The 72,089-nt window shown below is 40.6% G+C and overlaps 2 protein-coding genes across 2 annotated transcripts; one reads left to right on the forward strand and one right to left on the reverse strand.

Moving 5' to 3' along the window:
* Positions 1-7,240: 7,240 nt before the first annotated feature.
* On the reverse strand, positions 7,241-8,137 carry LOC101832065 (vomeronasal type-1 receptor 4-like). The gene has a single exon (XM_005085656.1). It carries the CDS (start codon positions 8,135-8,137, stop codon positions 7,241-7,243), a length of 897 nt encoding a protein of 298 aa, XP_005085713.1.
* A 20,033-nt stretch (positions 8,138-28,170) lies between these two features.
* LOC101831536 (zinc finger protein interacting with ribonucleoprotein K-like) lies at positions 28,171-50,310 on the forward strand. The gene is made up of 5 exons (XM_040734094.1): positions 28,171-28,307; positions 28,819-28,857; positions 30,854-30,980; positions 32,211-33,425; positions 46,852-50,310. The coding sequence occupies exons 2-5, from the start codon at positions 28,843-28,845 to the stop codon at positions 47,508-47,510; spliced, it is 2,016 nt and encodes a 671-aa protein (XP_040590028.1). The 5' UTR covers positions 28,171-28,307; positions 28,819-28,842; the 3' UTR covers positions 47,511-50,310.
* Positions 50,311-72,089: the final 21,779 nt, after the last annotated feature.

Raw genomic sequence — 72,089 nt, forward strand, 5'->3', positions numbered from 1 at the left:
TTTGTCTTGTTGACTATGTTCCTTGCTTTACAGAAGCTTTTAAAGTCTGTGCTCCTGGTATTCTATTTTAGAAGTGTTCTCTTGTGCCTGTGTGTTCAAATATATTTCCCACTTTCTCTTCTATGAGGTTTAGTGTGGATAGATTTATATTGAAGTGTTTTATCCATTTGGACTTGAGTTTTGTGCTTAGCAATAGATATGGATCTATTCGCATTCTTCTACACATTGACAGCTAGTTATACCAGCACCATTTTTTTCCATTTTATATTTTTAGCTTCTTTGTCAAAAATTATGTGTTCATGGTCTTCTATTCGAAGAGGCTAGATTTTTCTTTTAAATATTCACAATTAGTGGCTGGTGAACATCAATTGACTCACTTCTTGGTGTTTTCCATCTTTAAGACCCTTTGTTTTCATGAATCATTACTCAAATTTGTCCCTGAACTGTTTTGTCCTGATAAGGAATAAAAAATGTTTAACTTCATTTTAAGTATCCAAATGATACTTTCTTTCTTGGTATCAAGTTGTTTACTTACTCATCTCTCTCAAAACATCAATGCAGAAAGTTTAGTAGGCAGAACATTGTCCTTTTAAGATTAGCAGAAATGAATATAGGAGTTTCATCAGCTGGTTGAATCAGCAGCCTACACTATGTAATACAATTTGTGAGGCCCATTGTACTATTCAACCTGAAGCTATGAAAGTCTTCCCTTTGTCCATCTGTCTCAAAGGAGACAACAAAATACTGTCAATAAAAATGCACTTTTTGTGGATTCATACTATCAGAAGATCTTGGCTGCCTGATTATTTTACAGACAGCTCTGTGTTCTACATTATAATTTCAATGAAAATTTAAATGGTCCATGGCAACAAAGTTGTGCCTCTGTGGGCCCGGGCCACATCACACCTACTGTATCCTGTCCAATACCAGAAAATAGATAATATTAATATCTTTCACTTTATACAACATCAATTCAAAACATTTGATGGTTTTTGTGTAATCTGGAATTTTGTCTACTAGTAATTTACTGAGAATTTTAGCATTGTCAGGAATATTGACTAGCTAATTTCTTTTGCTGTTGTTCTGTCTTTATCTGGTTTAGCATCATTGTAATGATGGCTTCATTAAAAGTTCTTGAAGGAATTTGATACATACAGCCATTATGGAAACAAGTTGAGTTTTCTCAACAAATCCACCATGGAGTTATTACTTAACCCTGGTGTTCCACTCCTTGGATTATACTGAGAGAACGCTGTATCATAACTTGGAGACATTTTCATTGCTCTTCTATTTTTATAGCAAGGAAATGTGGCTAACCTACATGAGCAAAGTCCATAAATTGATATTAAATTGATGTTCATTGGTAAAATGACTATTATTTGGCTACAGTGAGAGATCAAATCACAAAATGTACAGGAAATTTCATGCATTTATAAGGAATAATTTTTAAGTCAGGTCACACAAACTCAGAATGAAAAAAATCAAATGGTCTCCTTAATATGAGGATCATATCCTATAATGTCTACATGTATGTATACAAATGGGTGTAAGTAAATCTTCAGTATAACATTTAGAAAGGAGAACAAAAGTAAGCATTAGATGATGGCAGGTAAATGGATCCATGATATATGAAAAAGTATATAAATATAATTATTATTTATTTTCTACTCTGACACTTTTTCCTATTTTTCTTGTGCATAAGGGAATGAAATTATAATTATCCTCCATGGAGGTTCTCAATTGAGGCATGTTGCACCCCCTTCTAGACCACCAAAATGTCAGAGTTCTTGGAGCAACCCCAAACCATCCAGCGTCTCCATCTGAGAATTGGCTCCACTGCTACTTGGAAAGGTCAGTGCCTGATTCCCCCTATCCCTGTTAGAGGCCCTTAACCCCTATTCTATTCACTGAGACCCCAGAGAACTGAGGCAGCCATAAACCCTCCAGCACCACATCAGCCCCCATCTGAGCCTTGGTCTCACCCATAGTCTCACCTTTCCCCCAACAACCCTTCCCACTGGAGGCCCTTAACTAGGGCATGTTCCACCCTCATCCTGCCCACCTGGCTACTGTGGCTTGTGGCTAATTTTGCTTTCTGAATCTTCATGTAAGTTTCAATAAATCCTAAATAACCCATCACTGCAATTCCCCTTTTTCATCTAACACCAAAAGAAGAAGTCTACAACTAACATAAAAGTTATATACAATAAGTGCAATAAGTATATGCAGTATATACAGGCAAGAAGGTTGTCACCAATGTCTGGCACATTTGCATATGAAAAATTCAGAGAAAATAATCTAGTTCATTTGCATTTGACAAGTTCAGAGAAAGTATCTAGTTCATTTGCATTTGAAAACATCAGAGAAATATCTAGTCCTCTTGCATTTGACAAATTCTTAGAAAATATCTAATCCATTTACATTTGACAAGTTCAGAGAAAACATCTAGTTCATTTACATTTGACAAGTTCAGAGAAAATACATAGTCCATCTGCATTTGAGAAATTCAGAGGAAAAACTTCATTATTTATCTTATCTTGGTGAGTCCAAAGTCTTGTACATAATTTATTTTCTATTCTAATTTGCATTATCAAATTATCTTTTTATGTCTCTCAAATTTATATGCTTTACATTTCTTCAGTGAGTTTCCTTTCTGAATCTGGTAAACAATGAAAACTATAACTATATAGTCTTCAACTCCCTCAGAGATGCCAGAAGTAACTGAGTAAGCAGGAAGTATAAGTAAAGCGACTTCCAAAAATGTGAGAAATTATAAAAACAGCTTGCTGCCTAAGGTTCCTCTATAATCTTGGAGCATCCATTTTCATTCTATAGGACTAGCTTCTCTGATAGACTTTCAAGATAGGTGGGACTAGGAGTTGAGGAGTACTCTGGGTAGGAGAAACACAGGGAGTCATCATGTAGCCCGCCAGATAAGTAAGATATCCGTCCAGTAAGAGAAATACTTAGATGGGTTAAATACTTAAGTCAGAGCTAGCCAGTAAGAAACAAGCAAGGCCAACAGCTTCATAATTAATACAGCGTCTTGTGTGTCATTTGGGGACTACAACACAGCAGAGCCCAAGCAACTGGTGGAGAAAAACCAAAGCGGGTGGCAAGGAAAAGTCTACAGACTTTTCCATGAAGCAAGATTTTCTGAAGGGCTTTCCCACCTTGGCAAGTTTTGCAGTCACTCTTTTTTGTGTCTTGCTTGTCCCATTTAGACAGCATGCTGTCAGCATTCAAGCCAAGGGAATTTCCTTGGCATGTGGCTTACCATTGCCACAAAGAACCCCATGGATTTTCTTTGATGCCCATCATCTTCTCTTAAGTAGACTGGTGTTTCCAAGATTAGACATATCTCATTGTCATAGAAAAAACTGTTATTAAAACATTTTAAATGCCACGTTCTGTAGATCTCTGAAATGTATGAAGATAACCTTCTTTCTAGAATTTATCTCTGTTTGACTGAAATTTTCCTAATGAGACTAAAGCTTAGATTGTAAATAATTATTTGTTTTGGTGGATTTCTCTTGTCCTGCCTGGTTTCACCACTGTTCAGACCTAAATAAACACATGGAAGCTATAATAGCTTTAAAAACTGTTGTACAGTGACTAGGGCTGACTTTCTCTGCCTACCTTTCCCAGAATCCCCCTCTCTCCTAGTTCCACCTATCTTCCTGTCTTATTGGCCAACAGTGTTTTATTCAACCAGTAAGAGAAACATATATACAGGAAGATAACCCCCCACCAATTATTTATTTTAAAGTTTATTATTAATATTTGATTTTTTAATTTTTAAAAACTATTTAAATTTTACATCCATGCCACAGTTTCTACTTTCTCCTCTCCTCCCAAGTCCTTCCCTCTGAGCCCTCCCCCTCACTACTACCTAAACCACTCCATCTCCATTTCTATTCTGGAAAGGACAGGCCTCCCATTGATATCAACATAACATGGCATATTGATTTGTAGTAAGACTAAATACTTCCCTATGTATTGAGGCTGAACAAGGCTACCCAGTATGAAGTGTAGGGTCCAAGAAGCCAGTAAAAGAGTCAGAGACAAGGGAAAGACCTGTAACACAAGAACTTTGAGTCTTTAAAGAAGGAAATTAAAGAAGACGCCAGAAATTGGAACAATCTCCTATACTCTTGGATAGGTAGAATCAACATAGTAAAAATGGCAATCTTGCCAAAAGTAATATACAGATTTCACACAATTCCCATTAAAATCCCAGCACAATTCTTCACAGACCTTGAAAGAAAAATTCTCAACTTTATATGGAAAAGCAAAAGACCTAGGATAGCCAAAACAACCTTGTTCAACAAGTCAACATCCAGAGGCATTACCATCCTTGACTTCAAGCTCTATTACAGAGCTATAGTCCTGAAAACAGCTTGGTATTGGCAAAAAATAGACAGGTAGATGAATGGAATAAAATTGAACACCCTGATATTAACCCATACACATCTGAACACCTGGTCTTTGACAAAGAAGATAAAATTATACAATGGAAAAAAGAAAGCATCTTTAACAAATGATGCTAGCATAACTGGAGGCTGACATGTAGAAGACTGAAGATACATGTCTATTGCCATGCATAAAACTTAAGATCAAATGGATTAAAGACCTCAATATAAACCCAGCCACACAGAACTTCTTAGAAGAGAAAGTGGGAGGTACCCTTGAACAAAATGGTACAGGAGACAGCTTCCTGAATATAACTCCAGTAGCACAGATACTAAGACTGACAATTAATAAATGGGACATCTAGAAACTGAGAAGTTTCTGTAAGGCAAAGGACACAGTCAACAAGACAAAAAGGCAACCCACAGATATTCACTAACCCCACATTTGACAGAGGACTGATCTCCAAATTTTACAAAGAACTCAAGAAGTATGTCTCCAAAACATCAAAGGATCCGCTTAAAAAGTGGGATACAGAACTAATTAGACAATTCTCAGTAGAGGTGTGTAAATGACTGAGAGACACTTAAGAAAGTGTTCAACATCCTTAGCCATTAGGGAAATGCAAACCTGAGATACCATCTTACTCTTGTCAGAATGGATAAAATCAAAAACAACATAGCAGTATATGCTGGAAAGGATGTGGAGAAAGGGGAACACTCCTCCACTGCTGGTGTGAGTGCTGACTTGTACAGCCACTATGAAAATCAGTATGCAGATTCCTCAGGAAACTGGGAATCAGTCTACCACAAGATGCAGCAATTTTACTCTTAGGCATATACCCAAAAGATGCACATTGATACAACAAGGATGTCTGTTCCACTATATTCATAGCAGCATTATGTGTAACAGCCAGAACCTGGAAGCAGCCTAGATGCCCTTCAGTTGAAGAGTGAATAGAGAGAATGTGGTACATTTACACAATGGAGTACTATGCAGTGGGAAAAAACCAATGGAATCTTGAAATTGGACGGCACTAGAAGAAACCATCCTGAGTAAGGTAACCCAGTCACAAAAAGACAAACATGGTATGTACTCACTCATATATGGAATTTAGACATGAATCAGAGGAGTGCCAGCATCCAATCCTACTACCAGAGAGTCTGGGAAACAGAACCTTCATCCAGTGCCTGGTGGAAGCAGAGGCAGACACCCACAGCTAAACACTGAACTGAACTCCTGAAATCCTGTGGCAGAAAGGGAGGACTGGTGAGCAAAGGGGTCAAGACTGGGCTGGTTTAACCCACAGAAATAGCTGACCTGAACAAGGTGGAGTTCTTGGACCACAGACTGATGCCTGGGAGGACAGCATGGGACTGATTCAGTTGCTGGATATAGCCTCTTTGATGACAATCTGTGACAGTCTATGTGTATCACAGATTATTATTAGACATGATTATATAGATATCGGGTTTTTTGCTTCCAGTTGTGTTTGGTTATCCAGTCTGTGGGTCTTGGTGCTTCAGGAAGGTTCAGGGTGGATTTACCCTCCAAGCAAGCATCTTAGCCTGAACCACTCATTTGTTGACAACAGCCTCAATCTATTCTTGACAAACATTATTCTTTGAAGCATGTGGTTTAGAAGTCAACTACTGAAGGCTCATTGATCCAGAATACTTCTTGTTTTGTGGAAACTTGGATTTCATTCCTAGCATGCACATGACAGATCACAACATTCCATGACTCCTATGGCATGGGAAAGTTCACTGTAGCATACCAAAATGTACATAGTACATATACACACATTGTAACAAGCATTCTTCCTGCCAGCATGGTCCCAGAGCTACATCAGTCCCAAATGAACACACAGGACGCTATATTAATTATGAAGCTTTGGTCATTTGTTATGGTTTTTGGTTGGCTAGCTCTGACTTAATTATTAACCCATAACTGCTAATCTGCATAATTCAAAGTTGTCTTCTCTTACCGGAGAAAGGGGTCCAGACCTCCTACTTCTCCCATATCCCACCTCATGACTGACTGTGCCTCTATTTCCCAGAATCCTCCTCAACTCCTAGTCCCACCTATCTTGCTTCCCTATTGGCCAACAGTGGTTTATTTAATAAATCAATAAGACAACATATACACAGAAGGATTTCCCCCATCAATGCAGGAAAGCAAAACCCATAAAGATAAATAAGAATTATTAAAAATTAGTATTATCTGATAAGCTGTTTTTAATAATCCCCCCATTTCTTATCATGTCCTTTCTAAATACTCACATAAATATGAAAAAAATAGCAGGTGTCCATCTCATATGGCATTTTCATAGAGTTGGTCATTTACTATCAATAACTGAGAAAGACAGCACCTAATTCACACCCTAAATTCTGTGTGCTGTCCAATGCCAACAATCTCTAGGGTCCCCACTGTTACCACTCTCTGGAGCATGTTCTGAAACTGTTCAGACTCTCAGAATCAGCTTGAGGCTCTATGCTTGCTTCAGATGATGATCTCCCTACAAACCAGTGGTGATTCATTTTATATAACAGATCAGTGAATAATAATCAGACATTTAGAAGCCATCACAATAATCAAAACAGCCTCTACACCACAAATGTTAATTTAATTAATTAATCTAGTACCAAAATGTTCAAAATTGAAACAATTGACAGCAACTGGATTTAAGACTGTGTTCCAAAAATGTTAGGTTATGTCATACCTACAGAATGCATTTGATGTGAAGGGGTCATACTGAACATAAAACAGTGTATACAGCCTATGTTTTGAGTGCTCTGACTACATAAGGAAAAAATGGTTGTTGATATACTCAAGTACTGCAGGGATGAAAAGCCCTCGCGTAGTGTCTGATGAGCAGAAAGGGACAAACTGCTGGGAAGCATGCACTCATGGCCACATTGACATTGATCACCCATGCATCTCCTCCATCCTTGAAAGAAAAATACATCATTAATGTGGCAGAGGTTATATAAAGAACCACAAAGCTGCTCACTAGGATAAGAATTCTTTGTGTGGCTTTGGCTTCAGGAAATGATTTAGAGGACAAGGATCTGTGGATATGCTGGACCCTCTGTTTATGCTTGAACAAGATCAACACCATAAAGCCACTGGCCCACATCATGAGTCCCAAGCACATAACGTCACTGGTAGCCAATACAATGGCATATACTATGGAAGTTGTTTGGGGAAGTTTTATCATTAAACAGTATAAAAATTGTCTAAATTCAGTAAGATTTCCTTTATCCCACATATCAGTCACTCTCTCAATGATTAAGTAATTTATAGATAGGTACAGGGCCCAGCACAGGCCCAGAGATAGACCAATGATCCGGGGGGCTCCGACCTTCAGCTGTGCCCACTTGGAAGTGTGGGCACTGATGGTGATGGCCTGAAAGACACTCAGCAGGGATGTGGAACCAATGGATACTCCCCTGGCAACTCTATGAAAATAAAAGACAAGTTTACATGAAACTCTATCTAAGGAATATGTCTGATCAAAAGCAACCATTGTCTGAGGGATTCCTTTGCAGAGAAGAACTATGATGTTAGCCCAGGTCAGGTGTTTAACAATCACGTCTGTCGGCCTCACCCTGTTCCCATTGAAGTTAGAGAGAATAAAATAGCACAGCAATGCTGAGTTCCCCAGTAAGCCCAGTGCAGTCTGGGACAGGAAGAAAATCCCAATGGCCAGGTATCCTGATTCCATTTTGTCGTTTTATAGGATTGTCACTCAGTATCTGATCCTGGGAACTCAGGATAGGCATTTAAGACTATTTTCTTCATTGTACATAAAATCCATGCTAAACCAATAATAAGTATTTTCCATTCAAGTATAAAGATAAAACACATTTAAGAGTATTTAAATTTTTATCTACATGTATATGCTTGTGTCTTTGTGTGAGAATATTCACTTCAGTGCAGGTGACTTTGGAGCCAGTCAGTGTTACAATCAGTGCTTAGGTGCCAGATGTTGCTTCTGGGATTAAATTCTAGTCTTCAATAAGAGTAGTATGCCTCTATAACCCAGAGAAACTTCTTGAGAGGCCCCAATAAGTGCTTTTGAATAAGAAGTTTCTAGATTCTGAGTGATGAAGGATACTAGGTGCTCTTCCAGAGGACCGGGTTTCAATACCCAGCAACCACATGACAGCTCACAAATGTTTATAGTTCTCAGGGTCCCACATCCTCACACAGACATACATAAAGGTAAAACACTAATGCACATTACAAAACAAAAGACGTTTGCAAAGTATTTTAAGGCTAAAAATATTCCCTTTTTTCGATCCAACAGACATTAGTCACAGTCTTCTTTACAAAGACAAAGTTAGTATTGCTGGCTGGTTGTCCGCACTTTCCACATGACTCTCCAATGATGTGAGATGTAAACAGTGAGAAAGGATGTAAAGGGTTAGTTTTATGAAACTACATGTTCCCTGAGTTTTGTCACTGGCAAACAGCACTTACCACAACCTGTAACAATTTGGAAAGAAACAATATCTACTAGGTTATATGAAGCAAAATTTTTCATCAGGGGATACTCATCTGAATTTTAAAGTACATATCATTGACACTGCCATTCTTGGCTCTATTTTACAAACTTCTCTATTTTATAATTATATTCCTAAGATTAATTCCTAGTATATGCTATTGGTGCATATCATTCATCAGATGGAAATATCAAAATATGACAATGCTAATCACAAATGGAACATGAATTTTATACAAATATTCAGCTTAATATTTGCAAAGGTTGACTTGATGTTGAGATTACAAGCATGAAAACTTTTTTATTTACTAGTTTATCGTATCATTAACACCAAGAATATAGTTCCTGTTTTATCATAGTTGTCTAAATATATGGGAAATGAAAAGTTCTGCACACTTACATATAGAGTGTATAATATTTTCTTTGAGTCAGTAAATGTTAGTGACTCATGCACCCTAAGGTCAAGATGATGTGATGTCACAGGAGACAGCCATGACACTGTCTTCTGAGAGTTGACATCACCCATGAAAACACTTCTTCCCATCGGACCCTTCAGGAAATTTTCACTGTGAACAGCAGAGGGACATGCTGAAGATCTGCAGGGGATTCTCGTCTTCTGGTACATTGAATCACAAACAGAGTTCAGATAGCCTGAGCAGTGGAAGGGGCTAAGGAAGAGGGACTGAGAATGAAAAGTTGGAGCTGGAATTTTAATTTCCCTGGAGTACATCTTCCCCAAACTTACTAAGTGTACAGACAGGAAATGACCAGAACACATGTAAACATAGACATCTGACCCAAAACGTTTAGACCAGGAAGCCAAAATATCCTCCTGAAACCTTGCTAAATAAGTTAAGGACTTTTCTTTAATGAAAATGTTCTCATTTTCTGACACCATTTGTAGCAATATCATTACTCAGATTTAGGACTACATGGGGAAAGTTCAGCATGCAATAGAAAATAGGTTACCTTGCCTGTGTTTAGCATGCATACTGCACTCATATGCCCACCACCCTCATTCAAGCACAGTGTAGCCGTTCATTGTCATTGAGATTTCTGGCTCCTCTGCATTGTCCAAGCATAGGGCTCAGTTTTGAATCTTGATGAGTTAATGACATTGGATAAAATTGGAATACCCTCAGCATAATCTCCTGTACTTGAGACATTGCCTAAAGAATCAAGGTCCAACTTTTTTACATCACAAACTTCTGACCCTTCTTAGGGAATTGCACACGTTACAAACACCTAAGTTGCAAACAGTCACTGAGATAGAGTTTCAGTCACACACCGATAGCCAACAGTAATTCAAAAACCACTGAGATACAATAACTTACTGCTGGGACAGAACCATAGGATTTCTCTGAGACCCTTCTTTGCATTGCTTCCCAGTGTCTGTTTGTAAATGCTTTATCCTGTGTTTACAAACAGGCATCTTCTGTGAATCACATCTGGTTCTGGGAAGTGAACAAGTAACAAATGATTCTTTTATCAGTACAACTCTATGGACTTAATATATTTAATTATTTTCTTTTACCCTTAACTCAGAATTGGCAACCAGCTTTATAGAATTCACAAACAAATACCAAAAGACACATAGAAAGAGAAGGGGAGAAATAATGGACCATGTTGTAAATTATTAGACACATCATGGAGCTGGAAAGACAGCTCAGCAACTAAAAACACTTGTTGCTGTTGCAGAGGACCAAGGTGTGGGTAACAGCACCCACACAGTGGCTCACAATCATCCATTAGCAAAATTCCAAGGGATCTGGTGGCTTCTGCAGATGTCCATGAACACTGGGCATGCACATACTGCACACATATACATGCATGCAAAATACTGTTTGGCACACAGGGTCAATTTCCAGCACCACATCATATGTAACAATTGTTTGCAATTCCAGTTCCAGGGGACCTTATGCTGATGTCCTCTTCTGATCCTCACAGGCACACATGGAACACACACAAGCACACACACACACACAAACACACACACACATGGCTGCGTGTGTAGCATTTATATATATATATAATTTGTATATATGCTTATATATAAGGAAACATTCATACATATCAAACCATATGTGTTTTAAGCATCCTGACAGTGGTTAATCTTAAGGCATTAAATTTGGTTCTTGCGTTATTTTTGTTCTTTAAATCTGGCATTTTGATGTTGTATTCTTAATGGTAGGAGGAACAATAGGGCTGCTCAGTCCTTTGTATAAGCAATGGCAGAGGTGAGTGTGACTCTGCCTTCTTGAACTTACTTTCTCCAGAGGTACCTTACAAAACGTTGGCAGTGGAAATGGCTCAGTTAGTAAAGTACTTTCTTGGTAATCATTGGGACCATAATCTGGATCCCCAGCACCAACATTAGAATATTTGTGTGCAATATGAGCCTGTAAATCCAGGTAGTCAGAAATAGGTGAGTTCTGGGATCTCTCTGGCCAGTCAATTTAGGCTAAATGTTGAACTCTAGATTCATTGGATTCCCTATCCTGTAAACCAAGGTGGAGAGTGATAGAGATAGACAATGGACTTCCACCTATAACTTCCACTTGCACTTAAACTGGGAAGCTACACACACACACACACACACACACACTATATACACACAGACATGCACTTATTAGAATAAGAATCTATATAAAACAGGAAGTCAGTATTACATGGTACCCAGCAGTATCTATTCCTCCCTTCAATAAAGGCCTTGACAACAGCTAATTCTGGCTAACCCATCATGAGGTCAATACTATAAATCTGTGCCATAATGTGAGCTAAATGGAATGTTAATCAGCCATGGAATAACTGTTCAGTTGGTATCAGAAGTTGTAACTATCAGTTAACATCTTTTATTATATACCTCTTTATCTTGAAAGACACCTGGTGTATACATCACAGATCTCGGTGCACTTGGATAATTCTGTCATTTCTACCAAGTGTCCTCATTTTCTCCTTTCAATTTTAGTACTCTGATGATGGCCTGCCTGGTCTGATAGTCATTTTGCTCCAAATAAGCATGCAGAGATGTATTAATTATTAGGCTGTTGGCTGATGGCTAGGTTTCTTACTGGCTAGTTCTCTCTTAATTATTAACCCATAACTACTAATCCATTTATTACGATGTGGCCTTATCTTACCAGAGAATGCCTGGCACAACTTATCTCCTGAGTCTCTACATGGTGTCTCTCTGTGGCTCCTGTGGCTCCTCTCTACCTTCCTCTCCCCAGAATTCTCCTCATCTTATAGCCTCATCCATACTTCCTGCCTGGCTAGCATCCAGTCAGTGTTTTATTCATCAACCAATAAGAAATACACATACACAGAAGGATATCCCACATCAGTACTCTGTCAAACCAGTTAGAAAAGGAATCATATATGCATATACTATATATAACATATATAATATACACCCTATATAGAGCACATATACACACATATTTATACATATACATATATATGTATATATGATTATTGTTTCTTCTAGTACCATCCAGTTGCCTGCAAATTTCAAGATTCCAATGTTTTTTTCTCTGAGTAGTACTCCATTGTGTAAATGTACCACATTTTCTCTAACCACTCTTCAGTTGAGGGGCATCTAGGTTGCTTCCATGTTCTGGCTATTACAAATGGTGCTGCTATAAACATAGTGGAGCAGACATCCTTGTTGTATGAATGTGCATCTTTTGGGTATATGCCTAAGAGTGGGATTGCTGGGTCTTGTGGTAAACTGATTCCCATTTTTCTGAGGAATCTCCATACTGACTACCATAATGGCTGTACAAGTTGGCACTTCCACCAGCAGTGGAGGAGTGGTCCCCTTTCTCCCCATCCTCTCCAGTATAAACTGTCATTGGTGTTTTTGATTTAGCTATTTTGACAGGAGTAAGATGGTATCTCAGAGTTGTTTTGATTTGCATTTCCCTGCTTGCTAGGGATGTTGAGCACTTTCTCAACATCATTTTAGACTCCTCTATTGAGAATTTTTTATTTAGTTCTGTAGCCCACTTTTAAATTGGATCCTTTGGTGTTGTGGAGACTTGCTTCTTGAGTTTTTTGTAGATTTTGGAGATCAGCCCTCTGTCAGATGTGGGGTTAATGAATATCTTTTCCCATTCTGTGGGCTGCCTTTTTGTCTTTTTGTCTTGTTGACTGTGTCCTTTGCCCTGAATGTTCTTCTGTTTTCAAAATCCGGAAATCCATATTTTATTTATTTTTCACAATAAAGAAATGAATCTTCTTTAGAGAATACCAGGAGAGGTGCAAGTTTATTCTATCTGTAGGTTCTAGGGAAAGAGAATCAATTCATACCACAAGAGTTTCCTTGTGTGGAAGTAGCAAAGACAAGGGCATACTCAAGCAGGAAGGATAGGAATGAGAATAAATGGAAAGAAGGGAAGATTTTTCAATATAACCGATTTTTATTAATGTAAAGTTGCCCAAAATATGCCAAGAACTTGAACTTGATACATATTTGTGAATACTTGGTATCGGTAACAATCCTTTTGGTTTATCAGACTAATTCTTTACCAAAAATCAAAACCATTGCAGCAATCATACTCAAGTGATGACTCTTACCAAGTAGGACACAGACATTATCTTTCTTACTTATATGGGAGTGAGAATCCCAGAAAACTTCTGTCTCTTTGACTTTCATAACTTCTTTGCTTACTGAACAAAATGTGAGTCCCACAGACCTGATTCTCAAAACCAGATGGTTTTAGCCAATTGCTTTGCAGTGTTTCACAGAAAAGTCCCTCAGATAGAAGCCTTTGCATATAACTACGTCCAGGATGAGGCTGGATAAAAAGTTCTTGTCTGCTTTCACTGAATGGCCAGAGGGACTTCTTGCAGCACTATGTGTCCATGGTAGCTTCCAGACCAGAAAAAAATTGCCACAATTCCTCTATGTGGAATTCCTCTGATGCTTTCCTTGAGATCTTTGAAGTTTGGTGACTGTCACTTCCTCCTCTGTGGGATCCAGTGTCTTTTGATAAACAGGTGAATAAAAATTAAAGGGAAATGAATAATGAAATGTTGCAAAAGACTTGTGTTTGAAAAGTCCCTCTGACTACCCACAATTCCTATCCATTAGAAAAAGGGACTTCAGGCACCTGACTAATAATATGAAGACTCCATAACTCCAAGTGGCCTTTGGGAAAACATTCTATTCACTATTCATATTCTCTTAGACAGGGGACTTAAACATTTCTTCAGCAGAAGTCCTTGACTCCAGTGGGGTTTGATGACCATAGGGGTTGAGGAATAGTAATTTTGTTCTCTCCCAGATGCCTATTGTGTCCTAAAGGAAGATCCATCATACAATTCATAGTGGCGTTTCCATCCTACCTTTAGGGGTGACATTGTATTCCTTAGATTCCCAATGTCTTATGCTGGCCAGTCTTATGTAGGCATTTTCTCAGTTGAGTTTCCCTCTTCCAAAATGGCTCTAGCTTGTGTCAAATTGACATGAAGCTAGCCAGTACAATATTGTACTGATTTTAAGAAAATACAGTAATTAGGCTTTCCACTTTATTTATTTACCCATTTACTTAGGAAAATAGGATTCACTTATCCCAGGCTGGATTCAAACTTACTATGCTAGTGTGGAAGGCCTTGGTCTTCTAGATCTCCTTGCCTCCATCTCCTGAGTGTTATGATTACAATTGCTGTAGGACTTAATTGAGCCTTTTTCCAGAGACTCTGATGGAACCTACTGAAGAAATAGCCTAATGGAACTGCAGTCAAGGACTAGAAAAAGCTACAGTTCTCTCACTTGTGTGAGGAATTTACCTTGTGTGGAAAGTCTGTGGAAAAAATATGCCCACTTGAAGTAGACAAAGATGAAATAGATGAAACAGCCCGGTGCAGGAGAAGTCAACTCAGGCACAAAAAGGACATTTAAGCATTTTGGTGCTCAACAGCAAAGAATTCACCTGGTTGCAGAAAATAATAAAGTCAAAGTCAAAGAACAGGACCAGCACCAGTAAGGCTATAGTTACACCTTTCATTCACCTCTGTTAAATTCATGTGCACTTCTGTAGTTGTGCAAGCTTTGGAAAAGGGAACGTCAAGAGAAGCAAATGTCTATGGTAGGTACTCCATGTATACAAGAGTCATTGTATGTAAATGTACACACATGTGTACACAAAAGGAGAAAGGAAGTGACAGAAGGAAGGAGAATAGCAGGAGCAGGTAGCAGAAAGGGACTGGGGGCAAAATGATAAAGGGACTTGGGTTGACTGTGGGTCAAATTACATAGAAGTCTCTATGAAAACTAAACAAATGAGGGCTGATGCTGTGGATCAGTTGGTAGAGTGATACCCAAAGTCCTGAGTTCAATCCCACTGCACAAACTGGGCATGGTAACACAAAATTATAACCTCATTACTCATGACAAAGAGGCAAGGGTATCAAGACCATCCTCAGTCACATAGCAACCTAGTCTCTAAAGTAAATGGATCAATAACATTGTAAAGAAATGGAAAGAACATTAGTCTGATTTCTTTAAATCGGTGCTGTGCTGGCTAGTTTCATATCAGTTTTATACAATCTAGAAAGAGTTGGGAAAAGGGAACCTCAACTGAAAAAATAATTCCTTGCAGGTAGAGTTTTTCCATCAGGCCAGCAATCAGCTGTGTCCCACTAGCCACTTCCCAAATAACCACTGAGATATTTATTATTAATTATAAATGCTCAGCTGATAGCACAGGCTTATTACTAACTAGCTCTTACAACTTAGATTAACCCAGTTCTATTAATCTATGTGCTGATGGAGATTTATGGCTTCTAGATATTCTACATGTTCTCCTACATTCATTGTGGCTGATGATCCCCTCCAACCTCTGCCCTCCTCCTTCCCAGCATTCTTTCTGCCCAGAAATCTTGCCTAGCCATCAGCCAATCACCTTTTTATTAACTATGAGAGTTTTTACACTGTGCAGTGGTTGTTCCGCAGCAATTCTTGCATAATATTGGCCTTTAGACAGGCCTGTGGGATGCTTTTTAAACTAATGATTGATGTGGGAGGCCCCAGCTCCCTGTGGGTGGTGTCACTCCTGTACGTGTGGTCCTGGATGCTGTAAGAAAGCAAGCTGAGCAAATGATGGAGAGCAAGGCAGTAAGTAGTACTCCTCCATCATCCTTAATGCTTTTTCTGTCTCACGATTCCTGCCAGACTTGAGTTCCTGCCATGACTTCCTTCAGTGTTGAACTTGTACCAGGAAGTCTAAAATTATGTAAATGCTTTCCTCCCCAAGTTGCTTTCTATTATATATTACTTATTTTTATCTGTCTATCTATTTATTTATTTTGGTCATGGTGTTTAATCACAATAGAAATTGTAATATAAATTTATACATGTTTGGAAATATCATACTGTATGTACTCCATAAATTGGTAAAATTGTATGTTTCAAAAGAAAGAAGTAAGGAGGAAAAGAATGAATGCAAGAGAGAGGGGAGATGGATGGAGAAAGGATGGGAAGGAGGGAGGGAGGAGAAGAGAGAGGGCAGACTAGCAATCCTGTTTCCTATGGTTGGTGAGGGAGGAGAGTTACTTTGGCAGGAGTTCCCTTGGTTACTAACAGCTCAAACCCGGTGCCTGTGAAAACTACATTGCCCAGAATGCCGTTCGCCAAGAATGCTCATAGGCCAAAATCTCTGAGTCAGGTCCCTCACCAGGGAACTTGCTTCACCACTGCGGGAACTGTATTTCTGAAGGCAGTGTTGAGTCTCATATTCGTGCACTGCTTGTGCTAGCTGTGCGGGTTCGGGTTCCAGTGAGTTTGTTGTCATTACTCCCGTCTGGCTGCACTGAGAAGCTGCATTGGTTTTGCTGTCCCCCCCTGCAACGGTGCAATCCGATGGTGGTGGCCACTACCAGGGACCCAGCTCAGGTGAGTGCTGGGTCCTTTGGGCTTCCCTCCACACTAAAGCCTAGTGCCAGGCCAGCAGCAGAGTAGAAATCCCTCTGGTCAAAACAGTACGGGACCCGCAGATGGGTCCCCACTTCCAAATCCAGAGAGAGGGCTGAGGGAGAATGCTGACGTGGGAGCATTCACAGCAGAAAGCTAGTGACCAGTGTGTGTAGTTTTCTGTGCTTTCTATCCAGAGGTAAAATCGTTTGGAACAGGCAAAGTGAAATCATAATATATAACGACAGGTGGGTTGAGAATCACTGGCCTAGAGTATTTGGGAGACAGAAAGTTAAGTAGTGAGGTGAGCTGTCACCCCTGCTACCAAGGTACTTTTGACAATGCAGCTGCTTTGAGTCATGCATGCTTCGGAAAGTGGCCCATTCATGTCCGGTGAGTCATTTAAATCAATGGTTCTCAACCTGTGGGCCTTGACCCCCACAGGGATCCCATGTCAAGTATCCTGCACATCACATACTAACGTTACGATTCATAACAGTAGCAAAATTACAGTTTGAAGTAGCAGCAAAATCATTTTATGACTGGGGGTTCACCACAGCATGAACTCTATTAAAGGGTTTCAGCATAGAAAGGTTGAGAACCATTGATCTAAGTATTCTCCCTGTTTCACCAAGCCAGATTTGGTTACTACTATTACCTTTGTCTGTTGATGCTCTCACTGGGGTGAACTAGACCTTTCTTAATGCCTCCCCGCAAGATAATTCATGTAAAGGGAAGGCTGCCCTGCTGTTACATGCTGGATAAATGATTGAGTGAAGGGGGTCAGAATAGTTTATATCTTTTATTTCTCTTGGAACCCAAAAGGTAGGGTATGGTTGTCAGACCTGCAATGGCTTTCTTAGATGCTATGTCTTCAGAACCGCTCATCTGGGAGTTTCTCTGACTCAGGTCCCACTTCCTGTCTGTAAAAAAGGATGAGATAAACTAACAAGGAGAAATGTACTGTAGTCACAGAGGTGGTAGCTTTGGGGTTCTTGATTGTTGTGTGTTGTTTAGATAGGGGATGTCAGGTTTAGTGGTGATGAGGGTGAGAGACAAATTTGGAGCTAGAGTGTGTAAAAGCATGGTTTTGTAACTAGAAACTTGGAGGCACTGCTAACATTGCTATGAAGTTGGTGGTAGATGCAGTCCACAATAGGGTTTGGTTTGTGGGTATGTTTAGAATCTGAGATGTTTGAGAACTCCTAATTTGGACATACCAAATGAGTGGTTAACTACACAGACCAGAACTGGGGAGGGTGAATGCAAATTCAGGATGGAGTCATTCGGAAGGCAGTGTTAGAAGTATTTGTGCTAGGGTGCAATTTGCGTAACAACTGTGAATCACTGTAGTTTAGGTACACTTGGGAAAGAGGGTGGGGGATCTCTGGTGGCTTATGTTTATGTGCCTGGGTAGTCATCATGAGAATCACAGAGACAGAAGTGGCCTTGGGGAGGGTTGAGAAATAGCAAGTTGCCAGGACTCAAGACCAATGTGAAGTCCTAGGAGAAATGGAAGCCCTAAAACTAAGAATAATGTTTATCCAGCATGCCTTAGGTCTAGTGGAATTCGGTATCACTCTTCGTGTGTTTAGGTTCAGTTTGGTCATATGTTTAGGGGCATAGGTGTTAATCTGAATAGCTCCTCATGTAGAAAGACACTGTGACAGGCCATTGAATGGGGTCAGAAAAGGAAGGCAGTGACTAAAGAGGGTACATTACATTAAACAAAGTTAAAGAAGGTGGTGGGTGTTTGAGATGTGCAGGTTTTCCTGGTGGGCTAAGGTTGAAATGTGGAACAGTCAAGCAGAGAGCCTACTATGATTTCTGTATGGTAGGGTGTCCAACCCATGGCTTAATGTTTTGTGATATAAATTCAGTGTCAGATACCAGTAGGGTATTACCTGACTGAGGTACTTAGAGGCCAGATCTTTGAGGAGTGAGTAGGGTAAAATTAACTCACTAAGGTTGTCCTCATCACCCATTGGTGAATCCCAGTGTCTCTATAAATGAGGTCATGCTCACACATGCCCTGCTTTCTTCTGTCTATTATCATATGTTGCTCTCCTACCTCAGGACCCTGAGCAAGAAGGCGATGACCAAAGAGACCTTGTGCCTCCAGAACCACAAAGCAAAACGTACTGCTTCTCTTTATAAAGGAGCTTGCTTTATATGTGTTGTTATGTTCATGAAAATAGAGTAATCTAGAGGCTTGAGAACCAGGGATGCCTCTGGCAGTGGGGACCATCAGAGGAATGCTTTGTCAAGCTGCCAAGCACCCTCTGTATTGTAACAGAGTGCGGGTTACGAATTGCAGGTCTGCGGAGAAGGAAGCTGAGACCTGTCACCCTTCAGAACTACTCGGAAGAGAACCTTTGTGGCCGTGGCTTCATAATAGGGCTTTGAGATGGGAGCTTATCAGATAGGACCATAGATCACACCAGGAGCAGCATTAGTTGGGACTTAAAGGGAAAGAGAATGTTCCCTTTAAGACCTAGGGAAGGACATTATAAAGAGACGATTCAAGGTAAAGGAATAGAAGTGCCAGCTACCATGTGTGGCATTATGGGAACAAGTGTGCACAGAAATCCTCTGAAATAATGGCATGTCTGACTTACAAATTTGGGAGGGCTGGCAGGAAATTCGACGACATTTAAGTACGAAGGAGCCAGGTCCTCAGTTGGATCGTAAGTGTATCTTACAGCTTTGAGAGGGAGGGGCTGTGAGGTCGGTCATGACACAGCAGAGCTGTTTAACCGTGCCCAGAGAGACAGAACAAACCTACCCATGAGCAAGCTGCAGGGCAGCTGGACTTAATTTGTTAGAGAAGAGGCATTTGGAGGGCCTGTGTTCTGACTCTCTGGATATCCTGCTCCGAGGGATGTGAGTGGAACAGATAGCGGCCCATGGAAACGGGCCGAGGTGGAGGCAGAAGTGGGAAGGAGAACTTCTGAGAAGTATGATAAAGAGTGAAGTGGTGGTGGGGGGGAGGGTTCAGGGTGGATCCATTCCATAGCCTTTAGAACCACAGAATGGTAGATAACTCCCAACTTTTTGTATCAGAAAGGTCCAATTTGAAAACGCTTGGGAAATTGACTGTGGGGTTTATATACCATGAGCAGAGCAGGAGAGTGGACATTAGTGGCACCAATTACCGCCTCTGTGGTTGGGATCAGGAAAGGGTATACAGGGAGAAGAATGATGTGGGGGGAGAGGATGCTGAACGTGACCTCCTATGAGACCTGATAATTGAAAGGTCTGTTCCCACTGTGGCAGGACTTTGTGAGCTTTGAGGATGTGGCCATCTTCTTCTCCAAGAGTGAAGGCTCCTCCATGAGGCTCAGAGGCAGCTATACCTCCGCGTGATACTAGAGAACTTTGCGCTTGCAACATCATTGGGTAAGGCCCCATAGCCAGCCCATCCGAGGACTTGCCAGTATCGGTTTTTCCAGTATGGATTGCTTTGCCATTTCCAGAGCAAGATTTGGGGGCCTGTTAACTTCTCTATCATCTTCTCAAATCTGTATGCACTGTTCCAAACAGTGCCAGAAGAGTCTGGGCACCAGGTACCCAGTAAAATAAGTATCAGTGTCAGTAAAAGAAGTCTCTTGCTTATCTGCTTCTTTCTGTGGTTACTGTAACCTAGGTATGTGAGGTTTTCTTTTCCAATTTCTGCATCTCTGCATGCTCCTCATGACTTCCAGAGTCAGAGATGATAGGCCTTGTCATGATCTATATTTACACAGGATGACGAGGTGTTGCCAAAATCCTCCTTCGAGGATGTTTTTCTTCCATCCTGGGCATGTAGTAAGCTGACACTCGAGTCGGAGGCTCGTCTGCTCTGTCTTGTGTTTCTCTTAGGACTTGCTTCATGCAGGTTCCATGCAGATTCATGATAAGGAGGATATCCCTGGATATATTGCAGTGCAGTGTAATCCCAGAGGACAACTGACCTCCGCAAGAATTGCTCGGTGACATAGGGACCTCCTGGGTGGCATTTTCCAGCACTCAATATGCATGCACTGTGACATGTCCATAGGTGGTTAAACATTCCTTGAACACTTCTGAGATCCTTTTAATCTTCAGTACAGAAGTCCCGTGTCCCCAGACAGTAAGGTCTTACTGAATGCTTGTGTGTGATATAATTCAGCACACTTTGTAATATTGATCGAACACTCCTGCCATGCCTTCCTTAGCCCCCGTCTGGCTCCCTCTGCCACACATCAGTACACTATGGCCTCCTGCCTTGATTTGTGAGTCGAGGGACTTTGCTTTTCTTTTTTTTTTTATGATTTTTTTTATTCTTTTTTTTAAATTTAGATAAGAAACAAGGTTGCTTCACAAGTCAGTTCCAGGTCCCTCTCCTTTTCCCTTCCCTCCTCCCGTGCCCTCCCCCCATCCCCCCCCCCCCCGTTATCCCCTCATTCCCCCAGGGAGGGTGAGGCCCTCCATGGGGTGTCCATAGTCTGTCATTTCATATAGGGCAGGGCCTAGACCCTTCCCCAAGAGTTCAGGGTGAGAGTGCACCTCACATTGTTCTATGGGAGTCCAAAGTCCGTGTGTATACTTGGTATGGGTACTGATCTGCTGCCCAAGGCTCAATAGATTACCTAGGTCTCCTCACTGACACCCAGATTCAGGGGGTCTTGATCAGTCCCATGCTGGATTCCCAGGCTGATGCCTGGGATTCAAGAGTTAACCTTTGTCTGGTCAGCTGTTTCTGGGGGTTAAACCAGCCCAGTCTTAATCCCTTTGATCATCAGTCCTCCCTCTCTGATACTGGCTTTCTTGAGTTCAGCTCAGTACTTAACCAGCCACTAAATGTAGTTTCTGTTTCCCAGACTCTCTGGCCATAGGATTGTAGGCTGGCACTCCCCAGATCTATGTCTAAAATCCATATATGAGAGAGTACATGCCATGTTTCTCTTTTTGTGACTGGGTTACCTCACTCAGGATGGTTTCTTCTAGTGTCATCCATTTGCCTGCGAATCTCATGATTCCATTATTTTTTTCTGCTGAATAGTACTCCATTGTGTAGATGTACCACATTTTCTCTATCCACTCTTTGGGTGAGGGACATCTAGGTTGCTTCCAAGTTCTGGCTATTACAAATAAAGCTGCTATGAACATAGTGGAACAGACATCTTTGTTATATGAATGGGCATCTTTTGTATATATGCCTAAGAGTGGAGCTGCTGGGTCTTGTGGTAGGTTTATTCCCATTTTTCTGAGGAATCTCCATACTGCTTTCCAAAGTGGCTGAACCAGTTGGCACTCTCACCAGCAATGGAGGAGTGTCCCCCTTTCACCACATCCTCTCCAGCATAAATTGTCATTGGTGTTTTTGATTTTAGCCATTCTGACAGGAGTGAGATGGTATCTCAGAGTTGTTTTGATTTGCATTTCCCGGATGGCTAAGGATGTTGAGCACTTTCTCAAGTGCCTCTCAGCCCCTGTTTTAAAATGTACCTGCCGATTTTTAACTAGAGGCGACTGAGTAATAGCACAGAGAGGATGGTGGCACTGATATAAAACAGTTGGTGCTCCCCGTGAGAAGTACTTAGTGATCAGGAGGAAACTCTAACACCACCACTGTTAGAGTTTCTCCATGAAAAGCAGAATATGGCAGTCTAGGATTGAACAGTTTAAATAATGACAGCTTCGTGGGGCAGTTGGCCTTGTTAGTTCCCTGAATTCAAGATGATTAGACAAAGAATATTCCATCTTGAAATGTCCAAGGGACAGAAAATGTGGCACTGAGCATGAGCTGTTGATTGATTGATTTGCATATAAATGCTATAGACCCAGCCTTCTGTTATCCCTTAAGAAGCACCAAGCTTAGGGGAAGACTATACTCTCTCCCCAGCCAGCAGCCTTAAAGAAAATTGTGCTCACTAGTGCTGCTGTGTTGCCCAGGCTAATCCTGGATGTCTGAGCGAAAACATTTCTGCTTCAATGTCCAGGATAGTTGGGTAACAAACACATGCCATCATTCCTTGTGTTTAGCCAAGTTTTTGAAGGTATCTAAAAATCAAGCCATTGATATATTGCTCAGTGCCGTAAGGCAGTGATTCTCAACCTTCCTAATACTGTGACATTTTAATACAGTTTCTCATGTTGTGATATGCCCCTCACATACACACACACCATAAAATTATCTCATTGCTACTGTTTTGAATTGTAATGTAAATAGCTGATACGCAGGTTATTGGATATGTGGCCACCAGAGGGCTTGAAACAAATAGGTTGAGAACTGTTGCCCTGTGGTGATTCCTGGCACCATGAAAACATAAAGATAATAAAAAACTTCTTGGGCTGTGGGTGTAGATTAGTTTTAAAAGCCACATGCCTAATTTTACAAGTATACATGGCTAACATGTATGAAACTGTGGGTTTGATCACATACAAGAGCAAGGTGGTTCACACCTGTTGAGACTGGAGGATCCGAAATACAAAGTAATACATGACTACATGAGGTTTTTGAGGTGAACTTGGGATACAGGAGAACTTATCAGAAAAGTCAAACACAAATAATAAAATATGTAACTCATTTTACAGAAAATACTTTAAGGCATGGGTAATATACCTTTACCATAATAAATATTTGTTTCATAATCATTTTTCTGTTTTCAGATTGCTGGCAAGAAATGGAGCCTAGAAAACTACCTTTTGATCAGGTTTCTGGAGAAGGATTGTCACTGATCATACCCCCAAAAGCAAGCCCAGCTAACCAGGAGTCTCACCCATGTGACATCTATTTGCCAGTCTTGAAAGGCATTTTGCACCAGGTCCACCAACTTAGACATAAATCATATTTGATGGGTACGTGTTCGAACTGTCCTCGGGACCAGGATCATCCCAATTCAGAAAATACCTTGAAAAGAGACTTACACACAGCCTCACTGGTGAAGAGCTGCAGAATCTTTGTGTCACAAAAGCATTTTCTCTCTTCAGAGGCTACAAAGAATGTCCCAGCTGCACTGGGCATTATCCCTCCAGAGACCATTCTGGTTTGTGAGCAACCAAACCTAATCACAGAATGTGGAAAGGGCTTTCAAACTAGAAAAGGACATTCCAAGCAGGGTGAACATAGAGAAGCTTGCAGCAGAAAACACACTCAGGAGCCCCAGCCAAGAGCCAACACTGTAACATTTAGTAGACTTTCTGAATCTACTGAAAGTGGGAAAGGCTGCCACCGCCATCACCAAAACTCTTTTACTCATCAAAGATCTTACAAGTGCAACGAATGTGGAAAATCTTTTAGACAGACCTCGCACCTAAATAACCACCTCAGAACTCACACAGGTGAAGAGCCTTATGAGTGTGGCGAATGTGGCAAATCTTTTACCCAAAGAGATACCCTGATTAAACATTACAGAGTTCACACCGGAGAAAACCCCTATGTGTGTGATGAATGTGGGAAATCCTTTCGGCAAATTTCCAACCTTACTGAACACCGCAGGATTCACACTGGAGAAAGACCTTAGGAGTGCCATGAAAGTGGGAAATCGTTTGGGTGCAAATGAACTCTTGTTCGGCACCGAAGGATTCATGCAGCTGAGAAGCGTTGTGAATGTGATGACTGTGGGAAATTCTTCACACGCAGCGGTAGTCTGCTTGAACACCAGGTGATTCACCCTGGAGCCAGGCCTCATGGGAGCAATGAGAAAGACAAATCCTGTAGCCAAAGAGACACTCCCTACAAACACTGCAAAACTCACACTGCCGAAAAGCATCATGTGTGTGGCGACTGTGGGAAAGCATTCATTTACAAATCGAAGCTTGTTCGACACCAGAGATCTCACCCTGGGGAGAAACCATTTGAGTCCGAAGAGTGTGGAAAGTTTTTTCAAGAAAGCAATGGTCTCATGCAACACCAGAAACTTCATACTGGATTAAAGTGGCCTTTCAAGTGTGGCCAGTATGGTAAGTCTTTTGTCCAAAAGTGTCACCTCTTCCAACACCATCTAGTTCACACAGGAGAAAGGCCATATGAGTGTGGGAAATGTGGGAAATCTTTTCCACAACAGTCTACCCTCTTGTTCCACCGAAAAGTCTCACACCATGGAGAAGCTCCATGAAAATTACATGCAAAAACAGCTCTAGTCCAAAGTCTAATATCTTTTAGCTATTGGAAGTTTATACTGTGCTGAAGAAGACACGGACCTACAGGAAATGTTCTTGCTTTTGTATTTTTTCTTTAATATTAGCCTTTATAATGGAATTACTTACCTTAAGTTAAAGGTTACGTTTTCAGACATCCAGAGTGTTTTTATTCCTGTGAGTTCAGGCATGGGTGGGGTTTCCAGAAACCGCTCCATACACGCTGATGTGATTCCAGTCCTTGTCTGAGTTATACTCAAGCCATTTTCTGTGCTAGAAACCATCTTCCTCTACCAGCATATCAGCTTGTATGACTTGGTCTCCCCAACATGCTAAGGCAAGGTAAACATCTGATGGTTCCCTGGAGGAAATCCTGAGCAAAGTCTTAAGGCAAGCATGTTTCTTTTTTGTTGTTGTTGTTTTTCTGAGTGGTTGAAACATACATCAGTAAAGACTTTTTTTTACCAGCAGCAACCGGTCTTCGACGTGTCGGAATTTTCCAGAAGTCTTTCCTTCTTCTTGGAAATTGTTGTCTCACACTGACACTGTGGTTAATTTTTCCAGCCTTCCATTTATCAACGTGACTCCCATCCTCTAGTCTGTGTGTTAATAAATGTGTTTACTGATGAGTCTACCTGTAGTCTTTGGGATTCTTTTTAGGATTCTCGGTGGGAGGAGACAAAATTGAACTCTGCATGGACCAACAGCTTTTGAGGGGATCTCACTTTGTCTTGTAAGTACAACAGAGCCAAAATTAGTTCTCATTTCTTCCTTCATCTAGTTTTCTGTATAAGACCTAGACATGTAGGGCTCTGTCATCTAAATTCGTGGCCTTCATACTTCTATTTTGGTGAAAACTTGGGTCACTGAAGAAGGTTTATTTTTCTGCCATTATAGTGATAGCATGAATTTGTTCAGCTCCTGTAAAATCACATAAATGTTTTCATCTCCTGTATAAGGAGTTACATGTCCTCCTGTCTAGAAATTCACATATGATTGGGTTTCTCATATAAGAACCATGGGTAGGAACTAGATGTGACCCCAAATTGGAAATATAATAGTGGATGTAACAAACAGAAAGTGGAATAACTTTACAACAAAACGAGTGAAGTCTGCCTATTATAAAAATTGATCATGAGTCTAGTAATGTCTTCATTTACTTCTACAGCCTCCTTATACTATTTAGGGATGTGTGTATAGCTTTGTTGCGTAAGTGTTAACTGTGAGATTGAAACCTTATGGAGGAAGGAAGCTGAGGCATGTCAAAATAGCTTCAGAAAATCCTTGAAACTGAGCGGATTCCCTAGGCCCCTTCTTCCTAAGAGTAAACAATCCAAGCTGCAAAGAAGATTGACAGTAGACTAGCTGCATAGAAGAAGCAGAATCAGCCCAGTTGTCTTTTAGAAGTTTCCACCAACTGAGTCACTTGAAAAGGACACTTGATAGGAAAGATCCACTCACCCCCAAGACCAGGTTCTCAGCACTAATGAGATTTATTTGCCCCGGAGGAACAGAGGGTAGGGAACAAGAGACAAATACAGCAGTTAAAAGAAGAGGGGAAGCAGAAATGGGGCTAGGATATTTGTCATTAGTGGAACAAAGGACTGCCTCTGGATAAAGGAAAGATGGGCATTGCACTGAGGAAAATGGTAGTTTCTAAAGGAAAAATTGGAAACCTCTGTGCAATGATGAGGTGTTTAATTTTAATTGGGCTTGTTAACTAGGTGAGCCAAAGGGGTTTCTGGTTGTTAGACTTCAGTACTTAGATAGCTGGACTTGGCTGTCAGCCTCAAGAGGAGGAAGTGGCCAAATAAGGGAATCAGCCTTGGGGGCATTGCTGTCCAAATGTAATAGGATGGTTTTAGCCAGACACAGGAATGGGAGAGAAGAGCATGGCCGGTCAGAGCCATGCTAACCAAGCTCGCCATGCTCAACTGGGCCACAGTCCCTTCAACATGTTGAGGTGGCTTTTGCTGTTGGTAATTCTTGTTATTTTTGTTCTTTTTTTTTAGTTAGGGTTTTATTATGCAGCCAGGCTGGCCCAAAATTAATGATTCTCTTGCCTCCCATGACTTGTACTGGAATCATATGCTGTACATCATCATGAGGGACAACTTCGGCTGTTTGTTTGGTCCAGAGATTGTCCAATGCTAAATATACAAGTACAGAAATACAGAGAACTTGTTCACAAGCAAAAAGTTTCAGAATTGCTGAAACTCTATTCAATTTTGTCTTTTGGCAGTTGTGGACTGTGGTTGCTTTTAACCTTAGTTTATGACCATTGGTGACTTCAGCTGGCCATTTCCTTAGGTGGCTGGCTGGGCCTGTTTGTGAAGGGCTGCGCCCTCAGAAGAGGGGGAGTGATGAGGAACTTGTGAGCCTCATACAGATCCTGTTTTTCTATAGAGGCCATCTATGCTCCTAATGATATATAGGAAATTGGCTTCTGGACGTATATTTGAAGTTTGAACAGCTATGTGTGATCTCCTGTGATGCATCCTCTGAGGGGACAGAGGAAGGAGAAAGTCAAGTGCCATTAAAAATGTGGGGGGGGGGAGGTAAATACCAAGGGAGGGATCTAGGACATGAGAGCAGAAAACAGAGATTTAGATGAAACTCCCTACCTGCAGAGGTAGACTGGGGGCGGGGGGGGCGGCGTTAAGTGGCCAGAGCTAGTTCTAGAGGCTAGCCATGGATTCCCATAAGCATATCTGAGGAGCATTTGGGCCCAAAGTGGAGAATCCTCTCTGCTTTCTTGGGGCTTGAGTCCTCCGAACTAACCGTGGCTCCTTTTGACCTCCAATTCAGCTTACTTGCAGCCCTTTGGGGTATTCTCATGGGCCCCTGGTTAGAAACCACTGGGGTGGCCCAAGACTGCGAGCGACGAATGCAGAACAGAAGACAAACAGCTGGAAGAAGCTTGTTTGGTATCGGTCCATGATGACATCTCCCAGCCATCCCGCTTAGCCTTTGTTCCAGGTGATGCGAGTACACGGCTTCCCCACCAGCAGATGCTTAACTGGAAGAACTACGTTACCCAGAATGCGCTCGTCACAGAGAGGAGAACACGGAACCAATGAGCGTTTAGAACGGTACCATTGTCCGGTTTTTACTGGTAGGATGGCCGGGACTTCCGGCTGCGCTCTGTGGCGCTCATTTTAGCGGTTTTGGGGTCTCTTCTTGCTGATGGTGTGCAGGACCCTTTGTCCAGCCATAGGAGACTAAGAGTCTCAAGGAGCGGTTCTAGAGGTGCTATTCATTGCACATTGGGCGCTGGCGGAGACAGCCTTGCCCAGGTCCCCGTCCCCATCTCCCTGCCACCTGCGCTCGCCTATTTGGATGGCTGCGCCCAAGTTCAGGCACCAGGCTTAGGTAAGTGCTGTGACATCTGAGGCTCCCTTGCCCTCGCCACTTATCTTACAAAGTTTGAGTGAGGGAGTCCACTAAAGTCGCTACGGCCCAAATCCCTGCTCGTGATCCGGGGTGCCTATTTGCAAAGCTAATGTGACGAGATGTAGCAGAATGTGACAGCCTGGCCCCCGGCGTGTGTAATTCCTTGGAGCGATGTTGAAGCTTGGGATAGTTAAGCCTGTAATCGTAAAACGGGGAATTTTATCCTAGGAATTTGTGTACGGAAGTACACAGACTTACTTGAGTGTGGGTTTTCTGTTTTCCCGAGAAGCTGCTCACAGTATGAATATATAACACAGGCGGGTTGACTCACTCACAGTTCAGGGTCCCTGAGGTAATCGTCAGCACCGAGCATTTAGGATCGGATGTAAAGAGACATCCCCGGCTCACCTTGCTCCGTGTTGGGAGAGTGTATGGGAAGACCCAAGGCTTTGTATCCCTGCCGTCGTTCATGATGTCTCTCTCCTCATAGGTGTCCATTACCGCAGAAGTGGACATGGCCCCAACGCAGGTGAGGAGAGTATGTCTCAGGCTGTCACTCCTCACATGACCTTGTCTTGGACCAGAGACTGCTTAAGAAGCCCAAGCACAGGGTCCTGATTCAGTGTTGGGGGTTCTTTGAAGTAGCTCCTAATGATAAGAAGCGGTAGAATGAGGTTGACCCTGGGCATGAGTGTGCTGTCATTCGTAGACTCCCCCCGGGTGCTTTCCCCTGTGGGAACCGAGAGCAGCAGGCTAGGATTCGGACATGAATGGATCGCAGTATCTGCTTTAGAGCCATGAGAGCAATGGCTCCTTTAGAAAAAGCAGAGGGAGGGGGAGGGAGGTGCTCTAATGTTGGGTCCCTCAGCCTCCGTGTTCGTGTAGCGTGGAGAACCCAGTTGTTCTGAGTCAATAAGAAGACCCTGGAGGAAGATGCTCTAATAGTCCCGGTGAGTGTTAATAGTGACTGGACCAGAGTGAAGGTAGAGGAAGTGGTAGCTGTCTAGGTTGGTTTTGAAATTACTGCTGTTTAGAGTGTTAGATTTTAAAGAGGGGAAGTTAATAGTACTGCTCTAGGAGTTTAAGATCTAGAAGGATGGAAAATCCACCAAACAGAATGTGACGTTGGCATGTGGGTTCATTTTTATTTTATTGCTTTTAGCTGCTTTTAAATTATTTTAAAAATCAATTAAGGAAGATCTCCTATGGATGGGTGGCCTTATAGGTCTGGAATTTGGGAAGTGGCTTAAAATGGATACGTCCAAAAAACTGTTGGTCAGCATTTAGCCAAAGATGTGTGTGTTGTAGTTGAGACTAGTTCTCTTTCTCATAATAGTAATAATGAAAGTTCAGCTCATTTGTGGCTATGAATGAGTCTTGGATACCTAGATAGAAGTGATAGACATTAGAAACATAATTATGAGAGAAGTTAAGGGGAAAGAGTATGATCAAAGTTTCTGAGGCGTAGAACAGTATGATAGTCATGGTGCCAGAACCACTAAGTAGAAGGTACCCTGAAGCCAGGACTGAATGGTTTTGTCTCCTCAAACTTCGGTTGTTGAATCCTAATCCGAGTGGCCTTTGAGAGGTAGTTAGATTATGAGGATAAGATCCCTTGTATGTGAGATTAATGAGTGCTCTTGTAACAAGATGTCAGTAAACTAGCTAATGCTCTTGCCCACCATTTGAGAATACCAGTGGAAATTAGTGGTCTATAACGATGGAACAGGACCTGCCAGAAACTGCCAATACTAGCTCCTTGGCATCAGACCTAAAGCCTTCAGATCTTAAGAAATGCATTGCTGTGGTTTATAAGCCACTCAGTGGACAGTAACGTTGTTAGAACACCCACACTAAGGCGTCAAGAGTAGTGCCTATTCTTTCATGCTGTAGGGTTATTGCAAGTTTGTTCTGATCCTGTGGATGTCTACAGAATTCCATTGAAACGGATGGGAAATGTAAGGGACACAAATCTGCCTCTGTGAGTTACCGAATATGGGGGCTGAGAGCCGTTGAGGTTGTGAAGCACTTAGTAGGGATGATTAAGCGCAGAGGTAAGGCTGTGACTGTCCAGGGGATGTCGGCAGAAATGGGAGACAGTGGTGTGTGAGGCGACACGTGACCCTGGAGGGCTGGGAGTGAAGCAAAGGACACCTGGTCTCTGGAGCAGGATCCTGGACTGCTTGTGGCAGTGGGCACCATTGTGAGGATGGGAGGGTGAAGGGTGAACTCACATCTGAGTGTATCCAAGGGGGACCATCTGGAGGACCGCTGAGAAATTGTTTGAGAACAACACATGTAGCCCTTCATGCTAGCTTAGACGGTGTCATTGTGTCTGCTGCTCGTGCTATACCACCAATACTGGAAGCATTGAACTAAAATGCCTGCTATGGCATTGAGACCCGGTATTGCTTTGAGGTATGAATGTGGGCAGGATGGAGAGCAGAGAATGGGTAAATAAATGAGCATTCTTGGCAACATGGGGATGAAGTTGACTGTGGAATAACCCATCCCTGTTATAGCAGGGCTGTGTGACTTTTGAGGATGTGGCCATTTGCTTCTCACATGAAGAATGGAGACTTCTTGACAGGACTCAGAGGCTCCTGTACCTCAGTGTTACACTGCAGAACTTTGCACTGATAAACTCCTTGGGTAAGGCTCGTACATTCAACTAGCATCCTGAAACCCTCTGTCCTCTTTCCCAGAGGCAGACTGATTCTTTCCCCAGCCAGACCTTGAGAGCTGTTGAGTTCTACGTATTCTGGATATAGATGCTTTGTGTGGTAGCATTGAGCTATGTGTTCTACCCTAAGTAATCCTAATACCTGCTGCTTATTGTGGTATGGGAGTTGGGCATCCTGTAGTCATCCTGATATATGGGCGTCATCGTGCTTGTCTTGTCTCTAGCTGTGTCTAAGATCCTGAGAATTGGCATCACACATCCTTCCCCTAGGCTAACTGGGCTTTGCATGGCTGCAGTTTTGGAACCATGGACTATTCTTTCTGGATCTTCCATTTTGGATGTTTAAAAGCTAGTGTTTCCTTTCCTGGGATCTAAGGTAATCTCTTGTGAGGTACTCTCTCAGTGCTAACAGTTTTTTGAGTCTTTTCCTTCCTGTGGACCTTGTTTCATGGGGTCACATGTAGTAACACCGTTTGAGGCAAAAGGGAGAAATCTGTTCTTTTGAAACATCAACGTGGCTTCATAGGAGGCCTGAGTGTGGTGAGTGGCAACTAGAGGAAGTCATAATATCCAGGCCATCTTAAAGAATATCCTGTATCCTCCAGAGTTTAGGTGTAAGTGCTACCAACCAAGCCTGGTTTTTATATTCTCTTTCCCCATTATGATAGTTTTCTGTTTTCTGACTTATTTTATCTGTGTTCTCTAGCAACTCGGTACCCCTGTTCTGGTCTCCATGCATCTCCTGTTCCTCTCTCCTGTACTGTTCCTCTATGGATTCCACCACAGTGTCACACAGAAATCTGAGCACGTGCTATTCATTTTCAATTGGAGCGAGTTCCCTGAGCTTGCACACAACCTGCCTTCTGCAGAGCTTACAATTAGCTCTCAAAGATGGCATCCTGTTACAATCTGGGTGGGGTGATCTAGGGATTTGGAGGCTACTCCATGGTGACTGTCTGACCACGGGGTTACAGTACATAACATCTTTCGCTGTGGTTCATGCCATCTTGGTGACCTTCATTCAGTGAGGCTTTCCCGATGCTGTTCTCTTTAGTGACCTGGTATTGCAACCCAACTCTGCCCTTAACCCACCCCTGTAGCTCTTGTGTTCAGGAGCAACCGTCTGTGGCATGTGTGGATGCTGGGGCTTCCTCTTCCGAGCATACTCAACATTCACTGCAGGAGTAATTCTCTTTCAGGTTGTGGGCATGGAACAGAAGACGAGGAGCCAAGAGTTTCTACAAGAACATCACAGGTTTGGCTATCTGAGACAACCCCATCCACACCCAAAACTCACCTCTGTGAAAAGTGTGTCCTGATTCTTCAAGACATTTTGCACCTGCCTGATCTACCCCAGCAGAAACATAGTGTAGAGGCATGTCCCATATTTGATCAGCTCCAAAAACTTACTAGTACAGAAAAACCCTTGAAGCAGAATGCTGCCGAGGCCTCATACTTGAAACAATGCCTCTTCCATATGCCAGCAAAGTGCTTCCCCATCTGGGATGTTGAGAAGGACCTCCCAGACATACTGAGCCTTCTGAAGTCCCGGGTCTTTCCCAACACTAAGAAGCCTAGCCAAAGCACTGAGGCTGGGAGAGAAACTCACAGCCTTAAAAATCACATGTCAGGATACTGTGAGAAGCAAACACTTGTTCACCAGCCGAAAGCCTCGAACAGGAAAAAGCTCTATGAGTGCAGCAGATGTGGGAAAACCTTCCGGGGCAAGTACTCGCTTGATCAACATCAGAGAGTCCACACTGGAGAAAGGCCTTGGGAGTGCAGGGATTGTGGGAAATTCTTTAGCCAAACCTCCCACCTGAATGATCACCGTAGAATCCACACCGGAGAAAGGCCTTATGAGTGTGGTGAATGTGGGAAGTTATTTAGACAGAACTCCAGTCTTGTTGACCACCAGAAAATTCACACTGGAGCGAGACCTTATGAGTGTAGCCAGTGTGGGAAGTCCTTTAGTCAAAAAGCCACACTTGTGAAACACCAGCGAGTTCACACCGGAGAAAGGCCATACAAGTGCACTGAGTGTGGGAATTCCTTTAGTCAGAGTGCCATTCTTAACCAACACCGGAGAATTCACACCGGAGCAAAGCCGTATGAGTGTAACCAGTGTGGGAAGTCCTTTAGCCAAAAAGCTACCCTTATTAAACATCAGAGAGTTCACACCGGAGAAAGGCCTTATAAGTGTGGTGAGTGTGGGAAGTCCTTCAGCCAAAGCTCCATCCTCATTCAACACCGGAGGATTCACACAGGAGCAAGGCCCTACGAGTGTGGTCAGTGTGGGAAGTCCTTTAGCCAAAAGTCTGGTCTCATTCAGCATCAGGTAGTTCACACTGGAGAAAGACCGTATGAGTGTGACACCTGTGGCAATTCTTTTAGCCAATGCTCTAGCCTCATCCATCACCAAAAATGTCACAGTACGTAGGTAACCTCAAAAAGGCAGCAAATGTGGATAAGCCAACACCTATTGTTATTTAGCTCCTCCAAATCCATACTTGAGAAAAGCCTTAGACTTAAGAGGAATGCCCTCTTTTAGTATCATGACACCAGAGAATCTTCTGAGGTTGATCTTCGTTCTGCCTACACCCAGGGGTGTGAGATTACTCAGGAGTTCAGGCACGGGTAGGCTCAGGAGCTGCGTTGCCCATACTTGAAAAGGCCAGGGTCCTTGCCATTTGGGTCAGTACCAGTGTTTGTGGTAGAATTGATGTTTCTCTACTGCATAACCAGTGTGCGCTAATCACGCCACCGTGCGAAGCAACGGCAAATTGTGCTGCTTACCTGGTGGAACTCTTGAATGGAATATTTATGGAGAATTTGTTCTCCATTTGTAGCTGTTTAAAGCAAGCCTACAACTCAACTTTTACCAGGAAGATCTACTCTGCTGTCTGCTGAAGGGGGCTACAGTTTGCATATCTGTAGTAACCATGTCTTCAGTAGCCCCATGTTGTGTAAAATAAAGTAGTTTTTAAATTGGTGTCACATGACAGTTAGGTGAATGTTTCCAGCCTTCTGATTACCAGTTGGCCACGGCCTTCTTCCCATTGCTCTGGTTTGTACATAGATAGATAGCCTTACTCCAAAAGCTACCTTAACTCTTTGAGTCCAGTTTACTAGTGGGAAGGCTGGAAAACAGACTGAAGTTTCTAGGAAAGGATGGAGAGAGCTTTTGTGGATGTCTTAGCTTGGTATCCTTCTGCAGGGACAGCAAAAGGCAAATCTGCATTGCTGCCCAAGAGCGCCAGGGTCTTCATTGTTGTAGCTTATGATGTGGAATTTTTCTGTGGTCATCCCAAGGAGAACTCTGCTATTGCCGTAAGCTGCTGTACCTGTGGATATGGAATGAATGTGCTCTATTTTTTTCTCAGAGGATGTCCTCAAAGTGCCCATGGCACAGAGAAGAGGCAGCTTGTAAGAGTCTCCAAAGAAAGTACCCAATAGCAGTTATTCCATAGGCTGGCATCACTCATGAGATGGCCAGATCCAGATGGGAAACATCACTGAGCATACAAAGGATGGGAATGATGGAGTTTGCAGCTAGCCAGATGGAATGTGCCTCTAGTAAAAGTGCACCCAGCAGTCATTGTCTTTGGTTGTGTTCCCAAGGCCTAGAGATCTGTGTCTGTACAATAGCTGAGGCCGTTGTCAGAAACGTAACCTAAGGTTTTGTGGGATACCATGGTCTTTTCTTGATTGTTTACCTCAAATCTGTTGCCATAGGAATAGGAAAATGAGATGGAGATCCTGTAGTTCAGGAATGTGGCTATTGTAATCACAGTCCAGCTGTTGTATTTGCAGTCTGGTATGACCAGACTGTTTTACATTATTTCCTGCATTACCCGAGGGCTGCTCTTACCCAGGCATGAGGACAGAGTAGGATCATAATGGAGACTACCAAGCCATCTGGCTTCCAAAATGTAGGAGTTCTGCATTTTGTATTTTAATCACTTTTTATAAAGTTTATGGGTATATCAGTGAAATGCAGTCATCTTTATGGTTTATTCCTTGAAAAGTTGTATACTCACTTACCTTTGTGATGGTGACCTTGTCGGTGATTTACCTCAAAACCTGTTGCAATATTTCCCCAGAGTTAGAAGTTTATATTTGACTCACAAGAGTCCAGTTTGTGAATGAAAACAAAAGGTGCTTTTTGTCCTAGATAATTTTTGCAATATATAATTATTTTGAGATTTACCACTGATGCTTTTTTAATACCTCACCCTTTATATTGCTGTGTTCTGTTTGATTTTATACCTACAACACTACCCATTGATCTTTTTATCCATTCAGCTCCTGCTGGATATTTAAGTTGAATCCGTTCTTGAGCTACTACATATAAGGGCACAATGGATAAAGGCATAAGACTCATTATGCATATATTTTTTTCTCTTGAGCCCGTAATTCAGTATATGCGAATGCTTCCATTTTTAAGAAATTGTCAAACTAATCTAGATTGACATAAACCAGTGGTTGTGTCTCAATCTTCCCTTTAATACAGTTCTGCATGTTTGGGGGACCCCGTACAAATAAATTTTTTTTGCTATTTCATAACTGTAATTTTACCACTGTTATGAACCATAATGTAAACATGTGTTTTCTGATGGTGTTAGGCGACCCCTGTGAAAGGGTTGTTCCACTCCAAAGGGTTGCTGACCCACAGTTTGAGAACCACTGATCTACACAGCTTGTGGACTAACTTGTACACACTCTTGTTCGTGTTTGGTATGTATAATGTGTTTGATTTGAGCCATTAAAATATGTGTGTAATAACATATATATCATAGTCTTAATTGCTTTTTTCTGTGTTTCATGATATTGAATATTTTTATGTGTTTATTTGCCAACTGTATGTTTGTAAAACTTTGTGGTTTTGCCTATTTGAGTGGAAATTGGTGTTGCTGTCCTTTTCATTAATAAATAGTTGTACACTAAAAATATGTTTTAAGATTTCGTTCATTCATTCTCCAGTGGTTTCACAGACTAGTCCTTGATAAGTGGGAGTAAATGTTTCTCAGTGCTAGAACAATATTTTAGCATTATTTCTCTTTTATTCACAGTGTAATAGTCACAGGCACTACAGTCTTTAAACATTGTCTGCATTAGTAACATATTTCCTGTCTCAGAAGTCTAGTCATTTCCCAACAAGCAAGTACTGGTTTGAATATTTAATTGCATTCCTACCATGGCCAATGCCCATCTGCCACAGAGGTATCAAATACTTAGTTGGGAAGAGACATGTAATAGCATGTTCCTTTTATCATCATATTGATGCAATAGTCACGAATTACCTGAAGAACATTAATATGTAAATAAAACATTAGAAATGAGAACTTTGGATTATTACCTTTGCTTTTTTTCCATTTTTTATTTTATAATTTCATTTATAGTCTAATCACAGTTGCTTTTTAAAGATAATTTTGTTGAGGTCTAATTATGTTACCAAAATTTTGTATATATCCATTGTTTCTGTTTAATATGCATGCTTGAAACCAAGTTTCCTAAACCCTTTTTAATGTATTCTTCTAAGTGTAAAATGGGTATATGAATATTTTCATATATGTGAATAGTAAAGATTATATGATGAAACACTGTGAATCCTTACAAATCAACTGCAATTAAGTGTGCATATATACATATATGAATATTACAAAGTAGTTTCTGTTTGTGTGTCTCATGTAGTCTAGATTGGCTTTGAGTTCATTAGCTGAGAATGATATTAGACTTATCCTCCTGCCTCTATCTTTCTTTTTTTTTATATAGATATTTCTTTTTTAAGCTAATTTATTTAGTTGATACATTTATTTTTTAACTAGAAACAATTATATTTATTATACGTAATTTACATTTAAATTAGAAACAAGCTTGCTTCACAAGTCAATCCCAGCTCCCTCTCCTTTCCCTCCTCCCCCGCCCCACACCAGGCTCCCCAGCCCCCCTCCCTCAGTCCCCACTCCATTCCCCATAGTCTGTCCTTCATTCAGGGCAGGGCCTAGGCCCTTCTCCAAGAGCCCAGGCTGAGAGAGCAGCCCTCATTATGGAATGTTGCTTCTATCTTTCTAGTTCTGGGATTATAAACATGCTCCACCCTGCCCAGATTTTGTGGTGCTGGAGATCAAATGCCGGGCTCCATACTTGCTAAGTCAATATCGGCTAAGCTGAATCCCAGCCCTGAATTTTGGTATATACCTACATTCTAGTTTTTGTTGTTTTGCTTTTGGTTTTCTTTCTCTTCCTTTTATTTTCTTGGTGTCACTGTATTTACCCTGTGACTGGATGTTGTATTATAGTTATCAAGGGGAATAGAACCAATAAAAAATAGATATACAATTAAAAGGAGTGTAGACAGAATGCACCTGGTCCTGCAGCCGTTTTGTCCAAGCAAACATACAGAGGCTTATATGAATTATAAACTGTTTGGCCGATGGCTTAAGCTCCTTACTGGCTAGCTCTCACTTAATTATTAATCCATAACTATTAATCTATGTATTTCTATATGACCTTATATTATCGGAGAATGCCCAGTGTTCTATCTTCCCGGTAGCTACATTGCCTCTCCCTGGCTGCTCCTCTCTGCCTTCCTCTACCCAGAATTCTCCTAGTCTGGTAACCCTGCCCATACTTTGTCCCTAGCTAAGGACAATCAGTGTTTTATTCATCAACCAATAAGAGAAACATATTAACAGCATGCAGAAAGACATCCCCATCAAGGAGACTAAGGCTAAATTGCTTTATGCAAAGGCTGGATAGTCCCATGAAGACTGGGAAGCCTAGAAAACCAGTTGTTGCCCCGTCTAAGAAGCTGGAAGACTCAGAGCAGTCAGTACAATGACCCGACCCAGTCCAAGAGTATCCTTTCTTACTGCTGATTTTTTTTAACAATTTATATGATTTTGACTGTGTGTATGAAAATGTCCACATGAGTGTGGATGTCCCCAGAGGCCATAGATATTGGATCCCCTGCAAGCTGGAGTTAGAAAGTTATGAGATGCAACCATGCATCCTGATAACTGAACTCTGATCCTCACTAAGAGAAATAGATGTCCTTCATTTCTGACCCATCGCAGCAGCACACAATTCATGTTAATCACTACCCACTCCCTCTATTACTATGATAGGCGCTACTCTTCAAAGTCGTACATCAAGTGTGAGTTCTTTGCGAGACATGTGGCTGTCCAGAATAACAGAGGTCCATGCTGGTGAGAGGCTTTGTGAATGCAGTAAATGCAGGACATTCTTCAGGTAGAAACCTCGACACAGTAGAGTCAAAAGTGATCGTGCACAATTATACAAGTGAGTGCACACAATCTCCAACAGATAGATCACCCCTCATTCAACACCAAAGAGTTACATACTGAAGTGAGAGAGCAAAATGGAGAGGCTGTGGTCTCACACTGTGCACATCCAGGCAGTACTAAATGGACTGGGTAGGTATTAAATTAAAAATAAAGAGCACATGACGTTGAGAGGATGTAAGTGAAAGGGAGCGAATAGGGCACTGGGTTGGATAAAACAACATATTCATGTATGAATATTTAGGATCTTAAAGATAAATCTCAGAATGGCAAAGTGCAGTGGGAATGTGTGTATGAAAATGTTTAACAACTTTAGCTATGAGGGAAATGCAAATGCATGCAGTATTGGTATTCTGTCTCACCCCAGTTAGAAAAGACTGGTGAGGGTACAAGCATCAGGGAGAAGGAACCTTTGTGCACTGCAGGTGGGGGTGTAAATTGAAATGTAAACTAGTGCTGTCACTGTGAGTATGGAAGTTCCTCATTGAACTCACACATACATCATCATCGTCATCATCATCATCATCATCATCTGCCACTCAGAGAAGCCGGTAGACCAACTACAGATCTTCTCCTCTTCCTCCATTCCTTCCCCAGCCTATCTTCCCCTCCCCCACCCCTCTACAGTGCCTCACACAGCTCTTTCCCTCCAAACTTCTCTCCCCCAACTCCTGGCTTTATCTCAGTCCCCCAACTGCAGCAGGGATCTCTAGGAACACTCAGGCCTCTCTTGCCTGGGTAAAAGGCAGGCTAACTGCAGATCCTAACATCTCCCTCCATTCTTCAGAGTCCAATCCCCCACTGCTGTCCCCAGCTGGGCAAGGGAACGCTTGCAACAGCCTGCCCCACCCCCCACTTCATCTCTGGTGGAGCCCACAGATTCTTCCCTCCTCATCAGCCCTCCCCCACACATTGCTTTTTTTCACCCCACCCCATCCCCAACTCCAGCAGGCACTCCTTGGAACCATACCTGCCACTCTAATCAGGGAAGCAGGTAGGCCGACTTAAGATCTTCACCTCTCCGTTTTTCTAAATCCAGTCCCCTACTGCCATCACCAGCTCTGTAGCAGACCTTCTGCTATGGTCTTTCCACACTCTCCTCCCCCATTCCTAGGGGACTAGCTAAGCAGATCCTTACTTTCATCCCCCTGTAGACACCCCAAGTCAGTTCCCATTCCTAAGTGTCAGCTCCAAGGATCAGAAACATTTTACCTAGAACACAAAGTGCCCACACCTATCAGGACCCAAATTTTCCGATAGGCCACACACAGTCACCACACTCTCCGAGGAACTGGACATGTGACAAACCAAGGGAGAAGACACAATCCCAACAAAGATGAGAGCAGATACCAACACCTAGAATTACAGTCTTCCCAAACACAGATGCCTAGAGGCCAGCACAAGAAATGCAATCAATCAGTATACAAATAGACTTTGGGCTCCCATCCAACAATGAGAGATGCACTCTCACACTGGACTCTTGGGGGAGGGTCTAGGCCCTGCCCTGGATGAAATGACAGACTATGGACACCCCCATGGAGGGCCTCACCCTCCCTGGGGAAATGAGGGGATGTTGGGGGGTTTGATGGGAGGGTGTGGGAGGAGGGGAGAAAAAGGGAGAGGGACCTGGAATTGATATGTGAAGCAACCTTGTTTCTAATTTAAATTTAAAAATAAAAAAACACTCCAGAACAATATGTAGCCCTACAAGAGCAGGCCTTGAACATTCCAATGTAATGGAATCACAAATAAAAGATGTTAGATCAGCCTTTACGAATGATAAAAGTCTATTAAGAGAAAACAAATAAAGCTCTTAAAGAAATTGCCAGGCAGTGGTGGCACACGCCTTTAATCCCAGCACTTGGGAGGCAGAGGCAGGAGAATCTCTGTGAGTTCGAGGCTGGGCTGGAAGTACAGCCTCCAAAACAATACAGAGAAACTCTGTCTCGTTAAAAAAAAAAAGAAAAAAAAAGAAATCTGTGAAAATGCAAACCGCGGAAGGAAATGAATAAGACAATTCAAGGTGTGAAAATGGAAAGAGCATCAATGAAGAATACACAAAATTAGGGAAATCTGGAATGGAAAATTTAGGAACTCAACAGGAAGCAACAGAGGCCAGCTTCCCTAACAAAATACAAGAGATGGAATAAAGAATCTCAGGCATTAATGGTACAATAGAAGAAAAAGAGATTACACCCAAAAGCAGTAGATTGCAGAAAAAATCAAACTACTTGATAAATAAATACAGTAGAAACAAACAATGACAACAAAAAACAAACAAAGAGTTTGTTCTTTGAGAAAATCAACAAGATTGATAAACCTTTATCTAAATTAACTAAAAGACAGAAGAAAAGATCCAAATTAATAAAATTTGAAATGAATGTGGGACATAATAGACACTGAGGAAATAGAGAAGTAGTGTCCAACATATAATGGATTTCACATTTTTTTGTGTATGTGCTTTTATTTAGTTACAGTTTAGTGTGTTTTGTTGTTTGGGGATGCTTGTTGCTATATTGGGTTTTTATTTTTGGAGAAATAATGTAAAATTGGGATAGTAGGGAAGTGGAGAGGATATGGAAGGATTTGGGTAGAGGAAGAATATATGATCATAATATAATGAAATTATAAATAATAAAGATCCTATACATACATACATAAATACATATATATATGTATATATATATATACACATGAGCATATATATGATCCTGCCATTTGGCATCTGGAATCTAAGCAGACCTTAGAGTTGCCTGCACATGTATATTTACGCACCCTTATTCACAATAGAATTAAAGCAGGTACGCATCAACTGACAAATCAATGAGGAAAATTTCACACACATACAACATGGAACATTCATAAAGAAGAATGATATTTTTGGATTTGCCACCACATGGATACAACTATAGGCTGTTAAATTAAATAAGCCAGTTCTAAAAGGACAATTTCTATCTCCTTTGAAAGTTTAAAAGATGTGTTTAAATGGAGAATGGTGACTTGCAAAGAAGAGCATAATAGAGGAAGACAGGAGGATACCTGGAAATATAGTTTATGAAATGGTGCCTTTCCTGAGGTTATTCCAGGAACTAGGTAAGAGATTACAGGAGCATACTTGACTCTGAGACAGCTGTATTACCCAGATCGTAACCAGCATGAGTGATGACTCACAAAAGTTCATCACTATAGGTCCTCGCACAGTTTGCAGAGATCTCAGTTGGCCAGAGAGTCTCCTCTTACTGGCAATTGTTTGCCATTTATACCAGTTTCCAGTGGGTCATTGTGACTCTTGTAATTTTATGAGCTATGTATATTTTGTTGGCTTCCCTTGACTTATGAATTCCTCCCCTCCTCCCTCTAGGGGGTAGTGTTTCAATTCAGAGGAAGTAAGTATGAAACAGACTCTCACCTTGTAACCCAGACTGACCTTGGTTTTCCTGTTGAAGAGAATCTATAGATGTGCATCACCATGCCCAACTAATTTCCTCTCTTCTGTGTTCTGCCCATCACATGCCAGATTTTCATACAATGTTGTACTTCTCATATTTCTTCCACTTTCTTGAATGGAAGTTATTTCATGACCTGCGTCTTGGTTCATTATTTTCAAATTTGTTCCTCCACCAAAAGATAGCTCCTGAAATGCAGTAGGTACTTCCTAAACATTTCCTAGATGCATATAGAGGCACAGTAGAACTCCGTATGCTCCCTCTTCAGTGTGTGACACTCATCTGAGGTCACTTAGTTTTTTAGAATACATAGAAGTTCCATTTTAGGATTAACCTCTGCTACTGTCAAAATTCAAGCACCCTTGTGCACAACGGTGAGCATGCCTGAGACTTCAGTATCTCTGATATCCTAGCTCTTTCCACGTGTCATTGGCTTCCCCATGAATATGTATGTACATGTGAAGACGAAAGAGTTGTGGTTAAACAGGTTTCAGTTGTGTAAACAGTTCAAGCTTCTGTCTCCCCCACGAGCCATTCGGAATTTCAAGTCTAATGTTGCTCCTTTAATTGTAGGTAAAATGGAGTCACTTATGCTAAGTCTGCCTTTCCATCTACTGATGCTGTCGATACACATGGGCTGTCAGCGAGACAATGCCAACTCTTTATCTTGGCACATGGAACAATTAGAACCTTTCTTGTTTTTCAAATAGGCGGCATATTCCTAAAAGTAAATTAATTCATCTCAGTTTGAGCACCAAGGGGTACCATCTAGATAAAGAGTGCTACTTCCTTGCTTGGATACAGATAGGTGCCTCTGTTCACCACCTGCTTTTAGAATGTTTTGTTACCTCCTGCCAACCTGGGGCCTTCTCCTGTGGCTGTCATAGCTGGGAATTTTCTCTGAGGAAAGCCAAGGAATTGCTCCAAATTAGTCAACGTGCTAACTCAAATATCCCTCCAAAATCTCTCTCTAAAACCCATTCTTCCACTTTATGGCTTGGGACCATCCCCACCATTGGACCTTAGACAATTGACTTAAAGCTTTGTATTTAACTTATTTTATGAATGAAGAACATAGGAGCTGTCAGGTAACAAAACCCTTTCTGATTTTGATGTATGTACATAATTATCCCAATATTTCACTCCTTGTTTTTTCTCACACGAAGGATGTTCGCTATTCCAAGAGAGGTTCTGGGAACTTGCCAGAATTTCCAGACAAGTCACACTGTTTAGACCCCCAAATGATGCCACCCAGAGTCTATTCCCCTTGGGTCACTTTCCCTGAAGGAACTACATTGCCCAGAATGCAGTGCATCCGCTGGAAGCATTTCCGTTCAGGGGAGACTTCCGGAATCGTCTCCGCTTTGGGCACATGGCAGATCTCTGTCCCAAACTTTGGACAAAAGGAGACACTCAGTTTCCACTGCCGAAGTACTGGGCGCTGACCGAGCCAGGATATCTCGTCTCCAGGGCCGGGTGACAGCGGTCCCTGCTCGCCTTGCTTTGGTGCTGTTCAGGCAGGTGAGGGCTTTGGCCATGAACCCTGCGCAGGTGGGTCCTAAATTCTCAGTCCTTCACTTGCCATCCCCAACCTCTAACAACAAATTCATCGGCTAGTAACTCCACGGCAGGGGTCCCGTGTGGGTGGGAGGATTGCGGTTTCTGGCCAGCAGTGGAATGGAGGTCGACGTGATGGCAGAACGAAACACGAGCAGAGCAGAGGCTTGGCGAGTTGCCAGGGAACAGTGGAACCCGACCTCTCCCCCTTCTCTAACCCCCTTTGGTCAGCAGAGACTGTAACAATCATTCCGTGTCATTCCTACCCAGCCTGACACGCTAAGCAGCATTTTGAATGATGATCTTAAAACAACAACAACAAAAACCATTTAAAAGTGTATTCCAGTCTCCTTTTAGGAAACAGTGTACCGTGCAAATGGGATAGCGACTAAGCAGGGGCTCAGGCCAGGAAGCTACTGCAAACTGCTCTGAGAATTTCCTGGTAATAACTGGACGAGGTTAGCACAGGGTCGGGGGAGCGTGGAATGGATTCTGGGTAGTCATTAAATTGTGGAGATTAACTCTGGATCTGGAGCCATCACGGTTTCCTGCAGCTTATTATGTGGTTGTGAAAACAGGTCGCGAAGAGCTGTCCCGCTACCACCCCCAACATTACATAAACATCTGAAAGGCTGAAAATGATAAGTTGGAGGCGGGGGGGGGGGGGGAGGTGTGTGAATATTTTCATCAGAAGGCTTAAGAATTCGGTTTTGAACATGCTAAATCCAGGGTGTCTCACAGTGCAACCAGCAGGAGAGCTGGCCAACTAATCTGGTCCGGCATCCTGAGGAAGGGATCTCTGGAGACCCGCATAGAGATTTGGCTGAGAGTCCCGAATTACTATGAGTTTTGTTTTATGTGGTGTTGGAGATGGTGAACAGGAAACTTGAGGACGGTTTTCCATTTGGCTCAGGGTCATATGAAATAGACTGAGAGTGAATTTAGGTGATCTTCCTGGTTGATGTGGGAGATTTTTGATGAAGTTCGGACATTGTACTGTTGTGGTATAACGCGTTCTCTGCCTTATTTTTACTTTGTCCCTGAATAGAGAGCTATCCTAGGCTTCTGGGCTGGTACCGTTCCTTTTTTTTTTTCCTCCCCTAACTACAGAGCTTTTTCTTTTCTTACCATAGCTGGGTAATAGCCACTATGGTTTTCCCTCATTCCCTCATATAGGCTCTCTGGGTGCCAAGCCTCAGACATAATAAATTTTCTCCTCCATTCCCTTTGGACCCCAATTCTCATTGCCTGGAGACTAGCCAGGATGTATTTGGGGATCAGGGTCTGTACATCACACCCTGCATGCTTTCACCCTGGTGACAGGACTTGGCCCACAGTTAGCAAACTTTGGGGCTCCATGTTCTGTCCCCTTTATCTGACATTTTCTTGGATGAGTAAATGAAGATTTCAGTCATCATAATCATTGTGGAACTCACTGGACTGTGCAAGACGGCTCTATTTTATTGTGTTTTCCTCCCAGTCTTGGGTGGGTGGGTTTTTATACTCACCTATCCTTTCCCTGGTGTTTTCTGTCTTCGTGATTCTTTATGGTTCCTGAACTATGGCGGACAAGGGCAAGACGAGTCCTGGGCTTCTGACTAAGAGGGAATGATTCTAAACACAGCAGAAGGAGGAGGGACTTGGATCAAGTCAAGCATGACTTTCAGATGATTTTCAGACAGCATCAGAAACCTGCTTGGTGACTCCTGCCACTTGAGGCCAGGTCCAAAGGCTATACCTTCTTTTTATCTTTTCCTCTCTATCTACTCTTTCTGTTATTTCTGCACTAATTTCTGGTTCAGGGCCTTTCTTCCCAAGTCTAATGCAGGTGTCTTCTATTGGCCCTTCTGCAGTCCTTTCTAATATTATACTGAACTGAGGCTGTTGAACTAAACTAAGATCATCAGATGTGTACACAATCATTTAATAGTTCTTGCGTATAAACCGCTCATTTTAAATCATATATTCCTGGGCCAGGATACTGACTTATGTATAACTCTGACCTGTTCCTAGCAGTCAGGCAAAGTCTTTCTAAAAGTTATCTTAGTCAAGTAATATGGAGACTACCTTTTCTCCCTGGACTAACCTCATTCTTCTATTTCTTTCTCATAGCTCCCTCTATTCTATTGTACCTGGACTTTAGCACTGTATAAAGTAATATCAAACGGATTGTACTTTTATCTTGTCAGCAACCCCAGGAACTTAACCTAGACTTATGTGCTAACTAGTTTTACGTCAACTTGACACAAGCTAGAATTATCTGAAAGGAGGGAACTTCAATTGAGAAAATCTCTCCATAAGAATCATCTGTAAGACATTTTTAAAAAATTCATCATGGGGGAGGGACAAGCCCATTGTGGGTGATTCCATTCCTGGTCTGATGGTTCTGGGTTCTACAAGCAAGCAATCTGAAAAAGCCAGCAAGCAGCATCCCTCCATGGTTTCTGTATCAGCTCCTGTGTAGGCAAAAGCCTCCTGCCCTGCCCACCCACTCCCAAATCCCCACTCAGAATCTTAATATTAACCACTATAAATGCTTGGCCAATAGCTCAGGCTTATTGCTAGGTAACTCTTACAGTGTAAATTAGCCTATTTCTATTAATCTATGTATTACCACATGGCTTATGGCATTTCATCTCATTTTTCTACATGTTCTGCTTCCTTTGCATCTGCTGGCATCTCTGACTCCTCCCTTCTTTATCCCAGCATCCTTTGTTTGGTTGTCTTGCTTATACTTCCTGCATGGCTAGCAGCCAATCAGCTTTTGATTAGCAATGAGAGCAACACATTTTCACCGTGTAGACGATTATTCCACAGTACTCCTGGCTCCAGGTTCCTGCCCCACTTGAGTTCCTGTACTGACTTCCTCTGGGGATGAGCAGTGATGTTGCAGAGATAGCTGAATCTACCCTTTGCTTTCCAACTTGTTTTTGGTCCCAGTGTTTCACTGCAGCAACAGTAACCTTGACTAAGACAAAATATATTTCACAGTGTACATCGCTGGTGTTTTTTTCTGCCTTCAGGTTGTTGGTGTGTAGTGAAGGCTGAAGAATATTCGGAACCACGCGTTTGTGTTGGAGTGCCCTTCACACAGAAAACTTACCGTTGTGACATATGTGGCCCCATTGTCAATGAGCTCTTGGATGCGGAGGATCACCAAGGACCACACCCTGCACTTACAGCTTGTTCAGGCAGGGCATGTGAGAGACAGTTCTCTTTAAGCGAAAACTTTTGCCAGAAACGAACGCATAATACTGTAGACAGCTCTTTACAAAGAAATGAAAGTAAAGCCTCGTTGTCAGCTAGGAATTTCCAAGTTCATATAGGGCCTTACAGTTCAAAGAAGTTCTCTGTGCGGGAGGCGGAACAGAGAAACGTTCAGGACAGTTTGATTGGTCGCCAACAAAAGGTCACCTGTAGCAAGAAGACAGCAGGGAGCACTGAGTATGGAGAGGACTTCAAGGTTGCACAAATGAGTTATAAGTGTAGTGAGTGCAGGAAGAGTTTTCACCGCAAAGATAACCTTGTACAACACCAGAGGATGCATAGTGGAGACAAGCCTCATGACTGCAGCGAATGTGGGAAAGCCTTCAGTCGCAAAGCGACACTCATCCAGCACCAGAGGATCCACACTGGAGAAAGGCCTTATGAGTGCCACGAATGTGGGAAAGCGTTCACTCGCAAAGCGACACTCATCCAGCACCAGAGAATCCACACTGGAGAAATGCCTTACAAGTGCCCCGAATGTGGGAAGTATTTTAGCCATCACTCTAACCTGTTAGTACATCTTAGAGTGCACAGTGGATCCAGGCCTTATAAGTGCAATGACTGTGGGAAAGTGTTCAGACACAAGACTACCCTTGCTCAGCATGAAAGCATCCACACTGGCGAAAACCCTTACGATTGCAGTTTCTGTGGGAAATCTTTTAGCCACAGGTACACCCTCATTAAACATCAGAGAGTTCACACTGAGAGGAAGGCTTTCAAGTGCACTGAATGTGAGAAACTTTTTAGTAGAAGTTCCGATTTTCTAGCACACCAAAGGGTTCATACTGGGGAAAGGCCTTTTGTGTGCAGCAAGTGTGGGAAAGATTTCATCAGAACCTCCCACCTTGTTCGGCACCAGAAAGTTCACTCTGGAGACAGAGGCCGTATGAGTGCAGCGAGTGTGGCAAAGCCTACAGCTTAAGCTCCCACCTGAATCGGCATCAGAAGGTTCATGCAGGAGGAAGGCTTTAGGACTGCTTGCAACACACTTGTATTCAGTCAGGTGTTGAATCTCATAGTGAGAAGTCATGGCAGGGAGATGCCTTCACGGCAGGTTTGTAGGAAACCTCAAAGACCTATGTTGTACTTTCTGACTGGTTCGAGTAACTTGCCAGACTCTTGTCTCTTAGTAAAGAAGTCTGAAACCACCCGAACAACTCCGTCTTTATCCTTCAAACATCCTCTGGGAAGACCAGACTTATGCACTCTTTGGTAATTGTGAAGCACATAATAATAGTCTCATATCTGACTGATAGCATTGACTCCAGCCAAGGATCTGAGTGAGCTGTGCTTTGCGTTTGGCTTGCACAGATAATTTGCTTCATGGAGCTTGTTTTTATGTGAAATATTTTTTGTTTATTTGAGACAGTATTGTTATTTTGCTTAAGCAAGCCTTGAACCTCCCTTTCCTCAGTCTCCTTAGTAGGAGAGAGTTTAGACTAATGACACTGTGCCCAGCTCTGTCTGAACTTTGTAACATAATGGGCTTTGCCCATCTTTTAAGTCATTCACCCAGAACAAGTAGTTGCCTCCTGTTATGCTAGTTTCCAATAATCAATGTCTAAGAATTTAAGTTACTTTTAATCTTAGGGGAGGTTAGAGTGCATCAAAAACAAAGTTAGGATCTGACAAATTAAAGAGAACAACAATCTTGTATTTTAAATGAGACAGTGGGTTGATGGAGAATTATGGTTCAATAATGGTGTTTTCTTGTATTATTGAAAAACGCTTCATAGGTAATAATTTCACATATTTGGAGGATCTTAATTGACTGGATTTCAGTTATTTGAAGTCTCATGAACTGGTACTGTGACACCCCACTATGTGTTTGGGAGCAAAATGGGTCATATGTTTCATTTTTAGCACATGCACAGTTAAGGAGCCCTATGTTTCTGTATTCTCCATGTTCAGGATTGGCATACAGGCTACCAGCTGAATATTCCCAAGTGCCACTAAACAAAAGTATAGAAAGAGTGGATGTGAATATTTTAAGTACAGATTAATTTCAATTAACTACAGGGGAAATTCCCATGGTAAGAACATTCCTAAATGTTCTACTCATGATAGCTATGTAGGATCAGAGGATTTATAGAATTCTACAGCATAAATTGTTATGTCACTTAGGACCAAGGTCACTATCTCAGCATTGATGTATTTTTTGTTTATTTTTTTTCTTAATTCTTATGCCTTCCTGAGGTCTTTGCCAAAAGTCTTTGTTGTATAAGCAGTAACCCCTAGAGGAGAGTAATATGATCCAAGAATTATTAAAGAATGTAAGTTTCATGAGTAGCCAGAATTCTTGGTTACAGTGGAAATGCCTTTGTTGCTTATGACTGGGGGAAAAAGGTATCTTAAGGCATTGGTAGTGACACAGTAGAATTACTATATCAATGTCCACTTGTTTGACTTGCCAGTAGAAGTTCGTGGTCCAGAATATTAAATGGATTATTTTATAGACTTTATGGACTGTAATCAGCATACTCTGTCTATATTGTATATAACTGTGTAGTTTGATAAATGTGTATATATTATAAAGCCACTGTAGCAGTGATGCAGAACATACCCCAGAGCTGTAAAGTTACCATGTGTTCCTTCAGGATTCTACGCAACGTCCTTCTTCATACCCTTCCCTTAGTCCCTAGGTAACCACCAATTTTATTGTACGTAAGTTCTTCAAAAGGTTTATATCAATATGACTACCAATTGATTTACATTTTGTCTACTGTTATTCTGCATAACCAATTTGACATATTTGTGTTATATGTATGAATATGTCATTCTTATTGACTACTGGAAATATGGGTTTACCACAATTACCTGTTTATAATATTTGTCATTTTCCTGTCCCATCTTTTAAACATTGAAAACAACTCCTGCAGATATTCATGTATGAATTTTTATATGGACATTTAACTGAGACCATTTTTAAACAGGAGTAGTGAAAGACATACAATAAAGTGTGAAGAGAAAACACACAAGACTTGGTTTAGAAAATTGCCAAAACTCCTTAATCACCATGCTACTCATGGTGTAAAAGAAGAGAAATTCAATGACGACCACAAACTTGAAATATATCCATTGCTTCTTCTAATGTTTTCCTCAAAAGTCCCGTGGGAAAGTATCCAACAATGTTCTAGCAACTGGGGAATGAAATGCTCCAGCTAACAGCATATTTTTAGCTTCTGTTAAACTGTTTGCTTTTTACTTTCCCCTGCCAATTGCTAAAGAGTATATAGTTTTTCTAGGTTTGTTCCTTTCAAAGCTCCTTGTAAAATGCATTCGAGGCTGCTCTATGAGACTTGTTTCTTTTCAAACTATTGCTTAATATAGACTTGTAATTGAGATTTTGATGGTACTGAATATTCTTTGGATCACTACCCCATAAGAATATTTCATTAAGAATGCAAAACATATTTGGATGATGGTTCAGTGAAAACTTGCATCATATTTATTTAAGAGCCAGCTCTTATGAAAAGTCACAGGACATAGACACACATGCATGTGTGAATACTCAGGTCAGAATTATTAGAGAGAAGGGGACACCTTGTGTAATGAAATCTCACAAGATGAACAACACAATAGGAATAGGCCAAATAAGTAATGAGATATTCCCCATACCCATTCTAGTAACACTTCCTTTTTTCCATTGTATAACTTTAGCTTCTTTGTCAAAAATAAGGTGTTTTTAGGTGTGTGGCTTAATATCAGAGTTTGCAATCCAATTCTCTTGGTCTACTTGTCTATTTTTGTGCCAATACCAAACTGTTTGCAGGACTATGGCTCTGTGAAGAGGTTGAAGTCAAGGAAGGTGATGCCTCCAGAAGTTGCTTTATAGTACAGGGTTGTTTTGGCTATCCTGAGTTTTTGTTTTTATATATAAAGTTGAGTATAGTTCCTTCAGGTCTGTGAGTAATTGTGTTGGGATTTTGATGGGGATTGCATTAAATCTGTAGATTGCTTTGCAAAATTGCCATTTTTAATGTTTTGGTCCTACCTATACAAGAGCATGGGAGGTCTTTAGTTTTCTGTCACCTTCTTTAATTTCTTTCTTTAAAGACTCAAAGTTCTTATCATACAGTTCTTTCACCTGTTTGCTTAGCGTTACCGCAAAGTATTTTATGTTGTTTATGGTTATTGTAAAGGGTGATGTTTCTCTGATTTCTTTCTCACCCATTTATTGTCTGTATATAGTAGGGCTACTAATGTTTTTGAGTTAATTTTGTATCCTGCCACTGTCCTGACGGTATCTATTAGCTGTAGGAGTTCCCGTGTAAAGCTTTTAGTGTCACTTATGTAAACTATCATATCAGCAAATAATGAAAGCTTGATTTCTTCCTGTCCAAATTGAATTCCCTTGATATACTTTTGTTGTACTATTGCTCTAGATAGAACACCAAGTACAATACTGAACAGATATGGAGATTGTGGGCAGACTTTTCTTGTTGCTGATTTTAAAGGAATTACATTGAGTTTCTCGACATTTAGTTTCATATTGGCTATTGGTTTCCTGTACATTGTTTTTATTATGTTTTGTTATTCCTCTTATTCCTGATTTCCAAGACTTTTATCATGAAGGGGTGTTGGATTTTGTCAAAGGTTTTTTTTTTTTTTTAGCATCTAGTGTGATGGCCATGCGATTTCTGTTTCTCGGGTTGTTTATATGTTGGATTACATTGATAGATTTTCTAATGTTGAATCATCCCTGCAATCCTGGGATGAAGCTTACTTGATCATGGTGGATGATTTTTCTAATGTGCTCTTCGATTCAATTTGACAGTATTTTGTCTAGTATTTTTGCATCAATGTTCATGAGGGATATTGGCCTGTAGTTCTCTTTCTTAATTGTGTCTTTGTGTATCTTGATTACCAGGTAAGAATAGCCTCATAAAAAGAGTTTGGCAATGTCCCTTCTATTTCTATAGTGTGGAACAATTTAAGGAGAACAGGTATTTCCTCTTCTTGGAAGTTCGGGCAGGATTCTGCCCTGAAACCATCTGGCCCTGGACTTTTGTATATTAGGAGAATTGATGACTGCTTCTATTTCATTAGGGGTTACAGGTCTATTTAATTTGATTTTCTGTTCTTGATTTAATTTTCGTTAGTGATATGTATCCCGAAAATTGTCCATTTCATTTGGATTTTCTAATTTTGTGGAGTACATGTTTTTAAACTATGACATGGTGATTCTCTGGATTTCCTCATTGTCTGTTGTTATATTCCCCTTTTCATTTCTGATTTCTCAATTTCGCATGCTCTCTCTCTCTGCATTTTTGTTTGGATAAAAACTTGTTTACTCTGTCAACCTATGGGGCCCTGAGCTGTGGATCAGTGTCTATCCCTGGTATACAAACTGTCTTCATGTGCCTATAGCACAAAGAGAGATGCTCTCTCAGCCTGGACTCTTAGGGGAGTGCCTTGACCCTACCAAGAGTAAAATGACAGACTCTAGATATCCCCTATGTGGAAGGATTTGGTAATAGGGTGGGAGGGGGGAAGGGGAGTGCGGGAGGAGGGGAGGGAGAGGGAACTGGGATTGACATGTAAAACAAGCTATTTAAAATTAAAATAAAAAATGATAAAAAAAACTTGTCTACTTTGTTTCTTGAGGAACCAACTCTTTTTTTTTCATTGATTCTTTGCAATGTTTTCCTAGTTTTTAATTTATTGATTTCAGCCCTCAATTTGACTATTTCTTAGTGTCTAAATCTCTTGGGAGAGTTTGTTTCTTTTTGTTGTTGAGTTTTCAGCTGTGCTATTAATTCTTTAATGTGATTATTCTCCAGTTTCTGCACATGGGCACTTAGTGATATTAACTTTATTCTTAGCACTGCTTTCAAAGTGTCCCATAAGTTTGGTTATGTTGTGTCTACATTCTTGTTGAATTCTAGGAAGTTTTAATTTCTTTTTAATTTCTTCCTTGACCCATGACTGGTGCAATTGTGCATCGTTCAATTTCCATGAGCTTGTAGACTTGATTGCCAATTCTTGTTTATTTTTTAATTTTTTGTTACTATTGCTATTGTGAGTGGATCCCCCTTTTTCTTTTGGTATTTGGTAAAGTGGGATTATCTATTGCTTATGTTTTTATCAGTGTAGTTATCTTCATTGGATTTGAGTTTTCTTTCCAGTACTTTCTGTAGGGCTGGAATTGTGGATATGTATTCTTTAAATCTGGTGTTGCCGTGGAATATCTTGTTTTCTCCATTTACAATGATTTAAAGTTTTTCTGGGTACAGTTGTCTGGGCTGTTATCCATGTTCCCTTAGCATTTGTAGAACATCTATCCAGAACTTTCTGGCTTTCAAAGTTTCAATTGAGAAGTCAGGTGTAGTTCTGATAGTTTTGCGTTTATTTATTGGTTGGCCTTTTCCTTTTGCTGGCCTTAATATTTTTCTTTATTCTGTAAGTTTGTTATTTTGAGTATTATGTGGTGAGAGGCCTTCTTTTTGTGGTCCAGTCTATTTGATGTTCTGCAAGCTTCTTGTAACTTCATAGGTATATCATTCTTTAGGTTGGGGAGTTTTCTTCTATGATTTTGTTGAATATGCTTTTTGTACCTTTGAGTTGCATTTATTCACCTTCTATGTCTGTTATTCTTGGGTTTTACATTTTTATGGTGGTCATATTTCCTGGATATTTTGTATAAGGGATTTTTTGAACTCGTGATTTTCTTTGGTCAATGACTGTGTATCCTCTAGTGGGTCTTCAACACCTGAGATTGTCTCTTCCTTCTCTTGTATTCTATTGGCTATACTTTCATCTGTAGTTCCTGATTGTTTACCCAGCTTTTATATTTCCAGCATCCCCACATTTGGTATATTCTTTATTGTTTCTACTTCAGCTTTCAAGTCTGGAGTTGTTTGAATTGTTTCCTTCACTTCTTTGTTGTTTTTTCTTTGCTTTCTTTCGATGCTTTAAATGATTTATTTCTTTATTTTTTGGTTTGTCTTTTCCTCCGTTTCATGTATTTTTTGTTTGCTTTTTCTTCTATTTCTTTAAGGGATTTTTCTCATTTCCTCTTTCAGGGTCTCTATCATCTTCATAAAATGGTTTTTAAGGTCCTTCTTTCTGCTTCATCTGTGTTGGGCTATTCAGGTCTTAACTAGACATGACAGTGCATGCCTGTAATCATAGCAATCATGTAATTTAATTCACAAATGCCACTGCTTGAACTTTCCCCTTTCATTACTATTATAAAAAGCAAAATCTGCAAAAGAATTGTTCATATAAATTATCATATGGCACAATTATAATTTATCCTATGACACATTTATAAGTAATGGCAGTGATATATATATATATAATATATATGATCATACATATGTTTGGTGAAATATGACAACTATATAATAAGGAATGAGTGACATGTGTACAATAATAATTCAGGTGAACAAAATCTTCTAGGGAAAATAAAAAATTGAAGACCTTGTCATGAACCAGCAGGCCTCTCAGCAGGCATTCACATATGCACTAAAATAAATCTCCTCCCAAATTACTCTTTTGTGTATTTTGTTCATTGCTATCGAAAACTAACTAATGCGGATTTCATATACCAACATTCAGGAAACATATAACATATTAGAGATCTAAGAAAATTAGTCTTATTATATATACTGAATATCCATTAATAAACTTATATTGAATGATGCATAGTGTAAAATTAAGTTTTATTTTTATTTTTTCCCATTTTTAAATTTTTTATTTCATTTTACATTCCAACCATAGTTCTGGCTCTCCCTCTTCCTTCCACCCTCCTTGCTTCCTTCCACTCCCCCTCACCACTAAATTCTCCCATGAGGATTCAACATAGTCTGACACATAGTTTGGGGCAGGGCCAGGCCCCTCTAGCATGCATTAACATTGAGCATGGCATCCCGCCATAAGGAATGGACTCCACCAAGCTAGCTCATGTACTGGGATGATACTGTGGTCATACTTCCACAGAGCATGGCATCTCACCCTAAGGAATTGGCTCCAACAAGCTGGCTTATGTAGCAGGTTTGTATCATGATCCTAATGCCAGGGACCCTTTGATAGTCCAAGCTTCACACCTGTCTCTCACATATGGAGTGCCTAGTTTGGTCCTCCACAGTTATAGTTCTAGAGTTTGTGAGTTCCCACGAGCTTGGTTCCGCTGTCTCTGTAGATTTATCCATCATGATCTTGACCTCCTTTGTTCATATATTCTCTCTTCCCTCTATTCCCCTGGATTCCTGGAGTTAGCACTTGATCGTGGTTGTGAATCTCTGCATATTTCTATCAAATACTGAATGAGGGCTCTATGATGTTAGTTGGGATATTTACCAATCTGAATACAGGAGTTGACCAATTCAGTCATCCTCTCTACTATTGCTAGGATTCTTAGTTGGGGTCTTCCTTGTGGATTCTTGGGAGTTACCCTACTACCAGGATTGGCTCTTTCTATTAAGATATCTGTTTCATTTCTCTTCTAATGCATCCCTGCCCACCTAAGACATCTCATTCCTTCCTGTTTTCACATCCCTCCTCTACTCCTCATTACCCCTCCCATAGATTTCCCTGTAGATATGATCTAATTTGTCTTCCAAGAGTGATCCATGTGCTCCTATTATGGTCCTCCTTGTTACCTATCTTCTCTGGAGCTACATATGTTGTTCTGGTTATTCTTTGCTTTGCATCTAATATCCACTTATGATGGAATACATACTGTGTGTGTCTTTCTGAGTCTGGGTTACCTCACTCAGGATTTTTTTGGTAGTTCCATCCATTTACCTGAAGATTTCATGAGGTTACCATTATACTGGTGAGTAGTACTCCATTGTGTAATGTACGACACTTACCTTAGCCATTCTTTGGTTGAGGGACATCTAGATTGTTTCTGTTTATTACAAATAATGCCACTATGAACATTGTTGAGCAAATGCCCTTGTGGTATGATTGAGCATCCTTTGGGTTTTGAGATAGATTGATTCCAAAGTTTTAGAAACCACTTTCAGTGATGGAAGTTTCTTGTCTTTCCATGTCTCACCACTTCAACCCCAAATGAACATACAAGGTACTATATTAATTATTAAACTGTTGGCCAAATGCCTAGGGCTTCTAATTTACTAGCTTTGTCTGAATTATTGGCACATTTCTATTAATTTATGTACTTCCACATGGTATTGGGTTACTGGAGAATATCTTAACCTGCTATGTGACAACTACCTTTGCCAGGCTCTCCCTGGATACTTCTCCCAGAATTCTTCTCATCTCCTCGCCTCACCTATCTTCCTGTCTCATTGGCCAAATGGTGTTTTATTCATCAACCAATAATATAAACATATATACTGAAGAACATCTGCCATCACACCACCATACTAATTTCCAAAATTGCTGTGCAAGTTTGCATTCCTACCAGCAGTGGAGGGAGTTTCTCTGACTCCACATCATCTCTAATATAAGCTGTCCTCAGTATTGTTTATCTTAGTCATTCTGACAGGTGTAACATGGTACCTCAGAGTTTTTTTTTCTGATATACACTTCCTTAATGATAATGGATGTTGAACTCTTCGTTAAATGTCTCTTAGTCATTTGAGATTCTTATGCTGAGAATTCACTGTTTTGCTCTGTACCCCATGTTTCAATTGGGTTATTTTATATTTTGATACCTAATTTATTGGGTCCTTTATGAATTTTGGAGATCAGCCCTCTCTCAGATTTGAAGTTGGTGAACATCTTTTCCATTCTGTAGGCTGACATTTTGTCTTATTTATAGTGTCCTTTGCCTTACAGGAACTTTCCAGTTTCAGAAGGTCCCATTTATTGATTGTTGCCTACCACTGTAATCAGATTGATTAATATCCCAAATATTATCATAGATTCCTCATCTGCCATTTATCTTTAACAACCCTCCTCCCACTCATTTTCTATCCCAGCCCTCAACTATACCTGGAACTCCACAGGAACCCACAGGTCATTCCAGGCATGAAACCTGATAGGTTAACTCTAGATCTTCACCTCTTACTCAGCTTTTCCAAAAAAAGAAAACCAAAACCAATAAACAATAACCCAGTCTTATGTCAAGATATGTAACAGACTATTTTCAACCCTGCTTATGCTTCTAACATTATAGCTATGAAGTAAGTAGGTGATGATTACTGGTGGGGAAGTTGGAGTATGAAAGGGGAATAAGGTAAAGGAACAAACTGACAAATTATTGTAACCATTATTTGACACTCAGGGAAGCAAATATGACTGTAAAACTTTTCAAACAAACTATCAAAATTATATGAACAAAAATGGCCAAAGCTATCTGTGGTCACTTGATTGAAACAGGTGGTCATAGTTTCTTCACTTCACCAATGTTACAGAGCTGTCCCAAGTAGTTGGGTCCTTTTGGAATTAAGATACCAGTGCAGAATCTCAACTGGTCATCTCTTGTAGTCAGGCAAAGCTCTCACTGACTGGACTCGGTTGCCTTTGGTTAAGTTGCTTGCCAAGGGTTTCCCATGCAGATCCCAAAAGAACACAAGCTGATGCTAGGAAAAAGTGTTGCTCTATATAAATTAAAAGCAGGCACCATTGCCCAGGACAACTTTCACACAGTTCATTGGATGCTTTAGAAACCCATCTAGTGACTGTACACAGCCTTCACCTGTAAGTTTTAGTCTCTTTGTTGATGGGAGTTATGCTGCCAGCTACCAAAAGAGAAATTTGGATGCCAACTAAGGCACAAAACTTTTGACCTACAATCTGTCCTGCATGCAAGATGTTCTGGGGCAATAGCAGTACATTATTTGTGGGACTCCTCAACCCATGCCTGATATAATCTGACCCCACTCAATGAGAGAGGGAGCCCAGGCATATGACTGCTTGGATGGCCAAGAACCTCAAACTTCATAGTACAGACACCTAGGCTAGAATCAAATATGCCTTCCTGAAATAATAAATAAATAAATAGTAAATAAATGAAATGATTCCTAATGATATTCTGCTACATTCAAAGATCAGAACCTTGCCAAGTTTTCTTTAGAGAAGCTTCCTCCAGCAGCAGATGGGAGAGTATGCAAAGAATCACAGCCGTGCACTATGCAACATTATGTGGAGAGTCTAAACAGACTTGGAGCTCTGGGAACATCTTCAGTGGAAGATGGAGCAGAAAAACTATAGTAATCATAATGGATGGAGGATAAGAGGAGAACATGGCCGAATGAAGGGCTCACAGAGACGAAAGTGGCAAGCCTGGACCTGCAGGACTCTGCACCAGATCCTCTACTTGTAAGTTGTGGCTGTTTACTTGTTGTTTGTGTGCAGATCATAGTTGTGGAAGTAGGTGTATTTCTGACTTTTCCCCCTGTTCTTGGGACTCTTTTCTCCTGTTGGGTTGGCTTGTGCAGCCTCGATATGAGGGATACTCTTTGTCTTATTTTGTCTTGTTTGATTGATGTCTTTTGGTGGACTGCTCTTTTCTGAAAGGAGTGAGTCGAAGTGAATCATGAGGAGAGGTTATGTGGAGGGTTCTGCGATGAGTGAAGGGAGGGGAAACTGGTTTGGAGGTACTATATGAGAGAAGAATCTACTTTAGATAAAAAGTAAGTTTTTAAAAAGGCAGAGAGTTCTAAACAAAAATACTCAAATGGCTGAAAAATACTTAAAGAAGTGTTCAATATCCTTAGCCATCAGGGGGCTTCAAATTAAAACCACTCTGAGATTTCATCTTATGTTTAGCAGAAAAGCTAAGATCAATAAAATAAGCAATGGCTCATGCTCACAAGGATGTAGAGTAAGGGAACTTGTGCAAACTTGTAAAGCCTCTATGGAAATTGTTGTGTCAGTATCTCAATGAGGACAGGAATTTAGGTACCCCAAGATCCAAATATACCAATCTTGCCATTATACTCAAGGGATTTTTCATTCAAACATAGTGACTCTTGTTTGACCATGTTAGTTGCTGCCCTAACCATAATCGGAAGAAATTTGAAAAAAGCTATATGTTCCTCAACAGAAAATGGATAAAATAGGGTATATTTTCTCACTGTAGCATTATATAGATATTTTTTAAAAATGCAATCATGAAATTCACAGGTAAATGGATGGGACATTAAAAAAGTGAGGTATCCAAGATTCAGAAATAGAAATACAGAATTTAATTTCTTGGTGTGGACATTAGCTTTTAAATCAATGATAAAAAGCTACAATACCACAGAGGTTAGGTATAAATTAAGTATGAGGGGAACAGGTAGATCTTGTTAGAACAGGAAAATAGAATAGATATATATGAATGGAGATGGGAAGGCTGAAGCAAGAGGTTCAAGTAGGGAGGAGTAAGGAGGACAATGGATGGAGCACAGGGAGAGGAAGTTAAAACTAAGGACCATGTGAGTGTTAGTTTGGAAATCTAATACAGTAGAAATGTCCTTAAGTGCATACATGTGCCTCTCTCTCTCTCTCTCTCTTTCTCATCTAAGTGAAACTGCCAAGTATTGGGAGAGTCAGAGTCTCAACCAAATATCTGTTGTTACCAAATGAACCTTTCAGTAACTGGATTGTGATGCATCTCATTGAGTTTTTGGACAAAAGAGTCCCGCAGGAATCCTTTGTCAACCCAGGCAGTTACCAAAAATAGGGTGGTTCTAAACAACTGAAGGCAAAGTCTCATTGCTGAAAAAAATGCCTACACAAGTCTGTGAACATGGAAAATTTGAACTGGTGCCTATGTAGAGCCTTTGCCCATACATTTTGGTATTTTGGGTATAGGAATGTTCTCATAAGGCTATTAGATGAAAAAAGGTAAACACCAAACCAACCATATACCTTTGACCTATTATGCTGTCCTGAGAGCAAATGTTAGGGAAATTTTACCCCAAGCATATGAGGTAACCAATCAAGACTGGATTTGACTTAAGGACCACTCCATAAAATGAAATACATTCATAACATTTCTTTGGTGACCAAGAACCAGAGACTAGATATCCCAAGGAACTAGTGTAAAAGCAAATAATATTGATCTAGAAGAAGAAGAGGAGCAGGAGGAGGAGGAGGAGGAGGAGAAGAAGAAGAAATAACATGACACATATAACAGTGCTGTGGTCAGCCATTATCAAAGGAGTTCTGTCTTGCAGCACAGGAAAACAAATACAGAAACCCATGGGCTGACATTAAGCAGAGTGTTGGCAACTTTGGAATATCACCCTTAAATGGAATGTCTCTTTTAAATGCCTCCATTCAAGGCTCAGGTCTTCCCAAAAAAAAGAGATAAAAGAGAATAAGGTTTAGAGTGTATGGAGATCACTAACAAAATATCCAAAATATCAAAGGTTATATGACATCACTGAGACTAAACAAGCAAGCACAGGGTCTACACAGGCCTACCAAACAGCTATCTATATATTGTGGCTTCCAGCTTGGGGTTTTTATGGAATGCCTGAGTAGGAGAACAAGGGGTTTTCTGATTTTCATGAATTTTCCTAGGCTCTTTTCCTTCAATTTGTTTCTCTGGTCCAACACTGATGTGTAAGTTTTTAAATCACATTTTGTTTTACTTTTATCCCTCAGAAGTACATTTTTTCTATTACAAGACAGAAAGGGAGTATATATAGACAGCAGGGGAGGTGGGGAAGAACTTGGATGAATAGAGAGAGTGGTAGCTGAGAGAATCTTTTTAAATAAGAGGTACATTTCAAAAAGTGACACAGTCATATCTTTTGGGAATGGCAAAAGCCATAAACCAGCACAGCTGTTTGACAAAGTCCACTAAAGCTGAGTGATATGATGTCTGCCCTATCACATTTGGTTTTTGTCTCCACATGTTGCATACTTGGGGGGATTTTTAATATTTGTGTAATATAGAGATGTTGGATTGATGTAAAAATTCTTATGAATTCTTTATGCCTTCTCCAAGGAGTACTACTTCTAATCTTCCCTAGGTAAGTCCTGAACACACCACTCCTCCCAGTTTTATGGAGATATCCTTATCTGGCTGAAGGTATTTCTTATGCCTTGGAGGTTGCGACACTCATCAAGAAGTCAGAGGTCTCTTTATGAGGCTAGGAGACACTCATAAACATCTTCCCATGTACTTACACAGGAACCAGATATTCCAAATAAAGTAAACTCAAAAAGGTAAAGAAGATTCAATGGGCTTGAAGAATTGGTCACAGATCAGATTGCAACCCTCTTCCCACTATACTCTCAGGCAATTATGTGGCATATACAGCAACAAAATTAGATTAGATGAAGCTATTTCTGTCCTGTGCAAAGACTTATATAGATGGATAAATAATGATGTAGAAGATCATCTCACTGGATGCTGAAAAAGCTTTTGACAAAATCCAACACCCCTTCATGATAGAGGTCTTGGAGAGATCTGGGTTAGCAGGAACTTACCATTACATAATAAAAGCTATATACAGCAAACCAACAGCCAATATCAAACTAAATGGATATAACCTCAATGTGATTCCTCTAAGATCAGGAACAAGACAAGGCTGTTCCCTGTCTCCATATCTCTTCAATATTGATCCTGAAGTTCTAACTAGAGCAATACAACAACAAAAGGAGATCAAGGGGATACAAACTGGAAAGGAAGAGGTCAAACTTTCACTATTTGCAAATGACATGGTAGTTTACATAAGTGACACAAAAAACTCTACCAGGGAACTCCTGCAGCTAATGAATACTTTCAGCAAAGTGGCAGGTTACAAGATCAATTCAAGAACATCAGTAGCTCTAATATATACAGATGATAAAAGGGCTGAGAAAGAAATCAGAGAAACATCGCCATTTACTATAGCCACAAACAACATACCAAACAAGTTAAAGACCTGTATCACAAGAACTTTGAGTCTTTAAAGAAAGAAATTAAGACTCAAAAACACGGAAAGATCTCCCTTGCTCTTGGATAGGTAGGATCAACATAGTAAAAATTGCAATTTTACTGAAAGCAATATACAGATTTAACACAATCCCCATTAAAATCCCAGCACAATTCTTCACAGATCTTGAAAGAACAATAATCAACTTTATGTGAAAAAAAAAGACCCAGGATAGCCAAAATAACCCTGTTCAACACAGCAACATCCAGAGGTATCACCATCCCTGACTTCAAGCTCTATTACAGAGTTGTAATCCTGAAAACAGCTTTGTATTGGCACAAAAATAGACCAATGGAATTGAATTGAACACCCAATATTAACCTATACATGTATGAAAACCTGATCTTTAACAAAGAAGCTAAAATTATATACTGAAAAAAGAAAGCATCTTCAACAAATGGTGCTGTCATAACTGGAGGCTGACATGTTGAAGACTGAAGATAGATCCATGTCTATCACCACGCACAAAACTTAAATCCAAATGAATCAAAGAAAGACCTCAACATAAATCCAGCCACACTGAACCTGTTAGAAGAGAAAGTGGGAGACACCTGTGAATGAATTGATACAGGAGACCACTTCCTGAACATAACTCTAGTAGCACAGACACTAAAATCGACAATTAATAGATGGGGCATCCTGAAACTGAGAAGCTTCTGTAGGGCAAAGGACACAGTCAGAAAGACAAAAAGGCAGCCCACGGATTGGGAAAAATATTCATTAACCCCATATCTGATTGAGGGCAGATATGAAAAATTTAAAAAGAACTCAAGAAGCAAGCCTCTAAAACACCAAAGGATCCAATTGAAAAGTAGGGTACAAAACTAAATAGAGAATTCTCAGTATAGGAGTAAAAAATGGCTGAGAGACACAAGAAAATGCTCAACATCCTTAGCCATCTGGGAAATGCAACTCTTAGATACCAGTCAGAATTGCTAAAATCAAAAACTCCAACGACAGTTTATGCTGGATAGGATATGGAGAAATGGGAACACTCTTCCACTGCTGGTGGGAGTGCCGACTTTTACAGCCACTTTGGAAATCAGTATGGAGATTCCTCAGGAAAATGGGAATCTGTCTACCATGAGACCCAGCAACTCTACTCTTTGGCATATACCCAAAAGAAGCACATTCATACAAGTATGTCTGTTCAACTATATTCATAGCAACATTATTTGTATTAGCCAGAACCCGGAAGCAACCTAGATACCCCTCAACTGAAGAGTGGATAGAGAAAATGTGGTACATTTACACAATGGAGTACTATTCAGCAGAAAAAAAAACAAATGGAATCTTGAAATTTGCAGGCAAATGGATTGCACTAGAAGAAACTATCCTGAGTGAGGTAACCCAGTCACAAAAAGAGAAACATGGTATGTACTCACTCATTTATGGATTTTAGACATGAATCAGGGGAGTGCCAGCATACAATCCTACTGCCAGAGAGTCTGGGAAACAGAACCTTCATCCAGCGACTGATAAAGCAGAGACAGATACCCACAGACAAACGCTGAACTCAACTCCAGGAATCCAGTGTCAGAAAGGGAGAACTGATGGGCAAAGGAGTTAAGACAGAACTGGGCTGGTTCAACCCACAGAAACAGTTGACCTGAACACGGGGGTGTTCTTGGACCCCAAATTGATGGCTGTGTGAAAAGCATGGGACAGACCCAGACCCACTGAATGTGGGTGTCAGTAATGAGGCCTAGTAATCTATGGGGCCTTGGGTAGTATTCATCGCTGGCATACAAATAGAGTTTGAGTGCCCATGCCACAATATGGGATGGTCTCTCAGCAGGGACTCTTGAGGGAGGGCCTAGGCCCTGCCCTGGATAAAATGACAGTCACTGGAGATCCACCATGGAGAGCCTCACCCTCCCTGGGAATTGAAGTAGAGTTTTGGTGGGGGACTTGGGGACCTGTTGCAGGGCAGGGGAGAATGGGAAGGAGAGGGAGCTGGGAGTGACATGTGAAACAACCTTGTTTCTATCTTAAATAAAAAATTATAAAAGAAAGACAATAAATCTATGAAGATATAAAATGTAAACATTGTATTATGCTAGAATTTGAATAATAACTATAGCTGCTTTTGCCTGAGGATATTTCTTGAGCATGCTGACCATTAAGAATTAATAATACACGAGCGGATCCAGCAGTTCAGGGAGACCAGGGGACCAGCTGTTCCAGCGGGACCAGGTACAACAGTACCTGAATCCGGGCCTGTGTTCCAGTGCCTGGGGATCGCCTAAGAAGTGCACAGAGCTTCCAATACCATCGGGAGCCAAACACCCCAGACTCCAGGTCTTCTCTCCCACCAATGAGACCAGGAAACCAGCGGATCCAGCAGTGCAGGGAGACCAGGGGACCAGCTGTTCCGGGGGACCAGGTACAACAGGCCCTGAATCTGGGACTCTTTTCCAGTGAGTGGGGATCACCTGGGAACTGCACAGAGTTCCCAATCCCAGCATGAGCCAAACACCCCAGAATCCAGGTCTTTTCTCCCACCAAGGAGACCAGGAAACCAGCAGATCCAGCAAAGGGACCAGGGGACCAGGTGGCAGGCTAAGCACTCCAGATTCCTGGTCTTCTTCTCCAACCACGGGACCAGAACGAGGATAAGGAATAGAAGAACTACCAGATTATTGGACTTGCTAGCACCTACCAAAAGGGAACTCGGGTCCCCTAACCACCAGACCAGTAAGAGGCTCTTTCTGCACCCACTAGAAGAAGAGATGGGAAAGGGACAATACAAAAACACTCAGCAACAGAAAAATAAATATGACACCGCCAGATTCTAGAGACTCCACACCAGTAAGACTCTAAAATTCCAATGCAAATGAAGCAGAAGAGAACGACCTGAAAACCACCTTCATGAAAATGATAGAGGCCCTAAAAGAGGACATAGGAAAATCCCTCAAAGAAATGGATGAAAAACCAAACCAAAAATGCAAGACATGGAAGAAAAAACAAACCAAAGAATGCAAGAAATGGAAGCAAAAACAAACCAAAAAAGTCAGGAAATTTAAGAAGAAACAAAACAAAAAATGCAAGACATGGAAGAAAAAACAAAACAAAAATGCAAGAAATGTAAGAAGAAACAAAGCAAAAAATGCAAGAAATGTAAGAAAAACAAAGCAAACAATGCAAGAAATGGAAGAAGAAATAAAGCAAAAAATGCAAGAAATGGAGGGTAAAACACTAACATGTGATTCACAAAATAGTATGAGAAGAACAGCACAGCAAGTTCCTAAAACATTTCATTTAAAACTTTGATTTATTTGCATTGTTTTCCTGTTGTCTTTTGTTTTTGGTCATTTGTCATGACAGATTGTACAAATGTGTCACTGGCTATTCTTTAATCTCACTATGTAGATGAGGTTGACCTTAAATTCACAGAGATTTGCCTTTCCCTGCCTCCCAAATATGGGATTAAAGGTTTTCACCACATACCTGCCTTATTTACTAATTCTTATATTGTTGAATCTATTATAAATACATGTATAATGCATTTAAACAAACATGATGCATGTGAGATAATAAAGCTCAGTATGAAGAATATAAAATCTTAAACTTTGTCTAATAAGATATAGCACTAAGTATTATAGCACTAATACAAATTTAGCTGAAGGGTTAGAGTCTTGGCATGCCATGAACAATGCAGCACTGTCTTCCTTTTGCAATAATCATAAACAGTGATTGAAGGCATGCTATCAGGTTTTGCTTAGTATTGGAGTGTGATTAAACCAGGGGAAATGAGACACATTTAGTCCTTACTGTAATCATTTGATAATCATATTGTACTTTCCCCTCCATGTTGCTTTCCAAAGTTCAAAAGGGAGACAGGCTTCAAACCATTGACTGTACAAATGGTTTTTCAGTAAAGACTCAGTTACTGCTTCTATAACCAGGTCATAAGTATAGTGTTACATGTGAATACTTTTTATTCCACAATGATATTCACATCTTGCACTTTCCAAGGTTGTGTGCTTCTTATGTATACATTCTGATGCATGAAATCATGGTAAATTTAAGTGTAATAATACTACAAGGATAGTTTACACATCATGTAAGTTAAGGTAAATTATAATATTGCCATATTACCATAATCCTTCAGCAAATTCATAGATGGGCTCCATTATCCTGGTGTTACCAATAGTCACCCTTGGTGGTTGACATATATTGCAGTAAGAAATAATAAGGACAAGGTAAGGAACACTTTCTAATTCCTATCTTAGCAATGCAATTAATCTTGTGCCTTCTCAGTCTATTCCATGGATCTCTTTCTACACCAAATTCCCATTACCTTCCTAAAGCACTTACTCAGGACCCTATTCTTTGCTGACTGTTTCTCTGACTGAAATACACAGTACCCATCTCATTTCTTGTGTCTGTAAGATAGTGGGCTCATTGGTCAGGACCAGACTCATTAATAACCATCACTGTGGGAGTGTTACTTCATGTCAGAGGCAGAGGTCTATGAGTCTGTTACCTCACCTCCCTCCAGAATTGCAATTTTCATTTCACCTATAGTGACAATTGTCAGCATCTAGTGCATTGGGATCCCTTGGTAAGGTCTCAACTAAATCAGGACACGGTGTATGCAAAGTAGAAGCAACTGCATATCAAACTTTACTTTTTGTAGAACTTTTATGCATAAGTTTATGCAAGTTGCCTCACAATCTCCAAATCCACAAGACAACACAAGGCATCAGGAGATATCCCCCCTCTGTGAAACAATGTCTTTAATATAATTAAAATACTATGCAGCAACAAGCAGTTCCCTGTATCTATAGAACAGTGGAGCACAGTTCACTAACTCTGAGATCAATTTCCTTATCTTGAGTAGCAAATTCCTGCAGATTATTTGAAACAGGGCAGCAGAAGTGTGCTTCCAGCTATTCTTGGGATACCAAGTCTCCTCATTTGACTCAAGAGGAACCTGTACCTCACTAAGCCAGCTCTGTGTATCCACAGCAATGACAGCTCTGTCTTTGGGAGACAAGATCATTTATGAAAAATGTCCAGTTGTTAATTAATAAAGAGACTTCATAATTACTTGTGAATTTATCCAAAGGGATAAGAGGTTCAGAACAGTAACTTAGCTTTCATGATCCCAGAAGGTTCTGTGTCTCCTGTGGTAGGTGCTCAAAACATTAAAGTCAGATTCATGAGAAAGTTAGAGAAGACTCTATCTCTTTAGATACCACACTTCACTGCCTTCTTCCAATACAAACCAACATAGTTAATTTTTAGAATGGTTGTACTAGTCATTATTGAAAATGTTTGAGTATCTCATTCCCTCTGTTTAAGAACTTGTCTGGCTACAGAAGATGGTCAGTATAATCTCCGTGTCCCCCTTTAGTGGGAGTCTTTCCTGGGGTTACTCCGGCAAAGCCCATCATGTTTCCATTAGAGTACATTAGCACACCCCAACATGCTCCTGCAATTCCATTTGTTTCCCCAAGTATTTTCTCCTCCTCCCTGTCATGTGATCCCTCCTGCTCCCAGTCCACCCCCATCACACCCAGAAAATCTTTTCTATTTTCCATTCTTAGGAGATCCTTGCATCCCCCCTTAGGACCTCCTTGTTACTTAACCTTTCTGATTCTGTGAATTGTAGCATGATTATCTTTAACTTCACAGCTAATTTCCATTTATAAGTGACAACATACCATGTTTTTAATCCTGGGTCCTGGTTACCTCATTAAGGATGATGCTTTCAAGTTCCATATTTCTGCCTACAAATTCCATGTTGACATTGTTTTTAATATCTGAGTAATACTCAGTTGTTTAAATGCAACATTTTCTCTTTACCTATTCTTCAGTTGAGAGATGTCTGGATTGTGTCCAGCTTCTGTATATTATGAGTGATGCTGCTGAGAACATAACTGAGCAAGTGGCCTTGTGATGGAATGTAACACCCTTTATGTATATGCCTAGGAGTTATATCGTCTTGAGGTAGATCCTTTCTCAATTTTATGAGGAACCAACTTATTGACTTCAATAGTGGCTGTACTAGTTGGCACTCCCACCAGCATTAGGGAAATGCTCTCCTTGTTCCACATCATCAGTAGCATGAGCTGTCATTTGTGCTACTGATCTTAGACATTTTGACATGTATAAGATGGAATCTAGGGGTCATTTTGATTTCCATTTCCCTGATATCTAAAGATGTTGAGCATTTCTTTAAATTTTCTCAACTTTGCTGATTTTTCTATTGAGAATTCCCTGTTTAAATCAGTATCCCATTTTTAATTCAAGTACTTTGTTTGTTGATGTCTCAAGTTAAAATATGTGCCCCCCTGATATGGATATGATGAGTGACATCAGCTTGGAAATGGGAATTATCTTCTTTATAAATACTTAATTAGGCATCATCAGAAACACCTTGCTTCTCTGCATTTAGAACTTCACTTTTCTCACTGGATAAAAATGACACCAATGGACATGATCCTCAACCAATTTGTCTTTGCCACCAATTTAGTTGTCTTCTTCAGAGGGACACCTCAGACAATGACAGCATTTTCATGGAAGGATTTCCTGGGTGATACTGAATATCAAGTGGTTTTATATCTTCACTGAGTAGTCAGGGAGTTTTACTTAAAATCACACGCCTTTTGAATGCTGTTCTGTTCACCAACCTTTGTCCTAGGTTCTGTTGGCATAAGAAATTCAGAAAGAGATGCCCAAGGTTTCTTGGTGTTGGTGGCTTCTGAATTTGGATACTGGAATTCTTGTTAAACTTCTATCTTCCTATTGAATTAACTGGTCTAAAAGGGAAGCTAAAATATAAGTATGAATACACATTACAGATACTTGTCCTCACCAATTCTGAAAAAATTAATAATTTTGCTAAATTTTGTTTTGTTCTTTGCCATTGATGTTATGTGTTTGGGACAGTGCTTATTTGGCCCTTGTCATAAACAAAACACAAGCAGCAAGCTCAACACCTTATAGCCTAACCCTGAGATCTGCCACTGAGAGAGAGCTACATTCCCCATCCTGATCCAGAACATACACATTTTAACACAATCATACAACATTTTATGTTTGTTATTCTTATTTATTTTTAATAACAGATTTATTTTGCTTCTATTCATGTTCATGTATATGTTTGTACATGTGTCTGTGTCAAACAGAGCCAAGAAGTGTTTGCCAGATCCCTAGAGTGAGAGTTCCAGGGGCTTGTAAACCTCCTGATATAGGTGTTGGAATCTGAGCCTCGACTCCCTAAAGGAGCATCAAGTGCTTAACCACTGAACTATCTCTCTTGTCCCTCTTTATTTTTGAGGTAGAACCAACACAGTCAAGGCTGGTCTTGAGCTTACTGTGTATCCAAAGATAGCCATGGACTCATTATTCTTCTGGGTCTACCTGCTGAATTCAAAGACATCAGTCATTGATCAGCACACTTGGCTATTCAGGATTAATTTAACATAATTTGCTCCATTACATAATATTCAGGCCTGAGAAAGTCTTGAATAAATGAATGAATCAAACCATTGAAATTAGAGATAAAATAGTATGCCATTATTTAATTGTTTTTCATGTAAAACATGAAAATATATGAACTTTAAATAAATTTGAATTCTGTTGATTCATATAAAAATGTAATCTTGAAAGAAGTCATGTGAATAAACACACAGATTTATAGGATCTCAAAAACTCTACAGTGTTTTGTATGGAGAAGCAGACACAGTGGTGGGTGGGGATAGGTGAAACAATAATACTTTGAGAACCTTGCTCTGTTATAATACTGCCGTATTAAGCCAATAAATACACCTTTCTCCTTGGGACATTGTAGATAACTACTTTGCTATATTCATATTATCATCATTTCTACATAAAATTCAGTAAGTTGCTGCTGATTTGAAATGCATATATGTTGTGTAAATGGCTTGGCTGTTCAAATCTCCAGGAACCCATAAAAATACTGGGTGTACAGGGTAGTTGTCTTCAATTTTAGCATCACCTTTGGGAGGTAGAAAGAGTCATTCACCAGCTGCATGATGTTCCTTGAATCTTCCACAGTTACATGTCTGTGGTGACTGGAATAATAAATGCCTCCATAGTTTGTGGATTTCAATGTTTAAATCAGAGATTTGTATAAGGCAAATGAATGTAATACAAAACATTTTATCCTCATGACCTCACTGGGAGCAGTCCTACTCTTACTGCCTTGGAAAGAGCCCAAAGAAGGCATACCCAGGCCTTGAAGTGCTTTTCACCACCACACTTCCTCTATGCATGTTGTGCTCCAGCCCCAGGGTCAATACTCTCAATTGTGTGCATTCAGTCTGTTCAGATGGAATCCTGTAAAATAAAGATGTCAATTCAAGGAATACCAATCATATCTCCTTCCTGAGACTGTCCTGTCCTCTCAAAGTTGAAGATTTTAAAGAAAGTATTTACCTACATAGCTATAACATGTCGGTGATGCTTGCTTGTGAATGGAGACTCAATAGCTAATGTGTAGAGATACTACCTGTAGGTAGTAACTTGGAAAAAACATCTAAGGTATATGCTGTATGTGCTCCAAGGTCCTCCTCCCAAAGACTTACAGGGTTGTGTCAGAGAAAGCAACAATGACACACTTTCTTTTGTGTGTAGCTACTCAACTTAATGAAGACTGCTCTATTAGCCTCCCTTAGTATTCATTGTTAGAATTAATTAGTGCAGAGGATAGTAGTCCATATCTGACAGAAAACTTTCTTTGAGGAGGGAGACGTATGAACTGATAACATTGCTCCAAAGTAAATATTCTATATGTCAAGCAAAGGAGTTTTCCCCTTTATCCACATCCCCTCCATGGTAAACTTTCATGGGTGTTTTTAATTTTAGTCATTCTAACAGGTGTGAGAATTTATCTCAGAGTTGTTTGATTTTCATTTCCCTGGTGTGTAAGAATGTTGAGCACTTTCTTAAGTGTCTTTCAGCTATTTGAGATTCCTTTTAACAAAATCCTGCTCACAAAATTTCTGCATAAGCTACTTAGAATTTTTCAGATTTCAATTGGAATAGAAAGATACATCCACAGTGGAGCTGTGTTTAGCGGTACACTTGAGCCACTGACTGGCCAAACATAGTTACTGCAAGTAAAAATCTACACCTCAGCCTGAAATCGATGAATGTAAGCTTTGCATTCCAGTAGCTTAAGTTGGTAATAAGATTAACTACTCTATACCAATGGTGGATGTCTTACTATGCAGGACATTAGGGATCTTATTGCCTCGTATAGGGATGACATCCTGAGATAGGATTATGACATGCACAAAATATATCTATGTTTAATGCTAATGAATAGCTTCATAATCCTTTTAATATCCTGGAAGATAGGGCTTGATAATAGGGTGAAAACAGGGAATTTGTGCAAACTATTTGTAAGTTAGAGACAAGAATTCAAAATCTTGAAGATAGTGGGGAAATGACCAACAAAATACATAACATAGAACTTAAAAATACCCACCTGCAAGACAGGATTTGATCCATGACTACAGCCTTAATGGCCAAAATAGGAGCAACTGAGGATGACATTACCAGGCTAGCAGAAACCACTCATTCCATGTCTGATGACTCTATTAATAAAACTCAAAGGCTGAAAATTCAGATTAGAAAATTTACAGAACAGATTCATTCCATGTCTGAGAATACTGACCAGCCATTAGATAGAACTGTTTCCAAAATGCAACTTACATGTTATTCGGATAATATCTAAGGATGAGTGTATTAAGTAAGACAGGATTTCATCCATGACTACAGCCTTAATGACCAAAATAGGAGCAATTGAGGATGACATTACCAGGTTAGCAGAAACAACTCATTCCATGTCTGATGACTCAATTAATAAAATTCAAAGGCTGAAAATTCAGGTTAGAAAATTCAGAGAAAAGATTCATTCCATGTCTGAGAATACTGAACAGCCATCAGATAGAACTGTTTCCAGAAGGCTACTTACATGCTATTCAGATAACGTCTAAGGATGAGAATATTAAATGTTTGGAATCATATATATATGATATATATATATATATATATATCTTATTCCGTGGCAGGCTGTGTAGCTGGGATGCTAGGTCCTGGTAGCCTCTTCTACTTTTCTCACTCCTCTTCTTCTCTTGAGCCTAGCTATCTCTTCTTATTTTTTCTCTTTGCCTGCTAGCTCCACTTATCCTTTCTCCTGTCTAGCTATTGAACATTCAGCCTCTTATTAGATTAATTACTTATTTAAAGCAAGCACAGATTTAAAGAGATAAACAAATGTAACGTTAAAAAACAGCAACATATCTTAGGATAATTAAACAAATATTCTACAGCATGAATATATGTAAAACATCTTAAACTATTTTCCACACCATCTAACAAGAATATTATACATGGTAAATATTTAATAAGGATGGAATAGAGATAATGGCTTTTGCTACTAAGCATGAAATCTTGGTCAGTTTCACCACCAAGACACACACGGTTTAAGGAGAGAATCAACTATTGATAGTTGTCTTATAACTTCTACTGATACATCATTTGATTTTCTGCCACAAACACATAAAATAAATGGATCAAAAATAATAAAAAGAAAATTAAAATAAAAATAACATATAACCCCTACTATATACTATTTGCCAAAGGTGCAGCCAGGAGGATTACAGAAGTTGTGTTGGAGTTCATTA

Source organism: Mesocricetus auratus, unplaced genomic scaffold (genome assembly GCF_017639785.1).
Source record: "Mesocricetus auratus isolate SY011 unplaced genomic scaffold, BCM_Maur_2.0 Super-Scaffold_100037, whole genome shotgun sequence".
Taxonomy (NCBI): Eukaryota; Metazoa; Chordata; class Mammalia; order Rodentia; family Cricetidae; genus Mesocricetus; species Mesocricetus auratus.

Bases quoted from the DNA above. Each gene is read 5' to 3' on its own strand.
- LOC101832065 (XM_005085656.1), bottom strand. From the start codon at position 8,137: ATGGAATCAGGATACCTGGCCATTGGGATTTTCTTCCTGTCCCAGACT.
- LOC101831536 (XM_040734094.1), top strand. The intron at 30,981-32,210 runs GTAAGGCTCGTA...ATTCTCTTTCAG, and splicing joins TGCACTGATAAACTCCTTGG to GTTGTGGGCATGGAACAGAA. The intron at 33,426-46,851 runs ATCACCAAAAAT...ATAACCTTGTAC, and splicing joins CCAATGCTCTAGCCTCATCC to AACACCAGAGGATGCATAGT.